This window comes from Urocitellus parryii, chromosome 1 (genome assembly GCF_045843805.1).
Source record: "Urocitellus parryii isolate mUroPar1 chromosome 1, mUroPar1.hap1, whole genome shotgun sequence".
NCBI lineage: Eukaryota > Metazoa > Chordata > Mammalia > Rodentia > Sciuridae > Urocitellus > Urocitellus parryii.
The window spans coordinates 131,389,466-131,461,554 of record NC_135531.1 but is presented as its reverse complement, the minus strand read 5'-3'; the positions used below and the strand labels follow the sequence as shown (position 1 = coordinate 131,461,554).

Genomic DNA, 72,089 nt, shown 5'->3' with positions numbered 1-72,089 from the left:
GACATAGTTATAAGAAATGCACTACTTCATTCTCAAAGATTCCATGTTTAAAAAATAAATTATGTGATGACCCTGCATAGAAGGTGCTGGGTCAATCTGGGAGGGAACTAACCTGTTTTCTGCCAATACTTTCCAATTGCCATTAGCCACATTGCCACTTATCTAGTGGGTCCCTGAGTTTCAGTTCTCAAAATTTCCAGCATCTTTCTTGTCCACCTTTTTTCCCCTTGGAAGCTCTACTTCCAAGGATTTTTCTTCTTCCATATTTAAAAAAAAATGTTTTAATTGTAGATGGACATAATACCTTTATTTATTTATATGTAGTGTTAAGGATCTAATCCAGTGCCTCACACGTGCAAGGCAAGCGCTCTACCACTGAGCTACAACCCCAGCCCCTCTTCTTCCATATTTTAATGAAGATTTTTTTTAAGGCTATGAATTTTCTTCTGAATACCACTTCATATGCATCTGTTAGGTTTTAATGTACGTGTTCTTGTATAGTTTCCTATTATCCTCTTCTACTGTTGGGTTATTGGGTTTTTTTTTAATTTTTCAGCAGGGGATGGGTGCTGGGAATTGAACTCAGGGACACTCAACCACTGAGCCACATCCCCAGCCCTATTTTGTATTTTATTTAGAGACAGGGTCTCACTGAGTTGCTAAGTGCCTCACTGTTGCTGAGGCTGGCTTTGAACTAGAGATCCTCCTGACTCAGCCTCCAGAGCCACTGAGATTACGGGTGTGTGCCACCACACGGGGCTGGGTTGTTGTTTTTTATTTCCAAGAAAATTTGTCAACTCATTAGAATCAGAAATATATTTTTAATAATTTAATAATAAATGTATTTTAGAATAAGAAATGTATTTTTCTTGATTTCTGCTTTTTGAAATGTTTAAATTTATCATACAATTTCATAAGTTCCTCTTACTTTTTTTTTACTTAATTCTCCCAACTAATTGAGCTAGAAAGTATCACTACTATTTCACAGATGAGAAAATTGAGGTTCAGAGATGACTAATGCAATAGATAGTTTTAAACATCAATTTGACTGAATTAAGGAATGCCTAGAGAAGTGGTAAAGCATAATTTCTGGATGTGTCTGTCAGGGTATTTCTGGAGGAGACTGGCATGTAAATCAGTCAACTGTGCAGGGATGATTGGCCTTAAATGTGGGCAGACACCATCCAATCCACTGGAGGCCCAAATAAAACAAAACAAAACAAAAACCACAGAGGAAAAGCAATTTCCTCCTCCTACACCTCTCTCTCCTGGAGTTGGGACACTCTTGTCCTATTCAGGGACACCAAAAATTCAGGCTTTCCTGTCTTTGAACTCCAAGGTTCATACCAGCAGCCCACAAGATTCTCAGGCTTTTGGTCATGGACTGAGTTATACCATCAGCTTTATTGATTCTGATATCTTTGAACTTAGACTGAACCAGCATTGAGGGTCTCTAACTTGCAGATGGTCTGTCATGGAACTTTTCAACCTCCATAATTGTGTGGGCCAATTCCCCTAATAAATCTCCTCTTCTGTAGATAGATACAGATATAGGTATAGATATAGATATGTCTCTTATTTGTTCTATCCTTCTAGAGAAACCTTACTACAGCTGGCAATTAAGGGTCTTGGGGGCAGAGATTCATACCCTAACCCAGCAGACTCAAAGTGGTACTGCATGCTTGCCATGAGAACATTCCAGGCATAAAGACCACATCTAGGAGTCCATCAGCAGAGGAAATGGAGTTCTCTAGAGGAAGTGCCTGCTGGACAGTTGCTTCATAGCCCTGACCTTTGCTTTGCTCCTTTCTCAGCTCATGATAACAGAGGAATGAGGTTGTCCGGTCAGGGATGTGCAGACACCCTCTCAAGTCTGAGAAGTCACTTGATTGCCTCCATTGCAGCTCACCCCTCAGATCTAGTGTCAGGCCACCTTCTACCTCTTGTGCCTCCCTCCAGTATAACAGAGTGAGCAGGTTGCCCATCAGGGAGCTGCTAAGGCCTTGCTCACTCAGCCTGGGTCCTAACAGAGGAAGCTGAAAACAGTGGAAGTTTTGGCAGAAGCCTACTGACCCAAGCCTGGGGCTTGGTCCATAAGAAAGGGCCATCAACAGTAGTGGGCAGGGTGGTGGATCAGGCATATAGTCAGGACCCCTTTCAATAGGAGAAGCCAGGGCTGGGGTTGTGGCTCAGTGGTAGAGCTCTTGCCTAGCATATTTGAGGCATTGGGTTCAATTCTCTCCACCACATATAAATAAAATAAAGGTCCATTGACAACTAAAAAAAAAAAAAATAGGAGAAGGCTTCTCTAAAAAAGTGACAAAAGCCATCTGAGTTAGGAGCAAGCTTTTCAGACTAAAGGAACAGTAAGGGCCAAAGTCTTGAAGAGACAAGAGTGATTTTATGAGCCATTCTCTCCGGTTGTCATTTGAGAATCGAGCTCACACACTAAAAGGTGTATTCCCTGCCTGTCCTCTGATCTTCTGGTTCACACACACACACACACACACACACACACACACACCACAAACAACATTAAAAAGAACATGCCAAGCCCCTCTGAAAATATGCAGACTAAGTGGTCCATGGGTAAGTTCAGTTGGGGAGGGATTATAGAGCTTGTTCCAAACCCAAAAGAGCACCCACAGCTGAAGGCTCCTCCTGGTGCCTACACCAGCCATTGTTCACCTCAAGAATCCCCCATCTGCCAGATGACTCTGGACAAGGCACTAAGCTTCTGAGGTCAGTCTCCCATCTGTCCAGTGGGTTGATTGACCCAGAAGGTCTTAGAGTCCCTGCAGCCCCACCAGGGTCTGACTCACAGGCGCTCCACAAACAAGCAACATGTGGCTTGTTTTCTTCCTCTGTCTTTGACAAGACAATCTCCAAAAAAATCCCTTTCAGCTGGGAGGGGTGACAGAAAGGCCATCTGGCTAACACACATCCTTGTGGCCAATAATCATTTATTTCCCAGCTGTGTTTTTAGAAGAAAATAATTAAGGCTCTAAATGCTGCCAACAGGGTGGCTCTGTGGCTGTCCTTGGCAGTAACCCCTGCAGCAGAGCCCCCACTGTGAAGCTCCCTTCCTCTGGCTCCGGCCCCACCTATCAATGTCTTCTGGGGCCAATTGAGTTTCCCTCACTCTGGGGAATCAGAAGCAGCTGTCCTCTCTTCATAGATGGCCCAACCCCTCCCCGAGCTGCAACTCTTGGACCCTCCTTGGATTTATCCCCATTCCACCTGCCTGCTTCCCTGCTGTCCTCAAAGGACCTATCCTGTGCTCATGGTTTGCAGAACCCATTCTCATCTGTCCTCACAAGTGCCTGGGAGTTAGGCTTTCTCAGCCCCATTGTACAGATGATGAAACTGAGGCCTGCCCAGGGTCCAAGCCAGCAAGACTGACCCCAGAACTCAGATCAAGTCTCTTGATGTGGATTCCTCAGCATTCTCCCTTCCTTCCTCCAACTCTCCATTCTTCAAATACAAGTTCCCTGTCTCTGATCTGTCTCCAACACAGTTCCCTCTCTCAGCTTCAGACTTATATCCAATGGCCTGCAGATACCTCTTCTGGTGGGTAGGACATCCATTAGCACCTCAGATGCAACAGGGCCCAAACAGACATTCATAACCCCTCAACCTGCTGCCATCCTGTATTCTGAAGGCCAGCAAATGGCTTTCCTATTGGCACCCAGAGCCAGATATCGGGGGCAGGCTAGGCTTCTCTTCCTCTCCATACCCACTATCCCCAGTCACCTCTCCTTCCACCCCATACCTACACTGAAGCCTTTCACTCCACCTCCTCCTGCCTTAGAGATCTTTCTAAAATGCAAATCTAACCAGATCAATTCTGCTTTAAAGACTTCCACTGAGCTTCAAACAGTGGAGCAGACCTGTTCAGCCTGCCCTGTCCCTGGGGCCCACAAACCCAGGTTTCTGTGCTCTAGCTCCTAGGCCAACTCAAGCTTCCAAATTCTGTGGGGATGTCTCTCCCTCTCCCCAGAAAACTCCTCCCCATTTGTAATGATCAAAAATGCTTTTTAATCCCCTCAACTATGCCCTTGGTCTGGTAATAGCACCTTGGACTTTACTTAAGAGATATCCAGGCCCACCCACACAGCAGGTCTATAACCCATACCTATCGTGTCTTGTACAGTGATTAACTCAGGGATGCATGATTCCCTAGACCATCAGAGGAAACCCCAGGACTTCTGGAATGTTTGGGGAAAATGTTCCCTGATCACTGGGCTTGCTAAATCAGTAGCATATAAGCTTGGAGCTGCCAGGGTCCACCAGATAAAGAAAGCTGACCTGAAGCCAATAAGAAAAAAGACTGAGAGACTGAAAGAGAAGGAATTTTACCTGAATTTTTTTCAGTTATGTGAACCAATAAATCCATTTTTGATTTGCACTAGTTTGAGGCTTTTTTTCTTCCAGTGGCAAGCCATCAAGATAAGCTCAAATGACTCTACTTCTAGGCACAGTGGGTGGCTTCTTCCACTGGCTCCTTATCTGTAGTACTTTGCATGACAGTATTTACACTTGTCTTCCAGCTTGACCTTGAGCTGTCAAAGGCAAGGATGGAGGTTGATTCATCATTGTCCTTCAGCACAAGTCTGGGTGCCCAATCAGCTGAGGAAGTGCTTGAATGAATTTTTTTTCCCTGGGTGGGAAAGGAAGCCACGTGAGAAGTTTCCTAAACAAACCCTTATCCTTGCCATTGGTGTTGCATACTGCCCGTTGACTCCCCCCACCCAACCCCACACATACCCTCAGTACTGTTTGAAAGGAAGAATGTGGAAGGAAGCTTCTGTCTGCCTCTACAGCCTCTCCCAGTCTGAGCCCACCTCAGACATTCAGACATTTAGTGACTGGTGAACACTGTGAATAAGACCAGCCTCTTCCCCCTTTCCCCTCTGGAGACCCTTTCACCTCTCATTCCAGGCCATTCAGGGTTGAATTTCAGTCCCTGGCTTCAGAATAGACCCATAACTGGGAACATGAGTTTACTCCTCACTCTTCACCCAGGTGGATTACTGTATAGATCCTCTCCACCTATAGGAGACACCTGCTTGAGCCCCAAGACCACTCAGAGGTAGTCTAAGAAGGAGATAGAAGGAAACAGTAGAGACAAAGGGAAGACATTGTTTGAGCCCCTAGATTTACTTAGAGTAAATAGAAAAATTTTTTCTTTTCTTTTCTTTTCTTTTTTTTCTTTTTTTTTTTTTTTGCTTAAGCCATTTTGAGGTGAGTTCCTGTCCCAGGAGCTAAGCAGAAACCTGAGGTCAGTGCCTCATGAGACTACAGGCTGAATTCAGAGTATGGGGGACAGGAGGAGCATGGGGGCAAGGGTCCATCTTCATGAGCCTTTGAGGTCTCCTGGTCACGCAGATTTGCTAGTTAACAAATTAGGAATAGTGTCACATCCCAAATTACCTTCAGACAGTCAGAGGTTGAAGGCAGCTGGTGTAAAGTCACATAATAGCCAGGAAGGATCCAGGGTCCCCAGAATGGGCAATCACTTTGTATTAGGATCAGTGGGAGCTAAGACAGTGTTAGTGTGTCCCTTTCAGGAAATCAGGGTCTCTGCTCTGAGTCTATCTGAGGCACTTGGATGTATCAGGCTAGAGAGCTGCGAAACTGGATGATGGCTTGTTGTCAATTATTTTTGTACACAAAATAAAAGACCTATGAGAAGGTCCAAAGCATTTTACTCCACAGACTGAAATCATGACCTGCGGTAATTTCGCACCTTTGGAGGACATAGAGTCCCTTGTTCTCCCTGCCTTGGCTTCTCCACCAAGGATAGACTAGTCAATCTGACTGGTGCCAAGAAGCCCATGGATCTTGATTAGCAGGTTGGGGTGGGCTGGGGAGGAGCAGGGATCATGGAGAACATCTGGTAGTGGGAGAGGACACCTGGGCCCATTATACCTAACTGGGTGCTGTCACTTCACTAAGCCTGTAAGGGCTCCAGGACTCAGAGACCTAAATCTACTTGAATCTCTGGGTCAACCTGAGACTCTGCTCATGCCTCCCCAGCTCTTCAGAGGGCCTGAGTCTGAGGACTGCCACAGACCACTCAGCAGGCAAAACAGGAGGACCATGCTACTCCTCCCAAGCATTGGACCAGCCTTTTTGCTTCCAAGTGTACCATGGACAAGAAACCTTCCCTTTTGATTTCTTTTTCTGGGAGAGGAATAATGAAAACGTTACAAAGTGATTGGAGTGTTGGTTGCACAATTCTATTAACACATTGAATTAACGATTAAATTACATACTTCATTTTCTAGCTTTGTTGTGTACATTTGTAGCATACCACATAATGTTTTGGTAGATATACACTGTGAAATGATTATCACAATCAATCTAATTAACATGTTCACTCACCTCCCATAGTTATTGGTGCATTTTTTTTTTTTGTAGTGAGAATATTTAAGATGTACTCTCTTGGCAAATTTCAAGCATGTGATATGGTATTATTAACTATAATCATCATGCTGTATGTTAGATTTCCAGAACTTATTCCTCCTATATAACTGAAACTTTGTGCCCTTTGACTACCATCTCCCCATTTGGTACACTTTAACTGAATGAATTGTATGATAAGTGAATGATATCTCAGTAAACCTACTAAAAAGAAAACAAAAGCACATTGTGGATGATGCAACACATGACTCTAGTGGCCTGTTTTAGTCAGTTTTTTTTTTTTTTTCTGCTATGACCAAAAGAACTGACAGGAACAATTTTAGAAGAAAAAAATGTTATTTGGGGGCTCATGGTTTCAGAGGTCTTAGTCCATAGATGGCTAACTCTATTGCTCTGGGCTTAAGGTGAGGCAAAAAATTATACAATTATACAAAAAATTATACAAGAGTATGGCAGAGGAAAACAGCTCAAAGAGAAAGAGAGCTTCCCTTACCAGGGACAAAATATAAATTCCAAAGGCATGCCCCTCCCCCAGTGACTCACCTCCTCCAGCCACACCCTATCTGCTTACAGTTATCACCCAGTTAATCTCTAGGGTAATAACCCCTATCAGTGGATTAATGCACTGCTTAGGTTAAAACTGCAATGACTCAATCATTTATTTCATCTCTGAACTTTCTTGCTTTGTCTTACACGTGAACTTTGGAGGGACACCTTACATCTAAACTGTACTTAACAATATAGTCTGTGCAGTCATTCCAGTCTCAGGCCTGTATGACATTTCCCTGTGGGTAAGTTCCATTCTTCATGTAACCAATCCCCTACTGATGGACCTTGACTATTTTCAATATTTGTTAAGTATAAATAGCATTAGGTGAACCTAGAATACTTGCTCAGTTGTTCCTTCTCTCATTGGAATAATGTAGAATCAGAAGGTATACATCTAAAGTCTTTTATATACATGACCAAATTTCTCTTCAGAAAGTTGTATCCATTGAAAAAAAATTTTTCCATTTTCTTGGGCAATGTGGGAAAGGACCTGACATCTCTGTTTTATGGAAGAGGAGAGTGCCTACCTGAGGCTGCAGAGGGTACAAGGCTCCACCCTGACCAGTCCAACTCCAGGGTCAGCTCTCTCTGTGCCCTTGTATTGGCTTCCTTGCCTTGTACTGGCATTTTCATCTGTCCCTTGTCTTTAATCTGTTGGCTTCTGGCCCAGGGCATGCTGCTTTCCAGTAGGACATGGTGCCCACACAGTCTCAGTGCCTGCTCCTGAGCCAGGCAGGAAACAGGCATCATTGGGAGCCCAGTTATGTAGGCCTTGCAGGGTGGAAAAACACTTGTCACAATCAGACCATCCCAAGTGGGAAGAAAACAAATGACATAGGGGAAGTTGTAAAATGTTTTTTTTTTTATGAATAATATGCTTTAAAAGTCTCAGAGACATGCCTGCCATGTCTTGTATTCTGATTGTATTCTTGTATTCTGCCATGTTTTGTATTCTGATTTGAGCCTGAAAAGTTTTCTGCAATTTCTATTTATTTATTTACTTACTGACTGATTTATTTATTGCAGTACTAGGGATCAAACCTAGGGCCTCATATAGAATAAGCAAGTGCTTTACCACTGAGCTACACTGCTAGCCTAGTCTTTGAGGACTAGGGTTACAGCTCAGTGGCAGAGTATTTGCCTAACATGCCCAAAGCCCTCCCTGGTTTTGATCTCTAGGAGTGCAAAAAAGAAAAAAGATAAAAAAGATATTTTTGAGATGATTAAGGAATATGAAGTAAATGTTAGATAATATTAACATATTTTTGTTAGTTCTGTTTGGTGTGATGCTGGTATTGTGGTCACCAGAATCTTTATTTGTAAAGCAAATTATATCAGGATTTGTTCAAGCAAAACCAAACAAAACAAAAGTTGAAGGGATAGATGAAGTAAGATTGGTTAAATATTGATGATTGGCTTTGGGGATAAGTAGGAGAATGTTCTTCAGACTATTTTTGAGCATGTTTGAAATTTTTCATAATAAACCATTGATATGTATGTTCATGTGTATGTATGTGTGTGTATCTATCAGCTAAGATGAAAAAGATTTTCTAAAGATAATATTGTTAAGGAAAGGAAGTTGAAACATGCACACTCCCGTTTCAGTTTATGAGAAGGGGAAGATGGTTTTTGTAGACAGGTCAAGTTATTTCAGAATATAATCAAAATATTATCACGTCAGCAGAAGGTGGAAGCCTGGCTTTATTGTCATCTTTGTCTTGTCTACAAAGATGTTTTCCCTTCAAAAGCATCAAGCTATTTAGAAAAAAAAAAATTCTCCATCCCTAGCAGCAGGCCCCTTACTGGTGTAAAATGGACAGAATGAACATCCAAGCAAGTGCTCGTGCCTTCTCTGGCAACTGGTTTCCCAGGACACTGTGAGCATGAGATCCTCTCTGTCAGCATTTTATGGGAGATTGAAGTTAACAGTCACCTCACAGGTTAAATAAGCAAGTGGCAGTGCTTCCAGCAACCCATGAGGCACCTCAAGGGATTTCACAGAGATCTGTACTTGGAGAGCCACATCATGGGCCCTGCACAGGGTGGTGAACATCAAGGTGATGGATGCCTAAGTGACTGGATAGGCCACCTGGAAGACACCCCTCCCCTAACACTTCCAAGCCCAGAGAAGCAAAGGGCAAACAGTATGATAATCCCTAGGGTCAACAATCAACCTCACCAACTAAACCAAGGCCCCCATCCAAGAAAGGAACAAAAAGCTTGAGACATCCAGGCATGTATGGTTACAGGCAGATTGGACTGAGGCACTCAGGTCTGCTTTCCTTTGTTTTATCCTTTCTTTCAGATTCTCTCCACTTGAGGTCAAAGAGAAACCCCACAAGCTTAAAAGCCTAATCTTATATTCTGACTCCTTAGCAACTTCATGGGAAAGACAACCCCTCTTTTCTGGGGTCCAGCAAAACTTCTCCGAGATGGCACTTACTGCTTCCTCTTGACCTGATGTAGATTCTTTGTCCAACCCAGAGCATATCTCTGCATTCAAATGTGGTGCACTGGCATCTAGGTCTGGGTCATGTGTCCATCCCAGCAGCTAGTGGACCCAACCAAGCCCATGTGATCCAACAGCCTTTGAGCAGAAAAAGGGGTGATTCCACAGAGAAAATCCAGGGTGCTATCTCCAGAAGGGAGGGAACAGGTTTCTATGTTTCCTCTGCCTATTGGTCACTAGAAGGCACCATTGCCTCTATGCCTAGTAAACCCCAGGCCGTCCTACCACATCAGTAAGGCTGGAGAGGTCTCACATCCAGTTGCCTCAATAAACATGGTAACAAATTGATAAAACACGCAGGTTTAGCTCTAGTCATTCTCAGTGCCTAGTCCATGAACTTAGGCTGGATGACCCTTGTTCAGGATGCCCATCATTGTCTTGTCTTTGTGGCTTCCTAGAATCAACCCTTCTCTACTGTCTGATGGAGGAACACCAAAATGGTCCTAGTCCCAAGATTCACATCTCTATCCCAGCCCTGGACTCTATGAATTACCGTCACATGATTCTGCTAGACTGAACAACTTGGAGGGGACAAAGGTATGGTTTAGATGTGATTTGTCCCCTAAGGATTTTTATACTGGAAGCTTGATTCCCAGTGTGGTGACATTAATAAGTGTTAGGACCTTAAAAGGTAGGGACTAGTAGGTCATTGAGGGCACTGCCCTTGGAAGGGATTAAGGTAGTTCTCAAGAGAAGGTTGTTATTTAAAAAAGAGAGAGAGAGACTGAGAGACTGGCCTCTCCCCACCCCATGGCTTCCATATTTCAAGGTGATCTCTTCCTCTTGCACACATTCTGGTCATTGTGATGGCATCCACCATGAAGTGACGCATCTGGAGGTGGTTATCAACAAAGGTAGTACAATGCTGCTCAGATTTTCATTCTCAAAACTATAAGCTAAAGAAACCTCTATTCTTTACATGTCAATCAGCACCAGATACCTCTTTTTTTTAATATTTATTTTTTAGTTGTAGTTGGACACAATAACTTTATTTCACTTATTTATTTTTATGTGGTGCTGAGGATCAAACCCAGGGTCTCTCACATGCAAGGTGAGCACTCTACCACTGAGCCACAACCCCAACACCCGCCCCCCCAAGATACTTTTTATAGCAATAGAAAACGAATAAATGCAGGCATTCACCTCCAAACTCAGAAAAAAAAAAAAACTTCTTCCTCCATCCCCAGGAATCTGTAAGACATCAGCAATATATGGAATAGCTGATCCAGCCACCTCTGAGGCCAGGTAGGAAACCCAGATGAGTAAGAAAATCCAGTACCTAGTCTAAGAGTGAGGATGGGGTGACCATAGGGGCAGGCCCCTTTAAGACGCAGCCACACTCACTACTAGACAAATATTTCCCAGGATTGGCAGTTCTTCTCAATGGTCATGAGAAACTAGGAGTCAGGAGACAGCTTGGGACTCTTCTTAATCTTGTTTTGCAGATAAAAATGCAAGGAAGTAAAAATGCATGATCAGGGTCTGTGCAAAAATCAAGTGACAGCTAGAGTGATCAATTATAATTGCTTGCTCAGGACTAGGGAGTTCCCTGGAACATGGGAATTTCAGTGCTAAACCAGGACAGCCCTGGACAAAGTTAGACAGCTGGTCCCTCTCAGTTACACCCGAGACAGGGTGTAATTGAGAAACATTTCTTGAATAGAGTGTTCAAGGTTAAGGGGATACCCAGCATGACCTCTTCTAGATCCAAAGAGGCCAGATCTGGGGACAGCAGCTGTGGGACAGGCCACTAGACAGATAGTGATGGTGATCAAGGAGGAGTGAGGGCTAGTGGCTAAGGCAGGCAGAGTTCTTTGGGCGAAACTCAGTCCCCACTTGAGGTAGGTAAATACTCTGATCTTACCCCCTTTTCTCTCCAGACCTCCTGCAGGGTGTTCTCACTAGCCAAAGTCAATCAAAAGCAAGAGTGCCTGAGATCTCCTCGTGAAGCCAGCTGTGGTGAGTGGATAAAGAATGTTATCTTCAAGGGTACAGGGTAAACACTTAGCACAAAGGCAAAATCAAGGTCAAGAGATCCAAAAGCAGACCCTTTCAGAAAAATGCTAACTCATCAAGGCAGGGTCTACTTAACCACTAGTCCTCACTCCTCCCTGATCAGCATGGTGGCTTGAGTGAGTGACACAGATTCCTCTTGCCTACATCATAGCATCCCTCATAGAGGATGTGGTCTGGGAAGCATTGAATCTCTCATACTGGGGCCCCTGGACAGGGTCATTCTCATCTCCAGAGCACATATGCATCATTCTATTAAAAGCATGCAGACCTGTTTTTTGTTTGTTTGTTTTGTTTTGTTTTGTTTGATGATCACAGTACCCCCTGTGCAATTAGTCCATCCCATTTCTCTGGTATGCTTCTAGAGTATTCTGGAGGGCTCTGGAGGCCAGGCCTCCTGTGGACCTTGCTGGTTTCCAGAGACTATTTCTCTAGGTTTCCCATTGAGTGAGTGAGCCCTTTACTTACTGCCAATAGCCTCCAGAGTCTATGCCAGCCTCATACAGCCAAGAAGCAGACTACTGCAGCCTTTTTCTACTAAATTCCTTGGCTATCCCAGGGCTGAGCATTTCCATTAAAGCAAAGGTCAGCAAACCAGGACCCACCACACCACATATTGCCCCATGGCCTCGTCTTTGCTTGCCCAGACAGCTAGTGGTTTTCATATTTTAAAGGGATTGTGAAAAAGATATCAAACAACAATAATAAGCTACTTACCTAATGGATTCTCTCTCGTCTTGCTTTGCTGGGTCAAGCCCTGGGCCAAGCTCCTCACCATATCCCTCTCTGTCAGGGTTCCTTCCCCTCTGATTTTACCAGGGAAATGCCCTAAAAAGAGGCCATGATGGGGCAGGCCAGACCAGTGTGCACTGTTATTGCTTCCTTCCAGCTCTTCAGAGCACCCTTTTAGGAAATGCCTGTTTATACAATGGGCAGATCAATTAACATGAAATATCTACCTTTGAATTATTACAAAAGATGCTCTTGAGTTCTTTTCCCTGTCTCTGCTCATTGGCTAGAACCATCCCCCCCACCTTTTTTTGGGTACAAATAAGACCCTTAAATGGGGCACATGATCCCTGTCTCCACATTCCCCACTGCTCCCTGTTGTCTTCTTTCTACCCTTTGCCTTCCTTCTTTCAATCACCTGTTTGCACCCTGTGGGCATCTGGTCCTCACAAAGTATAGAGGTTTCAGCAGTCACCGAATGCTTACTTCCTGTGCCTGACATGCTTCTTCCCACCCCTGGGCCTTTGTATATGTCTTTCCTGCCTGAAATGCTCTTCTGACCTCATTTGCTAGTTGGATTCTTTCACAACTTACAAAATTCAGTTAGATTTGGAACCCTACCCTGTGTGTGTGTGTGTGTGTGTGTGTGTGTGTGTGTGTGTTTGTGTAAGCCTGCAAGACTATAAGTTCCTCTAGGATGGAAACTGGGTTGGTTTCCTCTAGCACAGGACAGGGAAATGGGAGTATCAAGGACATTTCTCAGATATATGAACCATCATGCTTTACTTCGCCTAATGGTTCATGAATGTGAGGCTTCCCTCTACTCCTGCAGAGTCCCAAATATGTAATTTTTATTGTCCCTGAGGAGATTCTTTAACTGAAATAATCTAGGAGCTTGTTGAGGAGTGAGCCTAGGTTGTACCATGTAGGAGTGGAAAGACCAATCAGCTGTCTTAATCCATAAGACAAAATAACACAGACTGGGTGGCTTATAAACAACAGAATTTCTGTTCTGGAGACTGTGAAGTTTATGATCAAGGCACTGGCAGATTCAGTGTCTGGTAAAGACCATTCTCTGTCTCACAGATGGCACCTTCTCACTGTGTCCTCACATGGTAGAAGGGCAAGACAACACTCTAGGGCCTCTTTTATGAGGGCTCCAATCCCTTACAATCTTCCTTCATGACCTGATCACTTCACATATCACCACCCCACCTCTTATTCCTATAACCTTGGGGGTTAGGATTTCAATATATGAATTTTGGGAAGACCCAGGCATTCAGACCCTAGCACCAGCCCACTTGTCTTAGCTGGGAGCTGACAAGGATTGCAGACTGTGGTGTACCTGTCTCTGATCACCTCTGATTCACAGATTTCTACTCATCCTACACAGTCACCTGTCCTCTTCCCACCAAGCAGAGTGAAGGCCCAGCTTTTCCAGGAAGCAATGGTACCAGAGGTGCATTGGGTACACTGGTGTTGCTGGGCTTTCAGCAGGATTTGAAGTTCTTTCTAGATGGAGATCAAACTCCAGCCACAAAACAGTGTTACAGTATGACCAAATCATTTAAATAATGACTGTACATGCAGAGAATAACATTTGAAGGGGTGTACAAAGTTAACAGTGGCTAACCCTCTACTATTTCTGAAAATCAACACCTATTTCTCCTGTAAGAAAAAAGGTTCTAAAAATGTAGAATAGTCCCATTTTTTTTTTAAAAATTAACCTTGTCATAAAAGGATGTATGGATTCAACTTTGTGGCTGATCTTCTAAGTTTCCCAGGAAGAAAAAAGGTAAAACCAGCTGTTTTCTCCCAAGAGCTCTACAGAAGAGTCACCACTGTGCAGGCACAGACTGAGTTGAATGAGGCTGGGAAGCTTCTCTCTCACCTCGGTGTTGGGGTGAGGATTGGGGGGGGAGCCATTTGTGGGCCAAAGTCTGAGCTACATGACCCTCCCTTTGCCTATTGCCTAGTGAAGTTTCTAATTAGCCCTAGGTGAATCTTCTCACACACCCCACCATTGCTCTTAGGAAGGATTCCTGACTCAGTTTCCCACCCAATTCTCCATTTCTGGCTGTCCTTAAACAAGGGCCCCAGACCAGTCCCTCAGAACACTCCCTAACTTTTTTTAGCCCTACTCATCTGGCCATCCATCTCATTTCAGCCCCACAGGTAGAGTGGAGGATTGAGGAAGCCTTCCTGCTCCACTCCCAGGTCTGGCTTTAAGCCCTTCTGCACCTTGTTCCTTCCACTTTGAATCTAGCTGAGGGTCAGCCATCCTGAACCCACATATTCCACCCAAGTCTTCACACCTGGAACAACTCACTTGGAAAAGTTCAGGGGCAGATTCTGCCCTGGGCACCAAGAATCCTGCCCACTGCCACCCTGGGCACCACTCATAGGTCCTCCTAGAATCTTCCAAATATCTAGTGACCCAATGCAGGACTCCCAGCTGCAAGCCTCAGCACCTTGCATTCCCACCTCCCTGAACCCTTTATGGAAAGCCAAGGAGCCCTGTGCTCCATGGCCCTGGGCTGAAGGATCTCTGGGCAACACCAACAGTTACCTGGCATTTCTGCATGGGGATGGGTAGAGGGAGATCTGGAAGACAAAGTGACCATCCTTAGGTTGCCTTGTGGCCACAGCCCAGACAGATGCAGGCAGAGCTGGGGCAGGTGGAGAGTTGGAGACGAGACCCCTGATGACAACAAAAGAGTTGGCAAAAGTTCAGCCATGACCCCCAGCAAATGTTAGAGGTCAACCCTCACGATACCTTGGCCTCTGTAACTCTTCTCAGACCCTAGTGGAAATGTCAGAGGGACAATCAGCTTAATAGGGCCTATGCCTGGGGGGATAGCAGGCATATACCAAGTCCCCCAGCACAGCCATGGAACTTGGTTGGGCTGTTTGCTTTGGGAGCAGTAGGGAGGGAAGGAGGATAGAACAGGTCTCTGTTTGGGAAAAGCCAAACCAATGAGCAAATCTCCCAACCATAAAGAGATTTGAAAGACTTGTGTAGTGAAAAGGGCAGGCTGATGGCTGCAGACCCGGGAGGTTGGCATGGGAAAGGTGCTCCTAAAAAAAGAAACTAAACCAACTATGGAGCTCTTTCTGGGTACTGCACATCTGGGATCCACTGGGGATATGCTCTGTGCCCTGCTCCAGCTAGACCCCTTGGAACTCTGGCTCCAGTTTTACAAACTCACTCTCCTCCAAGCACAGATATGGGGCCAGGCTGGGAGAAGCATCTATGATCTGCGTCACACCCCTCCTCCAAAAGAGACCTCTTCCTGGTGTTTTAGTCAGCTTTCCTATTCCCCCACCGTGGTGATCAAAAATACCTGAAAATACAATTAAAGGAGGAAAAGTTTATTTAGGGGCTCACAGTTTCAGAGATCTCAGTCCACAGATGGCTGACTCCATTCCTCAGAGTATGAAATGAGGCAGAACATCATGGCAGAAATGTGTGATAGAGGAAAGAAACCCCCTGGAGACCTGGCACCAGGTAGCAGAGAGAGAGTTCTCCTCTCTGTGATAAAATACAAACCCCAAAGGCACACCCCCAATGACCCACTTCCTCCATCCACAGCCTACCTGCCTACAGTTACCACCCAGTTAATTCCTATCAGAGAAGTAATGCACTGATTAGGTTATAGCTCTCACAACCCAATAATTTTACCTCTAAACTTTCTTGAATTTTTTCACACAGGAGCTTTTGGGTGACACTCAATATCTAAACCGTAACAACTGGGCTCCCTGATCCAGATCAGTCCCCTCTTCCTGGGAAGAGTGCTTAATCTCACTAAGGAGCCCTGAGCTGCCTCAGGACAGGTTTCTGATACAGATGAGGTCAGGAAAGAGAGCTGCCTCCAGCCAGCAGGATTTCACAGGCTAGGGCCATCCGCTGCCTGCCTAACTACTGCCTTGTACTTCAGACACTAGTTCCAACAGATTGAAAGAATCAGATCTCTACCTGATTGCAAATGACAGAAGTCACTTCAGAATGCCTTGAGCAAAGATTAGAATTTGTTGAGCCTGTCTTTGTCCATTGTGTGTGGCTATAACAGAATGCGACATACTGGATAATTTATTAGCAATAGAAGCTTATTTGTCTCACAGTTCTGCAGGCTTGGAAGTGCAAGATCAAAAGGCTGCATCTAGGGAGGGCCTTCTTACTGTTTCATAGTGGAAAGCATCAGGTAGCAAAAAGCATAAGATAACAAACTGGCAGCCTCAAGCCAATTTGTAATTAGCTTTAATTCATTTTTGAGGGTGGAGACCTCATGGCTAATCACTTCTCAAAGATCCTAACTATGTTTCTGTGTGTGTGTGGGGGGGAGGGCTAAGAATAAAACCCAGGCCCTTACACATGCTAGGAAAGCGCTCTACCTCTTAGCCATATACCTTGCCCAAGATCCCACCTCTAACACTGTTGGGAATGTTTTCCAACACATGCTTTTGGGGGAATGTGTTTAAACCATGAAATTCCTCCTCCTCCTCCTCCTCTCCTCCTCCTCCTCTTCTTCTTCTTCTTTTTCTTTTTAGTTGTTGATAGACCTTTATTTTATGTATTTTATGCAGTGCTGAGAATCAAACCCAGTGCTTCACAAATGCTAGACAAGCACTTTATCATTGAGCTACAATCCTAGCCCTAAACCATGAAATTTTAATACTGAAAAGTCCCAGGGTATATTCTGGCTTCAGTCCTGACTGAATCCAGGATCCCCCCAAATGTGTATCTTTCTCTATTCTACAGGATCTGCTCTGCTCTGGATTGCTCAGAAAGCTTTCCACTCCAAGGTGACAAGAAGACCCCTAACCTCATCAGGCTATCCTGTCTCCAGCTGCATATCCAGAAGAGGATCAACTCATCTTTTCTGATGGTTTCTCCCATGTCTCTGAGCTTGGTGTCCAGAGCTCAGCATAGGCCACATGCTGATCCCTGAACCAACACTTAGGCCAGGAGCATCTAGTGGCTTCTTATTCAGGCCCAGGCCCCACCCTCCCAAAGGATTGTTAGGAGCTGGTCCCCAAAGCAGAAGGGAGGTTAGGTGGGCAGCTGCTACGGATGCCTCCATAGGGGCCACAGCTGTCATTCATGCCACTTCTCACTATGAAGATGGGAATCCCCAAGAAGGATGGAGAACAGATCTTAACTCTGCTGGGACCCAGGGGTCCTGGTGCCTTGGTGCAAGCAAAAGGCCTGATGACATCATCCTGTTTCCACCTCAGTTACAGACAGTGGAGGGCAATATGGTGTAGAGCATCCTGACCACCATACCTTAGTTCTGGCCCTCAGACATGGGACTTTTGCACATGCCTTTTTCCTCCCTTCTCTAGTCTGTTAACTTCCTTTGGTAACCTACCTTGACTCTCGACTGACCTGCACCAGCTTTAGCCCCAGTCCAGTCCCAGGCAGAGTCTGGCAACCCTCCCCAACCCTCGCCCAGCCCTCTCCCACCTGGAATTGTCCATCTGTGTGACAATTAATGAAGGGTCTCCTTCTCTGTCATTTTGTAAGTGCTAAGAGGGCATAGGCTGGATCTGTTCCATTAGTCAAGTCCCTAGCACAAGGACAGGCATGAGGTGGGTGCTTGGGAATGAATGAATGAATGAACAAATGAACAAACAAATGGGAACCTGGCATGGTAATGGGAAAGGGGTAAATGCTATGGTCATCAAATCAACTCTGCTATTTCCCACAAGCCATAAACACTTCATTCTTCTCTTTCTCCTTTTTTCCTAACCCTTCTGCAGAAGGATCTGTTTAGAATTTCAGGATTTTTTTTCTAAGTTAAAAAAAAATGCACATACAGATGGCTTCAAAGTACGCAAATATTGAGCCAGTTCTCGTGACCTTCCTCAGGAGACTAGGGGCCTGGAGTTCATTGGGGAGGGAAGGGGAGGCCGGAACCAAGACTAGGGAACGCCAGCCCGGTGACTCACAGACGGGTCATATTCAGGCTCCACGCCATTCTGGGACTGAGGGGGCCTATGACTCTCTGGCGGGCCAGCTGCAAGCAAGACAGCTCCAGAAGTGGGCAGCTTTCTGGGTCGTCCCCAGTTTTGCTTCCAACCTGAGGAATCCCTGCCTCCAAATTCTGGCGTCATGGTAAATCTCCGGTTAGGATTCTGCCACCGCTGTGGCCATCCAGTTTTAGTAAAGTCCTTTTCCATCTTCAAGTAGCACTGATTTTCTCCTCTTTCCCCTAAGGACAGTAATTCTTTCTTCTAGGGTGGGGGACCAGATTTATGTGTCTATCGTGAGCCCCTTTTTTCATACTCAGAAAAAATGTCTGGCACATACAAGGGTGTATACCAATAATAAGGGCCTAACGTAGGGATTTTCTTGTGCACATTTATTATGTCTGACCTTGTGCTGTGCCATACACAGACTGTTGGTATCCTCACCACGACCTGGGAGGTAGGTTCTATTGTTGTCCCCATTTTACAGATGAGGAAACTGAGGCATGGAGTGATAATTTCCTTGCCCAAATAATTTCCTTGCCCAAAGTCCCACGCCTAGGCAGTGGCTGACTTGAGGTCAGAACTCAGGCAGTTGGTGTACTCCAGCCCCGACGCCTTTGCATTACATTCGGGACTTGCGCCTGGGAACCGCCCTTCACCCGCTTCTCTGACTCTGGGGGGCCCTGTCCTTGCAGTTGTCAAGACAACCAGGGACCAATGGGGAACAGGCAGGCGGGCAGAGGCCCCGCCCCGGCCCTACCCCTCTCAAAGGGCTAGCTGTTATAAGCGCCAGAGGCCCAGCGGCGCGAGCTTGAGCCCGCGGAGCGCAAAGCGCACGGAGTGCACGGAGTAACCGGACCGCGCAGACAAGCAGATACCCCGAGGAGCAGTCACCATGTGCGGTAAGTGCAGCGTCGATCCGCGGACCCCTCCTCCAAGGCTCCTCAGCGCTTCCGCCAGAGAGCCAAGAGCAGGGACCCGGTGAGGGGCGCCTATCTGCCCTAGTGCTAGACCGTGGGGCTTTCATTGATCAGGCCTGCCTCATCCCACCCCCGGACCCACAAGAGGTGTCCCAGGGAGGTGTTAGGGGGATGCCCATCCTCGGTCTCCGACACTGTGAGAGGACCCAGGCCTGACCCATCCTCAGAGGGGAGGAAATCAGTCCGGTCCTGGGCCTGGAGCCCCCTCAACACAGAGGTGTCCCCACCCCATGTCCAGCGAGGGCGCTTTTCTCCACTTCTCCAGAGTCGCCCACAAAGGCGGCCACGCGCAAGCTCGAGCATCCTGGGAGCAGGGTGTCCAGCTCGTGTCTTAGCCCACCGCGCCCACCGAGGCCAGGAAACCCCACTGCCCGCTCCCAGTAGGCTCACCCCGGGGCATCCAGAGCAGCTTGGTGAGCTGGGGAGGGGCCTGCGCGTCTTTCTCGCAACCCGAAATGAACCTCTTGCCCCTAGAAGGGTGGATTCCGTGTTGACGTTTCTTTGCTGAAAAGAGCTCTCGGCAAGGCGGGGGAATGGCAGTAAAGACCCGCGAGCCTGTGCCCTAAACTAGGAGGAGTTCAGGGCATCTGGGCAGGGCTCCGGCTCCTGTGTCCAGATTTCCGCGGAGTCCCGAGCTGTCCCGCTGGGCATCCGGGCAGTGGGGAGGGCGGCCATGGCCCTGGGCTCACATCTGTAATTCCTTACTCTCCTGGCTGGGCCGCCTCCGCTGGCTGGCCGGGAGAGACGGGAACTTCTGCTGGGACAAAAGGTCACTGTACTTTCCCCCCCCCCCCACCTCCTCCTTGAGTAGGATTCAGTTACCCATTCCAGCCTCCTGTGGCTGGAGAACCTGGTGGAACTTTTGAAGCTATGAAAGGCGTCTCTCTGACTTTGCTGAGGGATGCAGGGTGGGGAGTGCCAGCGGTGAGCACTGGGCCAAGGTCTGTTCAGGCCTTGTATCCCAGGCCAGAGGAGGGGAAAACAAACGACTGATCAAGGTGCAGGCAGCTGGCTTTGAGAGAGAGCCTCACCTAGGTGGAGTAGGCATCAGTTTAGATTCCTGAAACTTCAGCCAAAATCTCAGCACTTCCAGACATTATTTGCAATGTGTAGGGCTGCCCTGGAGCGTTTTGCCGGGTAGAGATGAGGCAAAGGAGGCAGTTTTGCCAGATCCCCAAGCTCTTCAGGTTCCCAGCCCTCAGAGTAGTATTCAAGATACTGACTCATTGGTGATCTAAGAGCCAGACTTCCATAGGAGACTCTGACACTAGATAGGCTTCCCTTTCCTCTTCAGATGTCCCTTTGTCAACACACCCACCCACCCACCACCACCACTATCCTGCTTCCTACTTGTATCCCACTTTCTCCTATGTCTTTCTGTGTTTTGGGGGACTCTACCTCCGTCAAATCTAAAAAATCATAGTTTTTTAATGCTTTCTTAAAAGGAAATATATATATATATATATATATATATATATATATATATATAGAGAGAGAGAGAGAGAGAGAGAGAGAGAGAGAGAGAAGTAGAGCAAGAGACAGTCTCATCTTGGTGTTAATGTGTCTTAACATCTCTCTGACACTTGACAAACACCCTTTGACCAGAGGCAGCCATTCCATATTCAGAGCAGGCAGCAACAGCTGGCTGGAATTAAACATGTTGGTCTGCGTTTTTTCAAATTATAGTCCATGTATGTATGGCAAAGAATACTAGTTTTCCTTTCATGGTTTTCTTTTATAATGAATTCATTAAGTTTTTGAAAAACTAGTCAACTTTACAGGAAAATAGTATAGAAATTATTGTTCCATTGGCACAAGAATATCTTTCCATTGGCAAAGATTGTGAAAATGCTTCTGGAAAGAAACAAAATCTCTTCCCTTTACGTTGGGGGAAACTGAGGCCTGGAGAGGTCCATGCACATCTGTGTCTGAAGAGGAATTGTTTTAGGTCCTTTCTCTTGGCTATGCCTGTTACTGTCATTCAAAGCAGCCTCAGGTCTCAGATCTCCTGGACTGTTCCCTCAGGGATCAAGATCAAAGGCCCTTCCTTATCAATTAGTTGATGATCATGTTCAGATTATGTCTTTGTTGCTTTACCCACAGAAGACCAGGACCCGAAAGTACTGATCCTCCACAAACTGGACAGATGGCACTGCAAGTTTAGCTGAAATGACACTAGATACTCATGCCTGTTTTGTTGACATCTGAGAGTTGCTAGCATTTTGCTAACTTTTTTTTTCTTTGCCAATAAGAAGGTTACTATATTTTCTTCCCTCCCTCTTTTCCCTTCTCTCTTCATGAAGCCACTTGTAAATGACTGCTCATGGAGAGGGCCTGTATTTTCCAGGCCCTTAGGTTTTGAAGATCATGTTGGTGTGATTCCCCTTTCAAAGAAGGGGCAGGTGAGTTGGAAGGATAGTCTGGAGGCCTGTCACTGACCAGGGACTATATAACCCTGCCGGTAAATGCTGCCAGAGTGATAGTCCAAGGCCAAACCAGCCAGCTAGAAATCTTTTAGTTCCATTAAACATTTTTTTTAAATAGTTACCAATTTACAAAATTGGGAGAGTTCATTTAAGTAGGTCTTTTTTTTTTTAACTTCTCTTGTAAAAATCTAAGATGTGAAGATTTGAAGACAACCTGAGTCCTGAGTCCATATTTCAAAATAGTTCATAGGTGGACCCTTGAACTGGGCTCCAGCTTCCCAATTCTCCAACCCCCTCCCAGCTGCCGTAGTCACCCATGTGACCTGTTAGTTCCTAGCAGTCTGAGTTTAGGATGCTGGCACAGAAGACACAAGAAACTGACTTTCCCAGAAGGAAAGGGAGGACCTGGGGCAGTGCTCCAAGGATCCAGGATCAGGTATGATCTCTGCAGAGAGAAGAAGATAACAGGCATGGCAGGCTAGGGACACAGAATCACTCGAGTCTCTGCCTTCATGGTCACATCACCTTCTCTTCTACATCAAATCCCCTACCTCCCTCTTAAAAGGACACTTTTTATTGCTTTTAGGGCACTCAGATTATCCAGGATAATCTCCCATCTTAAGATCCTAACTTCCTCTCATCTATAAAGACCTTCTCCCATATAAGGCAGCCTTTACAGATTCTAGAGATTATGGCCTGATATTTTGAGGGACACTATTTATCTTGCTATAGTTGGATTGTCCTTTTAGGTGTCTTCCCCCTACCCCCACCCCAAGACAGTCTGTTATTGCAAAGCCCAGATGCTTGAGTCTTGGCCATGAGGACTTAGCCAAAAGTCCACCAGCATCCTCCTCCCATAAGTCCCACTGTTCCATCACTCTCAGACTGGACCCATAGTGTTCAGAAGGTGAGTGTGGATATCAGTTAAATACCCTGTTCTTTACTGGCATGATGCCACATACCCCATTGAACCAAACAGATTTAATAGTTTCTTTAAACATCAGTTATCACTTCATATAACTGTGGCATTCAATGCATCTTGCCATTTGTGGACATATTCTCTCTGTTTACCTCTTCCCTACAAGAAGTAGGCATAGTTTTTATTCCCCAGAATCAAGAGGGACCAGGGACACTCATAGACACAATTCATTTGCCTATACAGCAGTCCTTGCACTCATAAAGGGGACTTACCTCTTGTCTCAGCTGGAGTAGGGATCATTTACTGTGATAACTTGGGAAATGGAAATCCAAGGAGATTAAATGACTCAGGGAAGAGATTACCTTTTTTTTTTTCACCTACTTCTAACTCTTAAAAATCACATCATCAAATATGACACTCCTTTCCTCCTTGTAATGTTTCAGTTCATAGATGGCTTCCTCAAAAGGAAGTGTCCTCTTTATGAGCTTTGAAATTGATGAGGACACAGACTCTGGGGTCAGGTTGCTAGGCTTTATTCCTCTCTAAGCCTCAGTAACCTCACTGGCAGAAGAGAGTAAAACAGAGACCTCTACCCAGCAATGTGCTGATAGATGTTGAACAATAGCCTTTCTGGTTTGCCAGTTACTGGCGTCCAAATACTTCCCACCCCAACCATGGCTAGTGTCAGGCCATCAATGTGAGGCCCTTAAATTGAAGTTGGGAAGTGATAATCCACAGTGAGCTCTTGGGAACCAATGCTAGCAGCTCCAGCACATGGCAGCCCCCACTCATAGGACTGACATTGGCACTCTTGGATAAAGAATTTAGATTTAGCAGAGTCTGCACACAGCAGCAACTCCCTCACACTGGCTGTCTCCCTCTTCTCCCTACTCCTCTTCCTTCCAAACATTGTGTGCTTCCTCCATTGGTCAGTCATATCTATCAGGGGTTTCCCAACTTCAGAGAAACCTCTGGAAATTTTGTGATATAACATTAGTAAACAGTGTTTTTGTATTGTTTGGGAATTGAACCCAGGGATTCATGCATGCTTAGTCAGTGCTCTACCAAGAGGCTACATCCTCAGCTTCATTTTGAGACAGGGTCTTGCTAAATTGTTCAGCCTGTCTTCAAACTTTCTATCCTCCTGCCCCAGCCTCCCGAGTAGCTGGGATTACAGGCACACACCATCTTACCCAACAATAAGCAGTGCTTCCAAATGAAGGGATTAGCCAGGTGCAGTGGCATACACCTATAACCCCAGTGGCTCAGGAGCCTGAGACAGGAGGATCGCAACTTCAAAGCTAGCCTTAGCAATATAGCAAGGCCCTAAGCAACTCAGTGAGACCCTGACCCTAGATAAAATATTTTTTAAAAGGCTTGGAATGTGGCTCAATTAAGCCACATTCTGGGTTAAGCCCCTCTGGGTTTAATTCATGGTACCAAAAAAAAAAAAGGGATTATTTTTGTGTTTAATAAAATTAATTTATAAAGGGAGATTAACTGGAGTTTCTAATCAATATGGGAGAATTCTGAAGATGAATTCAGCGCAGGAGCAATTGGGCAATTTAATCTGATCACTTGCTTCTTTTTTTAGTTTTCAAAGGAAATATTTCTCACTGGGGAAAAAACAGTTTGGCTTCTTTTATAGCTGAATTTTGGCAATTTAAATAAAACTTCTATTTTTTTCTTAAAACTTATTTCTTTTAATAAAATTTAGAGTATAAGGCATTTCCTGATTTTTTTTTTTGGTGAAATCTTTAAATGACATGGACATCAGGAACTTTTCAAATAAAAATAGAAATGCCTTGTCTGTGTTCACTACAGGAAGCAGAGTCTACTGTTATCTGGTAAATTTATCTGGAGATAATTTTAACCCAGGGAGTCCCAAGGAGGCCTGGTGCTGGTTAAGATTAGAGGAGCCAAGTCCCCCTTCCTAGAGGAGTCAAGTCCCCCTGCTAACCCTGAGCCAGACACCAGATCCACTCATGAATGCTGATGTGGCCATTAGGCCCTTGTCCTTCTCTTTAAGAACTTTGACTGTGGGACCACGTTTCCATGAGACATTATACCTTTTCTCTCGAATCTTTAAGGAAGCAATAGGAATTATCATCCCCATCTCACTGATAAAGTGCCCTGTCCAGTCTACAAGAACAAGGACTGGATAGTAAGAGAGGACACAGCCTCCTCTGTAGCCCTCACCCTTGGCTTCCCGCACACCTGTGTGCCTTGCACAAGAGAATAAACCAACAACAGCACTTTTCTCTTTCTCCAGAATCATATGAGCATTCCTTAAGACAGAAACCCATTTGGCCAACTTTTATTCAGGCAAGGAGTAATACAGTTTGGGACTTAGACTAACATCTAATCTGCACTAGTTTCATGGTCTAAAAAGGTCATTCACTTCAATTCTGAGAAATAATGGATGATGGGAGAAAGAGAGACCTCAGTATGGGGAAGGTTCCAGCCTGGGTGGGTGGTGATATAGCTCCTATAGAACAAGTCCCTCCTTTGAGTGGGGTATAAGTTAGACCTCTGTCAATGTGGGATTGCTCGCTCTCACCCACAGGGTGGTTACTGTTTTTTATTGGGAAACTCATGCACAAAGAGATGTTGATATTTTTCAAAACAACATCAAATCGGGTTGTGAACCCCAACCTGTCCAATTGTGAAGTTGACTACCTTCCTTCATCATCCAGGCCCCAAACTACCCCTCCCCTTCACCCAAAGCATTCAGAGGATTGTAGAGAATATTCCAGGAGTTTAGAGCTCCTAGTTCTACTTAACAGCTGGGAATCCAGGGAGGATCACTTCCATGAGTTGGTCATTGTCATTACCTATCTCTTGGGGACTGAGACCTGGACCTGAGAGGCCCTTGCCTGTCCAGCCCTCCATAAGACCTTTGAACTCAAGTTCCTGACTGATTTCTCAAGCCTTGTACAGACAGTGCTAGAAGCCCCAGACTTCCAAGGTGCGTTAGAACCACTGGGCCATGGTCCCCTTTCAAAAAGCATATCAGGAGACCCTCTGTATTTATCTCTGTGTCTCTCTTTCTGGAATCTTTCCTCATTCACTTTCCTCATTAGTTCTAAAAGTGGATCCTTGAAAAGCTATTTGAGACCTCTGGGTTCCAGGGCAGGAGTGTGGGCATAGAGTGTGGCTGAGCTGGGGTAGTTGGGCCAGTGCAACCTCCCCCCTCTGCCAACCCCTCTCTCCCCGGCAGGCTTTTCTGCAAATCACCTTGGCTCTCTTACCTGTGGAGGAGTGCATGGCTCAAGGCTGTTTTTGCAGAGATTGCAGAGTGTTCTCTTTCTTTAAAAGGTCTCATGGACTCTGGATCTCAAGCTTTTCACTAAGTCTTCCATTTCCAGACCCTCCTCCCAGTCCAGCCCTTCTGAGTGCCCAGCTTCCATCATCTGGCTGCCTCTCCTACCACTCCTCCTGCCTTGGCATTTCACTTGATAAGACTGCTTCCAAATTCTTAGCCTGGTGCCTGTTCCCTATTGGTTCTACAAGGAAATTTCCAAGTGTAAGAAGAGGCACCTTGTGGATATTTCCTCCTTGATTTCTTTGGAAAGACTGAGAGAATCAGAAAGGGAAGGACTCTCCCTCAAAGTGGTTTACTACCCTGACCTCTTGGCTTATTTATAATCCAGTCATCTGTTGTTGACACCTCTCTTAAGTTATGGGCAACCTTGGGGTAGAGTCCAGTCAGGGGCAAGAAGTGAAAGTAGAAAATCACAGATGTCTTAAAAAACAGGATGGACAAACAAAAAGGGGAGTTCAGAGGAGAGAAGGACTGTTTTCATTTAGGGTGAGGGGGATAAAGAAGACATCTTGTGAGAATTGGCATGGAGGATCCAGGGGCAATTGCCACCTGCTCAGACACACCACAGAAATGGAACCTGTAGGTTGGGTACTGAAGAGGGGTGAGGGACTAAGAATGGGTCAGACTCATTGGAAGGAGAGGTGGATGCCAGGCTGAGGATAGCAGCTATGGGCCATGGCGGGAAGAGAAGGGGAAGGAGGAATGTAGTTGGAGCCTGGGTTGCTGTAGTTACTGAGGCCCTGCTGGGAAGGTGGCTGAACAGGAAAAGAAATGTGGAATGAGAGGCAGGAGTGTTCCAGGATGGGCTGGAGTTGGCAGGAAGCAAAGGAAGGGCATGTCTATCCAGTCGCACCTGGCCTGGACCCAGCCAGCTCTTCCATCTGCTTCCAGGTGGACATTTCCTGCAAGCCAGTGACCCTTTATTGGAGCTATTTTTCACCTCTTGGGATAAGATTCTGTGCTAATTTGGGGGTGGGAACGCAATGGTGATGAGCCCAGGGTTGCAATCAGGTAGACCAAGCTGTGAACTACTCAAGGGTTTGACCTTGGAACCTCAGATTGTCCGTTAACGTGAATCACAATCTCTCAGCACAGGATGTTGTGAGGATTCAACAGGATAAGATTTGGGAAAGACTGGCACACAGAAGTCTTTTTAAATGGTGGTGATGGTGGTTTATTCTCTACCTACTCAGCAGAATTCTGGAACCCTCTCTCAGGACCGGTTCTCATTCCAGTCCTAGGATCATCACTATGTGTGGAGGATAGGTGTAGAAATAATGTAGAGGGACATACGCCTAATGTTTGAGGGTCTTGGGGTTAACCCTGAACACTGGCACTCGGGACCTCAGCTCGGCCTACCCACCTCCCTAGGCTTTTTGTCCCATATAAGTTCCAGAAAACACATCTTCTCATGTATGACTGAGTGTGGCTGCATCTCAGCCCCAGCTCCAAGGCCACTGACTTTGGTCATCCCTACCCATTAATTTATTCATGCATTCATTTATTCAGCAACTATGTACTGAGCACTTAACCTGTGCTAGGGCTAGATACTGGGGATGCAGCAGTGGATAAGACAGATGTGTTCCCACCATGAAGGTTGTAATACAGTGGAAAATCAAAAGGACAAGAAAGCAAGTGCTGTATAAGAAATAAAAAGGGGAGGGGGAAAAGGCATGCATTAGGTCTCAGGGATAACCTATCAGCTGAAATCTGCAGAATGAGCCAAAGCAGCCTTTGTAAAGAGCCAACCCAACAGGAAGTCCCTTTCTACCGCTCAGCCCCTGGCCCCTCTGTCTGTAAGTTCCCTGACAACTTAAGAGGCCCCTGTACATCTGTGTCCTCTCTTGACCCACTCTGTCAAGACCATCAGCCCTTTGTTGCACCCAGCACAATGACAAGGCCCTCGTGGGCCAGAAAACTGTTTATGGAATGAAGTAAATCTTGCTCAAACCACAGCCAAATCATGCATTTGACTTAACCATTGTTTGTCCAGGCAAAATTCCCAGAAAAAAATAATGGCAAAATAGTACTACTTTCCCTTGTTTTTTTCTTAATGATAATTTCTCGTGGGATGACCATACACTGCAGGCACACCTGCATTTACAACAACAGCACTTTAAAAATAGGAAGCTCCTTGCTCCATTTTATCTGAATGTCTGCTTGCTATGCAGCAGGCACTTTTCGAAGTGGTTTATAAAAACACTTTAAATTGTCACATCAACATGGTGAGTAGATGTGCTGCCGTCACCCATTTTACCAATAAGAAAATTGAGTGACAGGGATTCAATGGTTTGCTCAAGGCCACACAGAAATCAAGGAACCCAGTTGGATTAGAGATCAGTAACTGGCTCTGGCCATGGTCTTCAGCCACCACCATCTCTGCGTCTTATTATAACTAGAGAATGGCAGGGAAAAGAAGGAGGCCAACCCAGGTGGCATGACCATGAATCTTTTTTTTTATGGATGGAAGGGTGTGCTCAGGTGGCCCTTTCTATCCTCTTTTGGCTGTTCACCTCCAGGTGAACAAGGCTGGGGAGCCACAGTGAAGTCCAGTTGGTTTGAGCCAGCTCAGAAGGTGGAGAGACAGGAGGGTCTGGTCAGGACATTTGAGGCCCTGTGGCGCTGCTCCCCGAGAAAGCCGAGCAAGGCAGAGTTTTGACCAGAAGTCAGGTGCCTCACCATCACTGTTCTTGTCTTTGCAAACTCTCAGCCCCCCTTACTGGGATGACTGTCCCCATCAGGAGATCAGGGTGAATCAGGGCTATGTCTCATTCTCACAATTCTTCTTGTTGATCCTTGTACCTTAGCTGGGACATCCCTCTTATGATAGAATGGAATATTTTCTTATTTAGATATTTTCTAACTATTTAGATAACAATCATGTACTTAACACTTACTCATATACTAGCACTGAGTTAAAAAGTATATTCTGGCATATGGCAAACCGTACAAAAAGGACACATGCAGTGGTAAAAGAAAGTTTCTGCCCCATATCCAGGGGCTTTTTCAAAGTTGAACACTGCCCCCTGGGTCTTGGGTCCCTTCCAGAAATACAGTTATCTCTTGGTATCAGCAGGAAATTGGTTTAAGGACCACTGAAAATACCAAAATTCACAGATGCATAAGTTTCTTATAAAATGGCACCATATTTGCATAGAACCTGTATACATCTTTCCATATACTTTGAATCATTTCTAGAGCCCTTATAAGACCTAATACCATGTAAATGCTATGTAAATTGTTACATTGTCTTGTTTAGAAATAATGACAAGGAAAAAAGTTTGTGCATGTTTAGTACAGATGCAAGTTATCTTCCAAATATTTTTGATCCGTAGATGCAATCAACCTTGGATAGAAGATATTTGGGGTAAAAAAAAAAATCCAGAAAATTCCAGAAAGCAAAATTTGGACTTTCAATGCACTGAGTACCATTTAGAGACCCTGAGAATGAAGTGGTGTGTAAGCATTGTATTAGGTACTATCAGTTATCTAGATAACTGAAAGATATTCTCTAGGTGACTGAAAGTATACAGGAGGAGACTGGAGATATAATTCAGTGACAGAACACTTGCCTAGCACATAGAAAGCCCTAGATTTGATTACCAGCACCATAATAAAATAAAATAAAATTTGGCTGGGGATGCATGCACAAGGCCCTGGGTGTCAATTCTCAGCACAGGTAAAAAGGAAGAAAGGAAGGAAGGAGGGAAGGAGGGGAAGAGGAGGATATGTGTAGGTTACATTCATGAAAGACTTCAACATCTTCAGATTTTGGTATCCTCAAGGAAACCTAGAATCAATCCCCTGTGGAAACCAAGGGAAAACTATACTCTATGAAGCTTCTTGCCCCACCCTGCATAATTTTACTTATATTCTGCAAGTTGCTTTTTTCACTTCATATCTTGGAGATTTCTATTGCTTTCCAATAGAGTGCACAGCTTTACCTCGTTCTCTGGGGGAAACTGCCTGCTGAAGTGTGCTCTGTGCATCTGCACTGGCCCTTACCAGGTTCCTGTTAAGTATCAGACTGACTCTAGTCTTTAGTGACCACAAACAACACTGCTGCTATTCTTTCACACAGACGTGTGTGTCTCTGCAAATATGTCTGTTGAATACATTTCTAGAAGTGCAACAGCTTTGGTCAGCATGTGGGTACATTTTTAATTTTGAGAGATTGCCAAATTGCATTCCAAAGAGGATACCCAAATTTAAATTCTCACTTACTGTCTAACTTTTCTCATTGTAACTTTTATTTATATATGGAAGGGATTCCAAAAGAGAATTGTTATTTTATTATCCTTTTTTGAATAATAAGAGCTGTTGATAATAAATATCATTATAAATGTTGTTTTAGTCACTTCAGTAGGAGTGCATAGAGAATCCAGCCAAGAAGATGAGCTGCACAAGGAAAAAGAAGGTGCTTAATTAATTAAAGAAATTACTGAATAGAGATTTCACATTGAAAATTAGATTTATTCCTTCTTGCATGAAGACCTTAAAAAATCACTCCTTGGCAGCCTCCCTCACTGTAGTCAATTTCCAAACTGTGCCCTAAGTGGCCACTGAGCCTCCTAGCTGTGTTTGAATAAAGCTGGTTCCAGAAGACAAACACCCTTTAATGGTCCCAGCCTACTAGGGACCTCTGGCACCCCCTGCACTCAGCTTGGAGGACATTGTGGATCTGAGGTGCCAAATAGAATGTACATTCCAGATATGTGGTCAGAAGTGACATGTGGCTTAGAAGAGGGGGATTGCAGAGGGAAAATGGCAAGATGAATCCAAAAGGCTTCATGTGAAAATAATCCAGATTTTAAATCTTTTCCTTTCTGGGCCTTTATGTCATCTGCAATGCACATCACTTCCTCTTAGTAAACTTAGGTATAACTCTGGAACATTCCCAGGATTGCTAGGAAAGTTTATTTTAAAAAGCCTCTAATGATTAAAAAAAAAAAAAAGACTCTAATGATGACCTACAGTAGTTTCCCTTTATCTGTGGGGGATGTGTTCTGAGAGTCCCAGTAGATACTGAAACTGTGGAGAGTACCAAACTCTATAATTTTAATGTCTTTTCCACTTCAAATAAGCAATTATACTGTATGGTTGCAGTTTGAGGTGCGACAGCAAAACTAGCATGAATTTCTTTTTCCTTCTTTGCAATTTCAGATTGTTACTATAGATCTTGGCAACCTCGGTGTATGATCTTTTTTCTTTTCTGATTCAGTCAAGAACTTCTACCTTTTCAGTTAAAGGAAGTACTTTATAGCTCCTCTCTGGCCAGCAATACTCTCGTACTTTGGGGCCGTTAGTAAGTAAAATAAGAGTCACTTGAACACAAGCACTGCAGTACTGTAGCAGTCTGTCCAATAATGCAGACAGCCACTAAGTGACTAATGGGTGGGGAGTATTTACAGCGTGGCCATACTGAACAAAGGGAAGGTTCACCTCCTGGGCAGGAGTGGTAAACCATCCTTAGAATGTCATACAATTTAAAACTTGTGAATTGTTCATTTCTGGAATTTTCCATTTAATATATTCAGAATGAGGTCATTGAAACCTCAGAAATCAAAATTCCAAATAAGGAATTCCAAATACTGCATTGAGTTGCTTCACCCTTCACCTAACTGTCTCCCATAGCTTTGTGCCCTTTTTTTGACTAGAATTTGACCATAGCACCCAGGGAACTTTCTCACTGTTGCAGAAAAATGAATGTTGGGAAGAATTTCACCTAAATATACATTGTGGAAATAGTTGCACAACTTTGTGAATACATTAAAAACCGTTGCATTGTATGCTTTAAAGAGATAATATTGTAAGATAATATTACATATTTATAATATATAAGTATATTTATATCTCAAGAAAGCTGTCAAAATTTGAATGTTGGGGCTGGGGTTGTAGCTCAGTGGTACAGTGCTTGCCTAGTATGTGTGCAGCACTGGGTTCAATTCTCAGCACCATACATAAATAAATAAAATAAAGGTCCATCAACAATTTTTTTTAAAAATGAAGGTTGATATTAAAAGATAACTGTCTTTTTTATAAAAATAAGGTGACAAAATTTATACAAGGGCTAGATGTCTTTTTGGTTTGACGTATAAGGTAAAAAATGTGAGCTCCTGGCATCATAAATGGTCAACAGCAGCCCTGCAGTAGCAGGATCTTCTTTGGAGGGACATCTCAGCCCCACAGGGAGGGAGGAGGGACCCAAATTGCACACACAGCCCTTATATTCAGCACCTCTCACCTGACCTGAGGTCAGCAGGGAAGATGAAAATAGCTTACCATCAAAATTGCCCTTGGCCACGTTAAAATAAAAAAAAAAATCTGTAACTGCTTAGAAAGTACATTGTGCATTATTTTTATATCCAAACCTCATACCTTAATACGTGGGTGCAAATATATCTCATGTACAATAATGTACAGTTTTTAAGAATGCTAAATATAATTTAAGTACTGTAAATTTTATGGCCTATTTTTTGACCAAGTATATGCAGATGAATTTTAGTAAGTTAAATGTTGGTATGAGGGGATCCAACCTTCAGATACACTATAAGGACTTGAATCTAATCTTAAAAGTTGGAGGTATTATAGGTGATTTAGTATATACTTGTAATTGGTCCTGGGTAATCTGTAGGTAAAGAGTCTTCTGTTGAGGTTCATTGCTGGAAAAATGTTAATCCAGCCATCCCAGCAAAATGCAATGGGAACATAAACCTTCTTTAACCCTCATCAATTAATTCTAGAGGAAGCACTCTATAGTGGTTAGGAGCATTTAAGTCCTAAAGTCAGTTCTCCTTGGTTCCACTCTCAACTCTAAATGAGTGACAGCCTCTCCAGGCTTAAGTTGAGAAGAAGCATTGAAGACTGTCAAGAGTTTTGATTGACATTTCTGTGGAAACACTTGGCCTGGCACATAGTGAGATTAGCTTCTGCTGTGATCTTAATGTTGATGTTCCCCAAAATGAATATGTTGAAATTCTCACTCGTAAGGCAATGGAATTAGGAGGTGGAACCTTTGGGAAATGATTAGGTCATGGAGGCAAAACCCTCATAAATGGAATTAGTACCCTTATAAAAGACCCAAGAGAGGGCCCTTCATCCTTCCACCAAGGAGGTTAGAGTGAGAATACCATTATTCCTGAGAAAGTGATTCTTCACTAGACAGGGCATCTATTGGCACTCTGACCTTAGACTTTCCAGCCTTCAGAACTGTGCAGAATATACTTCCATTGTTCACAAATTACCTAGTCAATGGTATTTTATTATAACAGCTTGAATGGACTTGACAGTTACTATGAATATCCTTGAACCCCAATAACTTCATGTTTTGTATTATTGCTTTTTTCCCATTAATACAGACTTATGGTCATTCCATTCTACATATATTTATTGAACAAGAATTATGTGCCAAAACACAGAAAAATGTATGGACATGCCAGCCTGTGTGCTTGTTAAAGTCTATTTTGTGTTGTTATTACAAAATAGCACAGGCTACTAGCTTTTTTGTAATAGTTTTTTTTTAATATCTTTATTTTATTTATTTATTTTTTATGTGGTGCTGAGGATCAAACCCAGGGCCTTGCACATGCTAGGCAAGCACTCTACCACTGATCCAAAATCCCAGCTTGGGGGGCGGGGGTGACGAATAACTTGTGTAGATTGATACAGCAGGAGTAGGAGCCGTTTATTGTAAGACAACAGAGCTATTTATACATTTTGCACAGCTTATCTTAATTAGCATAAACTAGATACATCAGTCAACCAATATCTCCACACTTAATGGCTTGCTTTTGTTACTTCTCAAACCACTCCCTCTGGCATTTTGCCAGGCACCAATCAGACTTGTTTACGAACTCTAACATTCCCCTGGCAAAATACCAAGTGTTATTTTGACTTGTTTACAGACCTTACTTAACACCAGCTCCCAGGCTGCTAACTTTATAAGTAAACAAATTTATTTGGTTCATGATTCTTGTAGCTGAAAGAGCCAAACAGCATAGCACCAGGGCCCAGGTGAGGGCTCCCATGTGTGCATAACAAGAGAAGCAGAAAGGGAAAAAGTTGCAAAAGAGACCAAACATGTGGAGTGGCCTCACTGTATCACAACCTGTTCTCATGAGAACTAATTCACCCCTACAAGACCCAACCACATTGCAAGGCCAACACCAGTCCATTCCCAGGGTGAAGCCCCCATGACCAAATTACCTTTCACTAGCTCCACCTCTTAAAGGTTCCACCCTCTCAACACCACCACACTGGAGACCACGTTTCCAGCACATGAACCTTTGGGGGGACAAACAACATCCAAACCATAGCAGCTCTTGTCAGGGAATATAGATGCCCATGACGCAAGACTTGCATCAGTATTGCCCAGAGATGGGAGCACTCATGTCAAGAGCCAGAAGAAGCCTCCTCTGGAAGGTGGGGTGGGAACTGAGCTCTGAATTGGGCAGTTTTTTCTCAAGTGGGGACAAAGAGGTTGAAAGGACAGAGGGAATAATGGAATGGGACACTTATAGAGCAGGAGAGAAGCAGATGCAAATGAAGGGCGTAGTTGCAAACAGGGGAGTAGAAGAATGTGGAGAGGCAGATTATTAATTTCTATTTGGAAAAAAATATTACTTTGAAATACAAATACAGAAAATAAAGTCAAGTAAAATCTTGGCTCGCCAGCCTGGCTTGAAAATAAGGATTGTCCAGGGCATGAGGGGACATAAGATGGATTTTCTTGCAGTAATAAAAGTAGTGCTTATTTATAGTCCAACTCCAAGCCATACAGACAAGTGGAAAGTGGAAGCAAAGGCTCCAACTTCTGTCCCCACCTGCCACAGGTGGCTGCTGTGACTCTTTTATGATTCATCTCAGGCATGTTCTGTGAAAATCAAAGAACACATGGAGTTGGGGGCTTTTAGATGTCCCAAGATGACTGGATTGCTTTGCTAACTTCTACAAATGCCACACAAGGAAAGCTTTCTTGCAAGTACATCCAGAGGATAAATTCTCTGCAGTGGAATTGCATGGCCAAGGGGCATGGCACAGGATTCATGAGCATTTTTGTCATAAGAGGGAAGGATTAAGTACAACACCCTTCTAGAAGCAGGAGGGAAGCGCCATTCTTCAGTTAAGCCAGGAAGAGCCACGTTTTCCTCTGCAAGCAGCCTAAGAGCCTTCCTGAGATGCTTGCTACCTGTGTCTGCATTCCCAGGAGTACTTCTTTTAACGATGATCAGAGATTTATTTTTTTTTAATGTGACTTTTTTTTCTCTTTGAACAGGAATCTTCGCCTACATGAACTACAGAGTCCCTCGGACAAGGAAGGAGATTTTCGAAACCCTCATCAAGGGCCTGCAGAGGCTTGAGTACAGAGGCTACGACTCTGCAGGTAGGGGCTGCAGGTCACCTCATGGTCTTGGGACACTTGAGCAGCTTCTTCTCTCACCCATTTCCTTTTTGATGGGGCTTTATACAACCTGGGCATTTTTCTGATACTTCTACTTAATGTTTCTTTTCAATATAAAAATAACACTTGTTCATTAAAGAAACTTGAAAACTATAAAAGAGTAAACTATCTTTTTTTTTAATGGACCTTTATTTTATTTATTTATATGTGGTGCTGAGAATCGAACTCAGTGCTTCACACATGCTAGGCAGGTGCTCTACCACTAAGCTACAACACCAGCCCCGAGAAAACTATCTTTAAAAACCTTAGAAAGGAAGAAACAAGGGTTAGAAATAAAAACAAAAACAAAAATATATATTATTGATGGTGCAATAATATATTGCCTATGGTCAATGATACTATATTGTTTACTTAAAAAGTTTGCACTGGGCAGAGTGGCACATGCCTGTAATCTCAATGTTTTGGGACACTGAGGCAGGAGGATTACAAGTTGAAAGCCACTCTCAGCAACTGTCTCAAAAAATAAAAAGGGTATGTGGGATTGGGGCTGAGGCTCAGCAGTAGTGCACTTACCTGGCATGTGAGAGGCACTGGGTTTGATTCTCAGCACCACATATAAATACATAAATAAAATAAAGGTCTATCAACAGCTAAAACAATATTTTTTTAAAAAGTGTGGGGGCAATGGAGATATGGCCCAGTGGTTAAGCACCCCTGGATTCAATCCCTGGTATTAAAAAAAAGTTTTTTGCTAGGAGGGTAGATCTTATATTAAGTGCTCTTAACACACATAACACAATAATAATTTTAGTAATAATAAGAATAAGAGGAAACTTTTGGAGATGGGTAAGTTTATGGCGTAAATTGTGGAGATCAATACTTACTTCCAAACTCATCAAGTTGTACACATTAAGTATATACAACTTTCCAAATGTCAACCATACCTCAATAAAGTATCTTCCATCAATATCTTGGTGCCCTTCATGTGGTCATTGTTGTATATTGATCTAGTCTGAACTGGGGAAGGGTCTCTACCCTTCCCCAGTTATACATAGGTGTTATACATAGATTTTGTTTGTTTTCCCTATCATATTTATACAATTTTGTAATCAATGTGTATATGGGTCTGGGTATATTTTTTCTTTTTTCTTTTTTTTTTTTTTTGGTATTGAGGATTGAACTCAGGGCCTCTCTTATGCTAAGCACATGTTCTATGATTGAGCTACTTTCCCAGTTCCTATAATTTTATATTCTTCTTTTTTCATTTAGCATTTCCATTATTCTAAACTCTTCCTAAATATCTTTCTGATTATTGACAATCATCCCCTGAATGGCTATCTCAGGGTTTCCTCCTCTACCTGTCAAATAGATGAATATTTAGTCTTTCCCCATTGTTAATTAAGCAACCTGAAAAGTGGTGTAAAACCAGGTAATTTTATATCCCTATCAGTTCTTAAGAGAAAGCGAGTCAGATAAAAGGTCACAGGCACACTAATGTGTGAGTGAATGAAAAGTGCAGATAAAATATAATGCAAAGAGCACAAGGATCAATGCCCTTGGATAAGCCCATTGCCATTAGTAGCAGGTGTGGTAGTGCCTGCTGGGCAGCCAAGACCAGGATCCAAGCATATATTTCTCTGCTTACTGGAAAGTATGGCCACAGTTGTGGCTCCTTCTTTCAAAATAGATTCCTGAAAACTATTTAGTTGTATTTTGGTAGGCAGTACTGGGGAACAAAAATGATAATAAACAGCACCTATGACCCTAATGCTGGAGAGTACAGTTGTCCTCCAGGAACCTCTGCAGACACCAGAATTCATAGATGATCAAGTTCCTCCTATAAAATAACATTGTATTTGCATATAACTTTCCCACATCCTCCTGCATACTTTAAATCATTTCTAGATTCCTTATAATACCTAATACAATGCAAATACTATGTAAATAATTTTTTTTCATGTTTAGGGCAGGAAAAAAGTCTGTAAGTATTCAGTATAGATGTGATTTATTTATTCATTTCAAATATTTTCTGTCAATAGTGGGCTGGTCCCATGGATGCAGAAACTTCAGATAGGGAGGTGCATCGTGATAAGGTGTGAGACAAAACTTAACTCTCCACCATAAAAAGTAATGTTTATGTGTACAGTTCTGTTAAGTTCTAGAACAGGCAAAACTAGTTTATTGTGGCAGAAACTGAATGGCTGTTGCCCTCTTTGGGGGTGGGGAAAGTGAATGGAAATGACCTAAGGGATATTTCCGGGTAATAGAATTGTTCTGTAGCTTGTAGGTGTGTAGGTCACACTAGTATATGCACTTATCAAAGCTCATTGATTTTTGCATTTTACAATTTCAATAAAAATCAAAAATGTAAAAAAAAATTTTAATTACAGGTGTGGCCATTGATGGGAATAATCATGAAGTCAAAGAGAGACATATTCAGCTAGTCAAGAAAAAGGGAAAAGTCAAGGCTCTGGATGAAGAACTTTACAGTAAGTAGGAAATGTTATGCATTAGAGTAATCGATGCGGCTTGGGTCACTTGAAAATACTGTATTCCAACAGAACTCTAGACCAAAAATATGAATTTATCTAAGCTTGGATAAATAGCAGGAAGGTTAAGTCCATGTTGCAATAATTCACATTTTGTAAGATCGTTAATTTGAGTCAGTGGCACATGGAGACTTTTAAAAAAAAATTTAATAGTTATGTATTTAATTTTTTCGGCCAATGATATTGCTTTTCTACTTATAGTAGTGATATATCATTTTCTTTTTTTTCCCTTCAGTACTGGGGATTAAACTGAGGACCTCACACTTACTAAGCAAGCACTCTATCACTGAACTACGTTCCCAATCGTTTTTATTTTGAGACAAGTTCTCACCAAGTTGTCCACATTGGTCTCAACTTGGTGAGCCTCCTGCCTCAGCCTGCAAAGTAGCTGAGATTGCAGGTGTGCACCACCATGCCTGGCTATCAGTTTCTTTTTAAAGGCAGTTTATTTTGGTTAAGAAATGAGTTAAGTTATTAAAGTACTAAATAATCTTCATCCTGGGTGGAACATGGGTCTGGCTGAAATTCCTGTGGTGGGGCATATGGGACTGATGGTGAGGATGGCTTGGACGATATGTCTTGGTGTAATGGCACCACCTCTGCTTAGCAGCCCTGTGTCAATGCTTACTTTTTAAAGTGTATCAAACTGCTTTTCCTTTCATTTAGAACAAGACAGCATGGACTTAAAGGTGGAGTTCGAGACACACTTTGGTATTGCCCACACACGCTGGGCCACCCACGGGGTCCCCAATGCTGTTAACAGCCACCCGCAGCGCTCAGACAAAGGCAACGGTATGTTGTGTGGCCTTGCTTCCTTTTTCTGATGGTTCTGCCTCACTCACCCTGAACTATATTTCAGGTATAATCCTTGCCAGAGTGGGTTCCATGCCTACCTTGAACTGAATTTTTCACCTGTTCTGTCTTCCCAATATAATCCAATGTCTCCTCTCCTATAAGCAGGTAAACCTAGATCTTGGTCAAGAGGCTGACCCAACTTGGCCCCTGAGTAATACTAACCTCCCAGGTGCCCTATTGGAAAACAGTGGCATTTTACTACAAGAGAAACTGGCTCTTTGGAACCCCACCCCAAGAGTGGAATATGGCAGTGTAATAGTGCATTTTCTAGTGCTGTAATAAAATATCCCAAGATAGGTATTTTACAAAGAAAAATGGTTCATTTAGCTCATAATTTTAGAAGCCCAAAGTCCATGTTCAGGTAGCCCAACCTATTTGACCTCTAGTGAGGACCACCTTGGCTTCATCACAACATAGTGGAAAAGCAGAAAGGGAAATTGGCTGCATGTGGAAAGGGCCATGTGGAGTGGACTTGCCATGTAACAACCCAGTCTTTCCAGAGTCCCATGAGACCTATATCAATTTCTTCTGAGAACGTGCCCTAATAACTTTCCACTAAGCCACACTTTTTTTTTTTTTTTTTTGGTACTGGAGATTGAGCCCAGAGGCATTCAACCACTGAGCCACATCCCCACATCCCTGGCCCTTTTCATTTTTTATTTTGAGACAGGGTGTCTCTAAGTTGCTTAGGGCCTTGCTAAGTTTCTGAGGCTGGCTTTGAATTTATCATCCTCCTATCTCAGCCTTCTGAGTTGCTGGGATTACACACTGGCATGCACCACTGCACCTGGCTAAGCCCCACCTCTTGAAGGTTCCCCCACCTCTCACACCACTACCCTGAGGATCTATCATCTAGACATGAACCTGTGAGAGACAGGGAAGGGTGGGATTCCTCCCCCATCCAGCTAAACCCACCTCCCTTCTCTGCGGAGGGTGGTCCTAAGGGAAGGCAAATAACACTGTTGATCATGGTTATTATCTGAGGTGCCTCCTCCAACCTCTGAGCCCCAGCAGTGAGGTCTCAGCAGCCAAAAATTTAGATTCAGGGCTCTTAAGATTTGGAGAAGCAGCAGCTTCAACTAGCAGCCTGAAAGCTCTTTTTCAGAAGTTCCTTTGATTTGGCTTTCTTCATGTTTTTAAAAATTGGGAGACATTGGGTAGAAAAGTCCAAACTGTTGAGGTCCCTCAGAAAACCTGGATGATATGGGACACTTGGGCTCACAATACCTCAGAGTACTGCTGACTGGCAGTGGGTCAAGGTCACTGAACAGGGACATGAGAACCTTTAGTGGGTTTGGGGTTCTTCAGCTCTCCCAAGTGCCCTTCATGCCAGCCCCAGCTCATATGTCCCCCAGGATGATTCTCTATGCTATGATTCTCTTAAATCATATCCTAGCCTCCTATTATGGGGAATATATTGGCAGGTTTGAAGCTCCCAGTGGCAGCTCTCAGGGGCTCTGTGATCAGCCTCCTGCAATATATGTGGAGGGGTATGAGATAGAGAGAAGGTTTAATCCCTAACTCCTCCCAGGCCTCCAATAACAGGCAAGAATCTAAAACATAATCTAGGCCTTCCAGAGGATGCTCACTTAGAGTTATTCAGATCAGAAGCTCTCTAAGATTTACACCTGAGCATGATGGGGGAGCTTGTTCATCAGAGAAAATGAGTCAGCCAGGGGTCCCACCCTGAGCTATCCCCTGGTATAGTACAGGATCTTGCCAAGCCTTATATGAGAGTAAGGATCAAATACATCAGAACAGTTGTTGGAGGCTTCTTAGCAGGCGCTAAGTTACACACTTGACAAGCCTTACTTGTAAAGTCAGGCCAAGGAGAGAGCAAAAGCTTTCTGATCACTGTCCTTCACCCAGGGCAGATCAGAGGCACCCCAGGGCAGTGTGCAGCACAGACAGGAAGGGCAAATACCCAAACCCTCAACACAAGGTGCAGGATGCTAAATCTTCTCCACAGGGCAGTGTGCAGCACAGATAGGAAGGGCAAATACCCCAACCCTCAACACAAGGTGCAGGATGCTAAATCTTCTCCCCAAAGCACTTTGAAGGGGTTTGCCAGCCTGATTTGAAAACAAAGGCTTTTTTCTAGAAAATGGAAGGAGAGCAGAGCTTCTGGGGATATACCTGTGCCCTCATGTCTCCCCACAGTGAGTTTTTTTGGTGGGGGTTTTCCCCTGGGTTCAGTCCATACCCTGAACAACAGGGCATCCCACAACCGGGACAGGTACCCTATACCCAGGATGAGGACAGCAAGCCTCATAGTGCTATGGATCTGGCCAAACCCCAAGTTAGATGCTGAAGCTGGTTCCTAGAGCAGCAGTGTGGACTGAGAAAACACTACCAAGACCAAAACACTGTCAAGACCATGTGCCCTGGAATATTGCAATTTCAGTCGTGTCCTCCTGCCCACCCTAAGGTGATGAGGTGAACCTCATCAGAAAACCCCCACTTCAGTACACACAATGATTCTTATTGTGTCCCCAAAGCAGAGAAGCTTCAAGGAAACCCACCCACACCCAAACTTGGAAACTCCTGCTCTGACTCAGGATGAGTAATTGAAAAGAGAACAACAAGAGCAATATTTAAAGAATTAATAATGTGTAAAGTCTAATAATTTGTCAGTGGGATTCTTATACCCAGCCACTACATCTCATGAGGAAATTACCCAAATAAGTTTTTGAAGGGCTGGGTGCATAACTCAGTCGCAGAGTGCTTGCCTAGCATGCATGAAGCCCTGAGTTCAAACCCCAGTACTGCAAAAAATAAAATAAAAAAGTTTTTGCAAAGAAAACATGGGCTTTAGAGTGCAAATAAGCTAAGATAATAGACTGAAATGAAAAAAAAATGACACTTATGAAAATAATGTAAAAAATACCACAATTTTTATAAAAATAAAAATAAAAAATAAACTAGAGAATGGGATATGGTCAGTTAATAGAGATCCAATATAGGGATAACTTGTGTTCACAAGAAAAGATCAGAGCAAGTTAAATTGTAAAAAACTACATCTGTGGCCATCACACCTGCTTAAACTGGTGTTTTCTTTTTTTCCTTTAATTTTAAAATTTATTTTAAAACTGATACATAAAAACATTAAAATTATACTTATGGTGTACCATGTGATATTTCGACACATATACACACTGTATAATGTTTGAATCACAGGCTTTTCTCATTTAAGTTCTCTCATTTTGTGTGTGTGTGACCTCACAAAAAAATAAGCAATAGTTTTTCTTTAAAAAGGGTAAGTTATGGTGAACCTAAAGAATAATTTTAAAAGTTTCAAAAGAGGAAATAAAAGAAATCTCTCCTGAGCAGAAGAAAAACTTGAATAGGAAATACAAAGAGTCCCTGAATAACAGTTAATACATGTAAGGGGCATCCAACACATCCCAGAGTAATTATTGGATTATAGGCAATAAAGTGACTATCATCTAGGACTTGTCCCCCAAAACTCTCAGGCTGGCCTTAGACTTTCCCTCCAAATTACTCATTCACTGGTTATTTATTGAAACAACACAATGGTGACTGAGGCAGACATGTCCCTAGCCCTCCCAGGGCTTTTCAGGTGGTCTCATCTGTGCAGGGAGCTGCCCAAAGGCAGTAGGGTATGCAGGTGGTCTATATCCTATAATATGGTTGTCAGTCTCTGTGGGTTAAAGGGTAGTTACTTGCTATGTTAGAAACATCTTCCCTCTGAGAAGGGCATATATATATATTTGTTTTGGAAGCCCCATAAACACAAAAGAGAAGCATTTATGGGTCACAAACAAAGGAATGCCAGAAGCCATTAGATATGAGAAAATACAAAAAAATAAAATCTTCTCTTAGAGCTTTTAGAAGTAAAAAGTTTATTTCTGTTTTGTGTAAGAAAACTAAAATTTCTCTTTTGCCTGACAATATTTTGATGTTTTAAACTTGCTTGTAATTTCTACCTGTGTTTTGAATTCACCTATGCCTGGCTATCCCTTACCAGATAACAACCCTCTCTAAAACCTTACTGATGCCTCATAAATTCTGGCTCCAGATGACCAAATAACAATTTTCTCTAAATCTCAGTGGAAGCTCATAAATTCTAATGTCCGGAGCTGAATTTATTTTTTACCTTGAAATGTTAGCCATATAGATCCTTAACCTGCTATTTGCCTTTGTATTATGATTGTCAAAATCTTGTTAGCTGTAAGTACCTTAGACACCCACCTCCATTGTAACTTTTTGTGTTGTAAAAACTTTTTCCTGAAGATCAGGGGGATGATCTCTAGCATGGAATCTTGTAAGAGACAGTCCTGGCCAGCTTTTGTGTACACAATACAATCTTGATTTAATTTGATTTAAAAAAAAAAGAAAAAATGTGCAAACTTGTTTTGCATCTTATTTTTTGAGGTGGGAAAATATGCAGTGAATAAAGTTAATGTGAAATGGAGTCTGGAAAAACAGTACACAGGAGACATCTAACCTGGCTCTATTTAGGACACATATGGCACAGTTCATATAGGACTGTGTTTCTTTTTAGATGATGTTTGAACACAATCTCATTTATGTACTCATATTTAGAACTCCAATAATTTGTAAAAATAAGGGCCAATCAAAAAATAAATAAATAAAGAGAGGTAGAAGAAGGTGCAAACCTGCTAAAGAGATAAGCCTTTGGCCACACAGGAATGTGGGGGAGCCCAGGGTGTTAGAACCTCCAGGTTTTTCTCCCTAAGAAATTTTAAAGCAAAAACTAAAAAAAAAAAAAAATTTAAACTCAAATATTTTTGCAATACAATGTGAGTCAAACAAAGCACACCTGCCAACTGTTAGTTTGTGACCCCTTTGAGTCTAAATCCTGTTGGGAATGCCTGTAATCATTTCTGGGTAATGAAGGGTTAATAAGTGATGTCCCAAAGGATAATATTGTAGACCACAAGGAAGAGCTCTGTGCGTGCGTGTGGGCAGGTTGGTGGATGCTTGCTACTGAAAGATAAATGTGCATTTCCTCAGGTTTGAATTGTAGTTATCATAGACATCAATTCTAATTACAATAAAAAGAAGTTTACTTAACACAAATCTTTGTAGGAACACAGTTTGCAGAGAGTTTTTTAAGTCATCAAATCCCTTTCATTTGGATCTTACTTGAACTTCACTTCTTATTAACACTTCTGCCTTCATTAAACTTTCTTTCAGAATTTGTTGTCATCCATAATGGGATCATCACAAATTACAAAGATCTGAGAAAATTTCTGGTAAGATACATTCCCCATGTAACATCTTCCCCTCAGAAAATTTTTAACCAGTATGTTTTCCTCCAAAAACATAGTTAGGGGCTGAGAATGTAGCTGTTTGATCTCTAGAACCACCACAAAAATTAATTAATTAAATGCTGTAGATTTATTAAACATTGTGGATGAGCTCTAAAACTTATATGGATTGTGTGAAACCCACTCTCAGCCACCTTACAACATTAAGTGTGAACCTCAGCCCCAGCTGAGCCACCATGCCAAGAATCTTGTTTGGGGACATACCAGGGCTTTAGGATTCATCTCAAGGACCACTGTCGATTCACAGAATCAAAAAAAAAAAAAACAGGGTTAGGGGTTTTATTAAAATAGTTGTGCCATGTAACACATTGACTCATACACCAAATGGAATGCAGGGTGGGGAGTAAGAAGTGAGGATCCCCAGTGTGAAAAGGTTGTGGTGGTGGCTGGGATGTGGGTGGATTTGACTCAACATATTTTATCATTTCGACTGCCGTTATTTTGCAATGTCTAGATTAACAGCAAGGACAAACTCCTAAGGAGGGATGATCTCAGGGAATACTAGGATGACTCAGAGGTGTTTGACTGTGCAATTCTGGCAAACATTTTTTGTCTCTTTCCAGTTTTCCTTGTTCTCAAGTCAAATCATAAGGGGCTAGAGGGAGTTGTCCAGGCCAGTTGTGCAATGACCATTATCTGTCACCCCATGTCCAACCTCCTATTCCAGGAAAGCAAAGGCTATGAGTTTGAGTCAGAAACAGATACCGAGACCATCGCCAAACTGATTAAGTATGTATTTGATAACAGAGAAACTGAGGACATCACATTTTCAACACTGGTTGAGAGAGTCATTCAACAGTTGGTGAGTTAGTTTCATCTGTCAAAATTATACCTTCATTTTTGTAAGCACTTACTAGGCAAATTTGCACAAAGTACTCGGGATGAAGGATGGGTCATCTAGAGTGTCTGAACGTAAGAGGTTACATCCTTGTAGAATTGGGAATTCTATCATTTGGGTGGTAAACACCAAGTAGAAAGTGCCTGGCTTCATGTTAACACCTCTGAGTTGCTGACTGGTTTTAGAGTCGATGGCTATGTACAGTCTCAATCACACATGTGATCCTGGCAGCTCCACGCTGTCATCTTTTCAGTTGAGTTTGTGCACTGTTAGTTACATACGTGAGATGGATTTAACAATGGTGGAGACTTAGAATTGTAGTCTGGGCCTCCTGATTGGTAAAGCAATTTTTGGTCACAGGGGAGACATGCCCACATTTACTTATTAAATGGAGAAGGAAGGAAGGGAAGGAGAAAGGAAGAAATAGGGCCTACAGATGCAGATTTCTGATGTTTGATTATAGATGGGTGCAAACAAATGACTCAGGGACAGGAGAGGGTGGCAGTTGTGGGAGAAGATTGTGTTTTTATGATAGATATCAGGATACATCTACATCTACATGCTGAAGAGAATGGCCCAGGGGAGGGAGCAAGAGAAATCAGTGATGTCCCAAAGGACTATACTGAGAGAGCAAAGTCCCCCACAAAAAGATCAAACTCTGGGGGATTGTGCAAGAAGTCCCTCCTTGGAGGATGAGGTAGAGTAGATGCAAGCCCGTGTGGGATGGTAGGAGGAGAAGAAGAAGAGGATCAGATATTCCAGAGCCCATCCTCCAAGGTGTCACTGCCATCTAATAGCTCCTCCAATGTAGTGGCAGCCTGGAGATAATGTGCAGGGACCAGAATCCAGGACATCCTGGATTGGAGGCTGTCCCAGGACCTACCCCCCAGATACCAAAATCCACACATGCCCAAGTCCCTTATAACCTATACACATCCTCCTATATATTTTAAATCATTTTAGATGACATGTAATACTTAATACAATGTAATTACTGTGTAAATAGTTGTTATATTGTATAGTTTAGGAAATAATGACAAGACAAAAAAAAAAAGTCTGTGCATGTTCAGTACAGATGCAACCATCATAGGCCTAAGTATATAGTAATACACCTGATAACAAATTACCATTTTTTCAGCAGTTAGTTGGATCTGCAAATGCAAAATCCACAGAAATGGAGGATGTACAGCAACCAATTTGTTATTGCAGCACAGTATTCCTTCTTTTCTATTTGTAATTTTAAATTTTAGAAATGCATTCCCCGTAATGGCACTATTAAACCTGTAGCTTTTCTTTCCTGAAGTAACAAAAGGCTCTTTTTGGTTTAAAAAAAAAAAAGTGGATTTCTGTTTAGTACTTTACTGTTGACAAAAGCAGCAGGAAAATGTGAGGCCACTTTGGGTCTGCCTGAAACCCCTTCATTTTGGGCAGTTTTAAAGACCTTTGAGGCCTGGGGACATGGACCTTGGGTCCCCTGGAAAACTAGACAGAGCATGCTGGTTGCACAGGGCCTTGGGTCTTCCCAGGGTTCCAAAATTTGGGGGATTTAACATGGAAATTTGGATTTATAGCTGGTTATACATAACTGAGGTCTACCAGGGTCATGTTAAACTGCCACAGGAAGGTCAGAATGCAGGGGAGAATTTTGCATCAGAAATTTAAGAAAGAGCTTTCAGAATAATGAGTTAGAAGAGCTAGATTCTAGTTCTGACTTTGCACAAACTCATTAAGTTGAAGCACAGAGGGCAAATGACAGTCATAGCCTAGAAATAATACCAACAGTCATCTCTTGGATTCTCTAGAGCCCAGGCACTGTTCTAAGCACTTACAATGCATTAGTTTATACTCACAAAGGTATAAAAGATAGGACTGTTCTTTTTTTGGTTCCAGATCATGAAAAATGAGGGGCACAATGGCTGATGTCCTTGCCCAATTAAGAGATGGAGCTAAAATTTGAATTAATAAAAAACTATAAGATATGGGAACTATAATGCAAACAATGATTGTATAAATATATACAATAAATTCTATAGTAATGTGTAAAAAAATAAACAAATAAGATTTAAAAAATTGAACCAGGCTCTAAATGCAGTCCTGGAATAGCCTCTTTAATATCACAGCTTCTCCCTCCATAGATCCCATCCTTAGGCTCAGTGCAGGGCCCCCTGGCCCAGGTTCTTATTTCCTGTGGTTCTAACTACACCAATCCCCGCAGCATATCCCAAAGGGGCAGCCCTGATGGGGGTTCTTTATTGGCCTTGGCAGGAAGGTGTGGTTTATGTTGCTCACATGAAATTCACAAGTTTCAGTCTTTGGTACTTCAGCCTAGTACTCTCCTTTTGACTTTTTCTCATGACCTTATCCTGCACAAGCTGTCTCTGCATTTAGCTTCCAAATGACCCCAGGTCTACATACTAAGAGGGACCAAGGGAGGACTTGCCTGGGGCAATGGGCTGCAACAGCTTGACTAGCAAGAGTGATTTGCCCTTCATCCTTTTTTGATGTGTTTTCAGGAAGGTGCATTTGCTTTGGTTTTCAAGAGTATCCACTACCCAGGAGAAGCTGTTGCTACAAGGTGAGGCAAAACGCATTGACATTTCCAATAACAAATAAATAAATTAGATAAAATTACTTAGCTTGAGGTATAATGGAGGGGTAGGGCCTCTGGAAAACTGGAAGGGCTTAATGGACAGCTAACTAACTGTGTCTTAGCCCCAGCGTCTGCATCCCACTGTCTCTGTGGCAGGTGGCACCAGGGCTCCAAAGGTTTTAGAAAGGGTAATCAGATAATTGGATTGTTAGGTGGAATCTCCAGATTTTTAGAAGTTGACAACAAATTTAAATAAAAATAAAACTGTATGGAGGGGACAGAACCTGGTTTTATGGTACTTGAGGTCTATACATTTGGGGGACCCCATGTAAATAAAAGCATGCAAAATTATGAACATGAAACTAGGAATCACAGTAAACATTGATTTGTATCCAGTACTGAAAAGTCCTTGTAGGTCCAGAGTTCATGCCTCAACACCTTCATGGCAGGGCATCCCAGGAATCAGCCCAGAGGACCTGGTTCAGCCCACATGTACACATGAACCTCTGTTAAAGTCACCATTCCCCATAATTCCCAGTGCTGCTTGGATTCAAAGAAGCAGATGATGTGTATTTTTTTTTATTGGTTGTTCAAAACATTACAAAGCTCTTGACGTATCATATTTCATAATTAGATTCAAGTGGGTTATGATGTGTATTATATATATATATATATATATATATATATATATATATATATTCAGATAGATTGATCATCCATCCAACCATTCAGCTATATTTGTTGAGCACTTACTATGTGCTGGTTTGTGGGGACTTGGTGACTTTCAACCTGGTCTCTGCCCTTAAGGATTAGACAGTTGTGCAGGAAGACAAAGAAAAACAGAAGGTAGTGATGCTCTGTTATTAGGATTAGAAGTACCTGTGCACCAGGGACCTGAGGTGAGCAGATGTCATCCTGGGGAAGGCAGGCAGCAGGAACATCTTCCCCCTTCCCCAGCAGAGGCACCAGCATGGAAAAAGACAAAGGCCCAGAGACAGTGTAGCACTTGAGTATCCCATTTTGGCCAGGATACTGGTAGGGTAGAGGGGGTCACTGAGACTTCCAGTCTCAATGTGTGCTTACTGACACCTGCTATGGGCCACACATGGAACAGCAGGGAACAAGGTGACACAGACTCAACCCTTACATTTCGGTGGAGATCTAAGCTGTGGACAGAGGACTTGACTTTAAAGGGCCTCAATGCCATACAGGCTGTGGACTTTGTTCTGATGTCATGGGGGAGTCATTGAGAGTGTACTTGTGTCCCTGAGAGACCATGGCAGAGAGGGTGAGGCTGTCATTCAAAGACTGTCCAAGTATCCAGGCAGAAAATGATAAGAATTTATCATCATTTTATTTTTTTCTAGGACCGGGACTTGTTTACCATTTGGAATACAATTCCTTCAAATCATAGAATCATAAAATACCAGTTGCTTCTTATTAAATTTAGAAGCCTCTATTTAAAATTTGATAATATCTGATATTACTATCTCAAATAAATGTAGAAGAAGGCAGTGTGAGGAAACAATAAAGCTTTATTTTTCTAAATTGCCTATGACTGATGGCTCTGTAACCTCCAGGACAATTTTTGGAATATCCTGGGAGAATTCTATGTCTTGAAGTCTTGAGAAATCATAGAGCTCAATCTACAACAATAAGATTTTGGGGAGCCATTTGCCAAGAAAATTAGATAACCACATATTTTCTCACTGGCAATATTAGAAAGACAATCTAAGTTAGGTCCCCACTGGACCCAGAACTTTGGCTCTGATTTGCTTTAGACATAGTAAAAGATTGTCTGAAGTATTCAAGATGCTCACAGTATCTTTTTTCCAAGCTGTGAACTCTGTGCCCCACCTTGAGAAGTTAGAAGAGAGGTCCAAACAGATCAATACTACCAGAAAATAAGATCTATTATTGCTGAAGAAATAGTAATATTAGATCAGGTTAACAGATCAAATGACATATGTGGACTGGATTCAGGCTAATGAACAAGTAGATCATTGATATACATTAGCAAGAATTGGTTGAGATAAAATTTTATAACATTATTGAATTAATATGTTTGAGACAGCTCTCAAATGGGCTTACTAAAACATTGTTTTCTTCTTCTTAATTTATTAGTTAACATGTAGGGGAAGAAAGGCACACATCCCTTAGTAACTATAGTCGTTCCCCCTTACCTGAGGTTTTGTTTTCTGAAGTTTGAGTTACCTGTAAACACCCAATGTCCAAAATATCCAGTAGAGAATTCCAGATATAAATCAAATAAATTTTAAATTGTTATAATTGTTCTATTTTATTATTAGTTGTTTTTAGTCTCTTACTGTGCCTAACTTACAAATTAAACTTTATCATAAGTATGTATGTATAGGGAAAATATTGTATATATAAGATTCAAAACTATCCATGGTCTCAGGTATTCTCTTGGAAGTCTTAGAATGTACCCCCCATGGAAAAGGGGGATCACTAAATTGGAATTTTATCTGCCTGGGTTCTGACAGAATTAAAGGTCTAGAATGTGTGAGTTACAAATGTATTCTGCTTATTTCTCTGTATATCCAATGTATATTTGATTTGCATGCTGCAATTTATAAGAATGGGCAAAGAATTAGGTTTTGAAGGCAAGATGCCATTAAAATCATGGAATACCTTAAATGCATTCCCCAATACAAGTTCTGATCCAGAAAGAAATATTATAAAGTGCTTCACTGAAAATTCCTTTCTGAGATATTCAGAGAGCCAGGTACTGGTGGCTGAGACAGGGTCCCTGGGAAAAGAGACCTGAGTTAGGGGACCTTCATCCTGGTCACCTATAGGAATTACCCCAAGATTCTACCTTGTGAAAATCACTGTCCTCCTTTATAATGAAGTACACTTTTTATAAGTTGATGATTCTAAACTTCATCTAGGAGGTATCACTCAGACAGAGCCAAAACCACACTGAAAATTGCCTTAATAGCCCACAAAGTAAAGTAAAATCTTCCCTTGGTATCTACTAGGTCCCTAGAACCAACCCCCCTACAGATAACAAAATTCTCAGAAAGTCAAGTTCCTTCTGTTGTAAGGGACCAGCGAACGACGGAGGAAGAGACCACCAAGAGACAGACTCATGCAACAGCAAAAGGCGGTTTATTGCAGATCCAGCGCGCTGGGGCTCCGTGCTCACTCAAGAAGGGAGAGCGGCCCAGAGCCCTGAGCAGGGGTTAAGCAGTGCTTAAGTACACTTTTTGGGGAGGGCGGGGGCTTTGCATACATCAGAGCAAATCATCATGAGGCGCTGGAAAATCGAACAACAACTCTCAAACATGATTAGTACATTCATTGGCGGGAACATGTCGGGCAGGGGTGATAGGTCAGTCCTAAAGCGGGGTGTACATTCAAACTGATTGGTTTAGGCCCTGAGGTGCCTACGTGCTGAGCTGCACTGGGTCCAAGTTGTTAAGCAACTAGGGGGGATTCCTACACATATCTAATGGGCAGTCCCAGGAATTGTCTTAACAGCTACAGGAATTTCGGGCTTTGAGTGTAGCTTAGAAACTTAACAATACCTGGTCCTTTACATTTTAACTCTGGCTTTGCAGCTTAGAAACTTTACAATACCTGGTTCTTTACATTTTAACTTCAGTTTCTTTTACCCTTTCACTATGAAATGACATAGTATTTGTGTAGAATCTACCCACATCCTCCCATATACTTTAAATCATCTTTAGTTTACTTATAACATTGAGCATAATGTAAATACTCTATAAATAGTGGTGATGATGTTTTGTTTGGGTGATAATGATCCAAAAAAGTCTGTATAGGTTCAAAACAAAGGCAGGTTTGTTTGTTTTTTCTGAATATTTTCAATCTGCAGTTGGATGAATCCATAGAAGGCAACTCTGTACACAAAAGTCACTGCTTGGGTGTCCATGAAAGCCAGAGAACAATTGAGCTTGGAGAAAGGGAGAAACAAACTGGAAGATCCTGGTCACCCAGGGTTCTACTCTAAGGGTCTGCAGCAAATGAAGCCTGCTTAGAGGACCAAAGTGCTCCTGCATGCCACAAGTATTCACTCTGATATGACCTAACCCACCCAGGCTTAGCACATGTGGAGATGCAGTGAATTGGAGGAGTCCAGGTTCTGTGAGGATGGGGGTAGGATGTGTTACCAAGCTATTGGGCAAGTAGGTAATGCTGTGTTAGTAAGCTGGGACCCACTTGCTAACCTGTTCATCCCTGCTCCAAATCTTGAGAACGTGTTCCTGTGGTCAAGGCATCCATTCTAAGGGACCTAACACAATTTCTGCTCCAGAGAAAGGGTTAAATTTGGGAATCCTACTTCAGATGTAAAGAAGACATCTAGCCTGGGGTGTCCAGGGTGATGGGTAACTTGATGCTTTCTTCTCCCTACAGGAGAGGCAGCCCACTGCTCATTGGAGTGCGGAGCAAATATAAACTCTCCACAGAACAGATCCCCATCTTATATAGGACATGTAAGTTTCCTGAAGAAGACTTGAACCATGTAGCTACTGAACAGTGTCTTGGGGCTCAGCTCTCTTCCAAAAAAAAACTAAACAAACAAACAAAAAAAACAGGCCTTGCTCTAACTGGGACTGCTCTAGATCTAAAGGATTTTCATGCCATGGAGACTTAGCTCCATCTTTTTAAAAGCTTTTCATTGTGGATATTTTCAAACATATGCAGAAGTAGAGAGAACAGCATGCAGCTTGGTATAATGGCAACCATTTGATTTGAGTGTTTCTTTGTTTTTGTTTGCCTTACTCTCCCACTATAGCCCTTTAAATGCTCTTGAAATGGTACTGTGCTATTTGGGGAGCTTTTAAAGGATTTAGCTGATGCAGTCAAAGCTAAAAATTGCAAATTTCTCCCACACATATTCAAAGGGGAAATGGGCTCCTTGCCGACTGTTATGCAAATGACATGGTCTACTGGGATTTGCAATCCATTCCTTTATTTACTAGGCAATATTGAGAATGTGAAGAATATCTGTAAAACAAGGATGAAGAGACTGGACAGCTCCACCTGCCTTCATGCTGTGGGTGATAAAGCAGTGGAATTCTTTTTTGCTTCTGATGCAAGGTAACTAAACCTTTCTACCTTTCTTTCATGGAATTACATAACCAAGGACTGACTGTCTAAACACAACCTTTTTTTTTTTTTGAGGTGCTGGGCATCAAACCCTGAGCTAGGCAAGCCCTCTACCACCAGCTATACCCCAGCTCTATCATTTCTTACTTACCCCCCATTTTATCTGTTTTCTCAGCAAGGGCCTAGATCAGGTCAGATCTCAGCCCCTGTGGCCTGGAGTCCTTATATAGTGAGCATACAGTGAGCAACTGGGGGACTGTCTTGGTTAGCACTAGTGGCCAAAGTGTGGAATCACTGATCATTATTTGCAGCCTGCATGGAATAACTGAACTAGTTCCTGACACTGAAAAACAAAGCTTGAAAACTTGGATTTCTAGCTTTTCTGGGAAAACTAGCAGATCTGAACTTGCTAGACTGTGTTCCCTCAGCCCCTGTTGTTTGGGAATACTCCAAGCCTGCTTTCTTCAGCTGGGCCAAGTGTCTCCAGATCCCAACCCCACCTTTGCCTAAGGTCTGACCATTCTTAAAAGCCAGAGCCACAATTTAGTAGGTTTGTCCAATCAGGCCCTTTATACTTGTTCTCTTGATACTCTATTTTCCACTTTTTATACAGTGGTGCATATGGTTACTTTTGTGCAGTGTAATGGCTTTTCATCCTTCTTTTTTTTTTTTTTTAGATGCATTACTCTTAGAGCCATAGAATTTGATAGTTTTCCTCTTTTCATCAGAAATTTTTAGTGTTTGGGGTTTTGTTGTTGTTGTTTGATACTGGGGATTGAATCCAGGGGTGCTCAACCACTGAGCCATATCCCTAATTTTATAATTTTATTATATTTTTATAAAGAGACAGGGTCTCCCTAAGTTGCTCCCTAAGTTGCTAAGTTGCTTGTGATCCTCCTGCCTCAGCTACTTGGGCTGCTAGGATTACAAGTGAGCACCAATGTGCCCGGCTAAGTGTTCAGTTTTTGCAGGTACATTTGTATATGTGGCCCTTGGAGAATGAGGGGTTTCCCTCTAGTGAATGGTACATAGATATGGTTAAAAACCTTTTTAACCATATCTATGTACCATTTATGCTATTGATTACCCATGTTTTTTTTCATTTACCCACTTTTCTAACTTAAACTTATTTTTAAAAATGTTTTTTAGCTGTAGATAGACACAATACCTTTATTTTATTTATTTATTTTTATGTGGTGCTAAGGATCAAACCCAGTGTCTCACATGGGCTAGGCAAGCCCTCTGTCACTGAGCTACAACCCCAGCCCTTTAAACTTATTTCTAAAAGAAGCTCTCTAGTGTCAAGGGAAAAATCATATCACTTTTCAAACAGATTAACTTATTATAAAACAGTGATCCCACATTTTATGGGTAGGTACATCTTATAGGTTGCTTATAGATCCCCCCTCTTTTATCTTGCTCTGCATATGTACACATGTATGTGTATTAAGAAACTGGGTCATTTATCACATGAGTTTCCTACTATCAGGTTTTGTTGAATGCATCCCCCATGGCATTGTTTAACATGTTCCTTTGTCTACCATATTTCCTGAAAATTACAGTTTACAAGCTTCTAGAAGTTTGACCTTATTCAGGTATGATTTTGGGCAAGAAAAACCAAGGTGGTGGTGTGTCTTTCCATCAGGAAACATATAAATAAAAGCATAAAAATGCCTCATTGTTTCTCCTTTTGTGCTAGGATCAGTCAGGGATTCAAGCATTGACAGCTTTGTCCATCCATTATAAGACTTCTTGGCTTTTCACCTCTTGGTTGCAACACTCATGGGCAGTCCTTGATTAGAACTATATTAATAATTAGCTAATAATTAGGAGTTCACAAACTGATTATTCTATCATTCCTTCTTTGCCAGGTGTATTACCTCTATAAATAGACACATGTTTTCATAAACTACAGGGTTATTTTAAAGTCATATTGTTTTAAAAAGCAACAAATGCTTCCTTCTTTCCCTTTCCAATTCAGAATAGTATGTTATTTCCTGAGTGTTCTACAATGTTGATATAGTTTGGATCCTGATTTGAAGAAGCCAAGTATAACAGGATATCCATGAGATTAATGGGGAGATTTGAACAAAGTTGATATTTGATGATATGAAGGAATAACTAATAATTTTAGATATGATGTTGGTATTGTAGTAAGTTAAAATAGTTATTATCTTTTAGAGATATAAGCTAAAGTGTTTACAGAAGAAATGATAAAATGTTTCTATACTCTATAATGGATTAGGGTTAGAGTTAGGTTAGGTTAGGTTAAGTTAGGTTAAGTCAGATCAAACTTAGGGAGGGCTTCACGAGCTTCAAAATAATTCTGGGAGGAGGGGGAGAGAGTGTGGAGAAGATGGAGAAGATTCGCCTGCATATTGAAGTGCCTAGTAATGGTGTCACTGTCACTCCTAAAACACCACTGATATGGACCCCACATTTAGGAAATAGTGACTGCTGCTTTGTGATTGTTAAGAGCAGGGTGCTAATTTTTATGCCTCTGTTTCCCTCACACTAGTGCCATCATAGAACACACCAACCGGGTCATCTTCCTCGAGGATGACGACATTGCCGCAGTGGCTGATGGGAAACTCTCCATTCATCGAGTCAAGCGCTCAGCTAGTGATGACCCATCTCGAGCCATCCAGACCCTGCAGATGGAATTACAGCAAATCATGAAAGGCAGGTATCCTCTGAGAGTCCATGTGCAACAGCTTCAGGGAGCAGATGCTCTGTGAGGGAAGCGCCTAACATGGTCTGCCCTGCCCTGGGCGGGGGTCATAGCCCTCTTTGTCCACAGTAGCCACCAGGGCAGGAGGCCTGTGGCTTGCATAGCTGAGAAACTGTGGAAAGCCTGGCCTGGAATCTACAAATAGGGAGTTCTATCTATATCTAGAATCTGTTTGTGCCATCATCTGACTCCCCCATACATTCCTACACCCAGTCATCATTTTTTTTCTCTGAACAGGAGGTTCACAGTAATGAGAGCTATGGACCAATTCTCTATAACTAGAGCCTGCCTCCCTGCATCTACTTTTGTCCCCCTCAATTTCTACTCCACAGAGCAGCCTAAATAAAGCTTTAAGAACATAAATCAGACCCTGTCATCCTGCCACTTAAAGCCCTTCTATTCTCAAAATCCAAACTTCCTTTTGCAGCCTATAAGCCTCACCACCACCGCGAAAACCTGGCTCTACCACACTCAATCCTTTGCCTTCTATGCCCTACCTACCCTGTCCCTGCTGTCTCACTGTTACTCAAGCAGGCCAACTGCTTGCCACTTGGGGATTCTTGCATTTACTTTTCTAATCATAGGACTAATTCCTTTTTTTTTGAGTTCCCCTCAACTGTCACCCCTCTGAGTATTCTTCTTTTATCTTTAATCTGCCATGATCCCTCTCTGGTTCCCTCACCTACGAGGCCCACATCTTCACTTGCTTTATTTTCATTATGTGTAATATGCCAGGTATGCAGCAGACAGAGAGAACATTGCTACCAAGTCTTTGGATACCTCTAAAGCATCCAATGAAGCTCCATAGGGGCTTAACCACCCTGTACCCAGATGGTCTCTTTAATAATCATCCAGATCCACTCAAATCAGAGCCCCAGAAATGCAAGTGAGGCTAGAAAAGGTTTTTATTTATTACAGAAGCTAGGGGTTATTAGCTAAGAGGAAAATTGCTGGGGCTGGGGATCCAACTCAGTGGTGCAGTGCTTATCTAGCATGCCCAAGGCTCTGGGTTTGGTCCCCAGCACCACAAAAGGAAAATGAAAATAAAATTGCCTATTTCTTTGGAATTGCTTAATATGTAGTTCCCTATGGGTGGCTTTTTGGAAATAAAGCATTTTACCTTCTTCTGGCCTTGCTAAGGGGAATATGGTCCCAGAGAACAAGCCCTGCTGTTTGTTCCTTACATGCTTTCAACAAATGCCCCCTAACCTTAAGTTGCAGGATCTAATATGTAAGCTGGAGATAGTCATCACACCTGCCTCACTTCCTTCTGACTTTTCACCATGAGCATCAGGCAGGATAATACATGAGGATGACCTTTGGAATCTGCATTGGGCTTTACAGTTGTCACTATCATTATTGCTTAATGACTTTTTCTTCCTGGTTAAAAGTTAAGCCATAGAAATACAACCAGATTAACACTGACCCACCTCATTGATGTTTATTTAACTAGGTAATTTCAGTGCATTTATGCAGAAGGAGATCTTCGAACAGCCAGAATCAGTTTTCAATACCATGAGAGGTCGTGTGAATTTTGAGACCAACACAGGTACAGTGAGCGGGGAGCCTCTGTCTGTGCTCTGTACTAGTGAATGCAGTCTCTTTGTAAAGTCAATGTTTACACCCTGCCATTTGGTCCTGCAGTGCTGCTCGGTGGCTTGAAAGACCATTTGAAGGAGATTCGACGGTGTCGAAGGCTCATTGTAATTGGCTGTGGAACCAGCTATCATGCAGCTGTGGCTGTAAGTGCAATACTCTGAACCCTTGATAATGTGGGAGATTGACAGTAGCCGAGGTTGAGACACTGGTATGAAATTTTATCATACATTGGCTTTTCGAATTTGGCAAAATGCTTGCACTCATTCCCATCAGCCCACCAGAAGAATTGGCACCATGCCCTTTCTTCTGCAAGGTGGCCTGTGGGTGATTGAAATCCTCTCACCATGTGGACAGTGAGGCACTGTGTCATAAACTGCCCTAGAAGTCCAGCTGCCATATGTCCCTGTGGTGCCCATGACTGACTTTAGTCTTCATTCTTATTGGCTTCAGACACGACAAGTTTTGGAGGAACTGACTGAGCTCCCGGTGATGGTTGAACTTGCTAGTGATTTTCTGGACAGGAATACACCTGTGTTCAGGGATGATGTTTGCTTTTTCATAAGTCAGTCAGGTAAGGGATTTAGGTAATGTAACCAAATTTATATTAATTCACCTCTAGGATCTCTTCTCTGCACTATACCATATGCCACCTTCCCTCCTTCAGTTAATCCTCTGTGCACCTACAATGTACCACACAATCTCTCATGCACCTGGGTCATTTAACCCTTAAAGAAAGTGGGATCAGTGGCACATGCCTATAATACCAGAAATTCGGGAGGCTGAGACAGGAGGATCACAAGCTCAAAGCCAGCCTCAGCAATTTAGGGAGGCCCTGTCTCAAAATAGAAAGGGCTGGGGTTAAGCACCCCTGAGTTAAAGCCCCAGTTTTAAAAAGAAAGGAAGAAAGAGAAGAAGAGAAAAAACTTAACCCTTAAAGGCATAAGCTACTGTAGCCATTGTATGGGGAGGGCAAGTGATGTGTAATGCCATGCAACCAGGTGTGACAAAGCTGCAATTGGGTTTAGAATCTAGATAAAAATGTTTTTTCCCATTCCCTATGGCTTCTTCCCACTTCTGCCATTCCAAGTCCAGCTCTTCAAGGACAACTCATCATGGTGCTCATAAATATTTGCTGGGTCTACTGTAGTGAAGAAAGAATACCTCTTTGAAAATTCTGATGGGTTGAATCACCTCATAGTGTGGGCTCTACACCCAAGCTTCGACTTCCAGCTGTGTGCAGTACCCACACTGATCAGCAGGGGGAGGCATGGAGAGACACTGCTCTGGTTTAGTGCAAAGAGCAATCCCCTACTGAATAAACTCTGCCTGAGCACTGGGAAAGAACAATTTGTTCTACCTGGCCAGGGCAGTGGGTCAGGAAGGTGATACTTGGCCGAATGTTTGGAGTCCCCTTGAGCGTTAGGAGGACTTTTGAAATGTTTTAGTTATGAGGAATTCCAAGTTTTTATAAAAGAGAAATTCATATAATGCACCATCTAACCTTGACAGTGATCCACAATCTAGGGTCACCCAAACCCACATTAACCTCTACCCTCCCCTGGATTATTTTGAAGTCAATTCCAGACTTAATGTCAGTTCCTCCCATAAATACTTCAGAATGTATGATTAAAATGATAAAAGAAAAAACAATCACAATGTCATTATCACAACCGAAAAACATTAGTTGCTAATGTTCTAATATCTATAGAGACTTTTAATACTGCTTTCCAAGTCCAAATTTAGAATTTTAAATACTGTTTCCATTAAGTAAAACCAACACAAACACACTCACCTTCTGTCTGACCAGCTTGCTACCCAGGGGCTACCATGGTCGCCTTTAAGTTGACCATCTCATTAGAGAATAAAATATTTCATGAATTGGTGGGAGCCATTAATAAAAGAATGGAGATGGATTTCATGTGAAATAATGCAGTATCAGTTCCTAAGTTCTACATATCAGTCAGTGTCTAGCTCATTAATGCAAAAAAAAAAAAAAAAAAACCCAAAACTATCATAACTAGTGAGTGAGACTGATGAAAATAGTGCTCCCGGGCTGGAGATGTGGCTCAGTGGTAGCGCGCCCGCCTGGCATGCGTGCGGCCCGGGTTCGATCCTCAGCACCACATACCAACAAAGATGTTGTGTCCGCCGAGAACTAAAAAATAAATATTAAAAAAATTCTCTCTCTCTCTCTCTCTCTCTCTCTCTCTCCTCTCTCACTCTCTCTTTAAAAAAAAAAAAAAATAGTGCTCCCTTCCCCACTCACCCCACCATTAGTGCTGAGGAAAGGCCATGTTCCAGTGCCCTATATCTGGAAGTCTAAAGAGAAAAAAGGAGAGTAGAGCTGACCATGACAGCACATGGTAATACCAACCGGCTCTTCAGAAAAGCTGGGATAAGCTCAGCCAAGAGCAGTGGCCATGTGGACAGAACAACTTCAGCCTCATGTGAACTTGAATGGTTTTAATGAGATGGTCTGGTTTATATTTAATTATTTGTTGTTGTTGTTGTTGTTGTTGTTTTGTACTGGAAATTAAACCCAGGGGTGCTTTACCACTAAGCTATATCCCCAGTCCTTCTTATTTTAATTAAATTTATTTATTTATTTTGAGATAGGATCCTGCTAAATTGGTGAGGCTGACCTGGAACTTTCCATCCTCCTGCCTCAACCTCCCATGTTCATTTAAGTCCACATTGCAAGATTACAAGAAGTGTTTCCTTTCAAACAAGGTCTATTTGAGAAACAATGTATTGGGGCATTCTTGCTTTTTAAATGTTGAATCTGTTAAACCTGAGAACTTTCTGACTAAGGCAACTTAGAGTCCTTAGAAAGGGTACTGGGAGCCAGACCCATCTGTCACCTATAGCTGTGTGGCCTTGTTAGGCATTGATTTCATCCTGCCTCTGAGCCCTTCATCCTCATGGAAAAATTGGGATGGCAGCCCCTACTGGGTTGTCAAGAGAATTCAAAGAAACGGTGGATGAGAAAGCACTTGCCACATAAATAGTAACTAAGTCTTGTATCTAAGAATAAACAGGAAAAAATGTTGAGCATGTGTTCTTTCTTAAACACTGGCTGCCTGAATGTTGGGTACCGATTTCCAAGTAAGAGGGGTGGGCAAATGAATAGAGAGGGCGGGGGAGGAAGGGGGAAGGGTTTAGGCTGGCAGAGAGCCCACACTTGCAGACACACACTGAAAGGGCCCCTCTGTGGCAGGCGAGACTGCAGACACACTCCTGGCTCTGCGCTACTGTAAGGACCGCCGAGCCCTAACCGTGGGTGTCACCAACACTGTGGGCAGTTCCATCTCCCGTGAGACTGACTGCGGTGTCCACATCAATGCAGGGCCAGAGATTGGTGTGGCCAGCACCAAGGTAAGTGGGGAGATCCTGGGCCAGGTGGATGGACTGAGGCCTAGAGGGGTTTCCAGTCCACTATCCTCCTTCCCTTGCTGGGACACTGGGATGTGGTTTGTGCAATTGCCTCTGCTCAGCTGGCATGCCTCTCCTCTGCTCAGCTGGCATGCCTCTCTTCTCCCCACCCCAGCCCCTTTGGTGATTTCCTTCCCTTTATTGACAGTCTCGTTTTATTTACTTATACCCCATTTTCTTGTCTTTGTCTATATGGTCCTTTAGCTCTTCAAACATCTTTGTGACAATTGTTTGAAAGTCTTTGCCACTTCCTTCTTTGTAGGCTTACACCAGCCAGTTCATTTCTCTGGTGATGTTCGGTTTGATGATGTCTGAAGATCGAATCTCACTACAAAGCAGGAGGCAAGAGATCATCCGTGGCCTGAGATCTTTACCTGGTATGTTCTAGTACTCTACTTTGCCTTCCTTGACTCTCTTCTGTAAATGGTGCTGTTAATCATGCCCTCCTCCTAGAACTTTCTAGCCACTGCTAAATCCTTCCAGCAGTTCTTAGTGGGCCACTTCTCACCAGGCCCTGGAACCCTGCACACAGGGCCCTCATTACCTCTGACCTCATTCCACTCCCTCCTCTTCCCTGGGCTGCTTCATCCACTGAGTAATAAGCTGCTTTGAGCACTGGGCAGACATTTATTTTAAAATGAACATAATTAGCCTGACACTTCAAGAAAAAAAAATACAACAGTGCTTGTTGCCCCTAATAAACTTCAAGCTTGCAATCAGAGTTTAGAATTTTGGAAAACATATCTGCCTCCATGAGCTTGACCACTTTCCAGCATTTAAAGACTTTTCCATTGAGACAATGGTGATTTTAACAAGTTGATTTTCTAAAATATATTTTATAAAAAAAATTTCCATTTTAAGGAGACTTGCTTAATTTCGTAGCCAATGCATGATACTACAAAATTGTGCAGAGATTAAAAGAGCCATTTAAAGTTTTTTGATAACATGAGCATGGTGGCCTATGCCTATAATCCCAGCAGCTCAGGAGACTGAAGCAGGAGGATCAAAGCCAGCCTCAGCAACTTAGCAAGGCCCTAAGCAACTAAGAGCCTATCTCTAAATAAAATATAAAAAAAGGGCTGGGGATGTGGCTCAAGCGGTAGCGCGCTCGCCTGGCATGCGTGCGGCCCGGGTTCGATCCTCAGCACCACATACCAACAAAGATGTTGTGTCCGCCGAGAACTAAAAAATAAATATTAAAAATTCTCTCTCTCTCTCTCCCCTCTCTCACTCTCTCTTTAAAAAAAAAAAAAAACTAGAGAAGTGGCTCATTGGGTAAGCACCCCTGAGTTTGAAGTGCTTGATAAACCAATTAATTTTAATGTAACTAAGTAGAAACTTTATTTATATGATTTCAAATCTGCATTTGCAATTTCCATTTTAAGAAACAACCACTTTTCAGAAGGTAATGTAGTATCTATCAAAGAAGAACATTCATAATTATTTGAAAAAGTTATTTATTCCTCCCTTTTCCAATTATGAATCTCTGTAAGGCCAGATTATATTCCTGTATTTCAACCAAAATAAAGTCACAAATTGAATGTAGAAGCAGGTCTGAGTCAACAGTCTTTTATTTAAAAATCAGACATTAAAAAAGATATGCAATAATTTTAAATAATGCCTCTCATTGTATTTTTTTCCTGCAAAATACAGCAACATAATGGATTTATTGTTATTTTCAATGAACTAATAGATATTTTTAAATTTCTGTGCTATTTTCGAATCTGGTAAGAGCTATAACCCACAAAAACTAAGCCTCTTAAGTACTCAAAATAGTTTTAAAAAGTGTAAAGGATTCTTAGGACCCCCCAAATTGAGCACCTCTTGTCTAATTTATGTTGGCTTTTCCTTGAGTATACACAGCACACAGTGGGAAAGAGGGACGTTAATTTGGAGTGTTCTGTGTCTTGCCAACTGGTGATTTCTTATATATGAGCTTCAGATGCTGTACTATAAAATGAACTAGAAATTATAATTCCCTACCTACCTTACAGGTACTCAAAATGTTCGCTGAGATATAAATTATCATCTCAACAAATTTCTGGCTGATCAACTCAAGTTACTTCTCATAATCTGAGTTTAAAACCCTTCTAAACTAATACAAGAAAGCAAAATATCTTGGGAGATTGCAGTTCCAAAGCCCTATGTTATTCCCCATACTTTTCCTTATGAATATTATTTTGAAATTGAAATGACTGTCTCCTTCTATCCTGTGTATGCATGGTTTAAGAACTGATCAAGGAAGTGCTGTCTCTGGATGAGAAGATTCATGACCTGGCTCTGGAGCTGTACACACAGAGGTCACTCCTGGTGATGGGTCGGGGCTACAACTATGCCACTTGCCTGGAAGGAGCTTTGGTGAGTCCCCACCTCCATCCCCACCCCCTGCCAAGTCCCTATATCCAACAGACTACTGTGAATCCCCTTAGAGCAATATGAGATAGCCTTTGGAGTCCCAAGCAATCAATTGGAGGGAGAGCAGGAAAGGAGCTTGGGGAGAGAAGGTCTTGAAGCCCCACTGGTTGCCCCTTGAGTTTGCACTGAGCACAAGCTCCCAACCAAGTCGTCCTAGTTCTAGGGACACAGAGATGAACAAGATAGATGCTTGTCCCAATCTACAGGTGAGAAAGAGACAGGGTACTATTGGGGGAGCCCCTCCCGGTGTCTGACCCAAACCAGGCTCCATCTTGAAAAGCTCATTCACATCTCATGAGCAGCTTCTGAGAGATTGGCAATCACTGTCCACATGATACCCAGGAGGAAACTAAGTCTCCAAAAGATTAAGTATTTTGCTAAAAAAAAATTACATAGAGGAACTAAATGGAACTCAGGTCTATGTGGCCTTTGCTTTTTCTCTCCTACCACAAAGAGCCTGCCTGGGAAGATTTTAACAAACCAGAATTACAGCATGGGGTCTCCGCAGAGTTCCTTGTTATCCCTCAATCTTCCAAGAGAAACTTGAGATTCTGCAGGAATGAGCTTCAAAGACCCTGAATTTTTAAAATTGGTGACTAGCTTTTTTACCCCTGTGTGAATTATGATCCATGCCATGTATAAGACAGAGTTGATGGAGTAGAGGCAAGATGCCAGGACCAGATGGCTACCAAGATGAGGGCATAGAGCTATTCAGGGGCCTGAGTCTAGTGCTTGCCCTTTATCCACTATTCACTTGGTATTTATGGATCAGAATGTTCAAACAATATCAGTGGGATACAATATTTCAAGTAAAGTAGCATTGGGAACCAAGACAAGGATACCACCATTACTGTGCTGGGCTCCCCTCCTTTCTGATGGGAGGAAGTGACTGTTCCCTTCCCATCACCCCCCAATGGAGAGGCAGTACCATGCTGGTTGCAAGTGGTTCACAAGAAACATTCAGAGAGTACTGTCGGTGGTCTTAGATGGGAATGCAAACTTAATCTCAGTGAGCTCCAATTTCTACCACATCCATCTCATGGAGATTCTTCTATTTATTTTTTCTTACATTTAATGTTTCATTATAAAGGATGTCACAAGGATATTGATGAACACCAGATGAAGAGAGAGTTGCATAGGGCAAGGAACACAGAGTTTCATGACCCCTCCAACAACCTCCAAGTGTTGAGCCATCCAGAAGCTCTCCAACACTGTCCTTTTGTGTTTTTATTGAAGCTTCATTACATAGGCATGATTGATCCAATTGTTGGCCTTTGATAATCAACTTGACCTTCAGCACCCCCATCCCCACCCCAGAGATTGAGGCTGAAAGCTCCAACCCTCCAAACCTGCCTTGGTCTTTCTGGTGACCAGTCCCCATCCTGAGGCTGCCTAGGAGTGGCCAGCCATCAGGTAATCATTAGCATTTAAAGACATCTGTCACATTGAAGATTCCAAGGATTTTAGGAGTTTTTTGTCAGGTAAAGGGGACAAAGACCAAATATGTATTTCACAATATCATATTCAATTCCCAGTCTTTAAATTCAGATCAATTATAAGATTTTGACCCCTGCCAAAGGAAGCTAGGGGCTGGCACACAGCACTTCTCAGGGGGCATAGTGGAAGCAAGGCCTGGTGGGGTGCACTTTTAGCCTCCTGCCTGGCTTGGGGGTAGGGCTCAGCTGTAGTGGCAAAGTGTGCTGGTGAAAGATGCATATTCAACTGTGTCTCCAAGTTCCTCTTTGGGGAAAGAAAGAAGTGTTTAGGCTACTGCTGGCACAAGTCAATGGCTCCTCTGTGGTCACTTGGAGGCTGGTGCTTCAGCTGTCTGCAACTTCCAGGGAGGGGCCTCACTCCTTACAGTGTTTCCATGACCCAAATAAATAGCTCTAGGGAAGTAGAGAGATGTTTTCTTTGCTGTCTCATCAGTGCAGTGACATGAATTTAATGATAGCTGAATAGAAATATATCTACCTGGACATAGGAAAAATTCAAATAAGAGCCCAAGGTACATGATTTTACTTAATAGGTCAGTTAAGGCAACCCTTTGGAAGTTGTTAAGGGTGTAAAATTGGGCAATGATGCATCAACTAATTGAATAAGGGCAAATCTAAGGAAGAATACAATGCTGTCATTATAAATGATGACTGTGGGGAGGCCATGTGGCAAGAAGGGGGAAGAAGACACGCTAGACTGATGCTGACTTTTAGTCAAAAGTGGGTGGCTGTGCATGGAGCTGAAGAAAGATGGAGCTCTGGAGTCTGGAGGCTGGCCTAAGGACACATAGGCTGTGAGCTGAGCTTTGTACATGCCTAAACAGCAGCCAGCTCTCTCTCCTGGTCCTGGCTTGCCCTCGCTGCTGTTGACCAGTCCATGTATCCATCTGCCTTGCAACCTTCAGCTCTAACCTTCCAAAGTCATACCTCTCCCAGTACCCCTTTTCCCCTCTGGTTGATATGCTCCAGTTTCCTATCTACCCAGTGTAACACTAATCCCAACTTGTGTTTCCACAGAAAATTAAAGAGATAACTTACATGCACTCAGAAGGCATCCTGGCTGGAGAGTTGAAGCACGGGCCCCTGGCGCTGGTTGATAAGCAGATGCCTGTCATTATGGTCATCATGAAGGATCCTTGCTTTGCCAAATGCCAGAATGCCCTGCAACAGGTCACAGCCCGCCAGGTGAGGTCTCTCCGCAGGGCTGGGCTACCTCTCCTCTGTTCTCTTCCATACATGGCAACCTCTCTTACTGCCTATCAGCAGTAGTATCCATACCTCAGCATGACCACATACTCGCTTTTAGGCCCCCTTGTGTGTGGTGCACATATTTACAAAGGAACTGAAAGCCAACCTGCAGCTCTCTAATACAACAGCTATTCAGTGAGGTCAGATTATCCCTAGCTACCCTGGATCCTAGGCCTGGAGACCAGAGGAAGTGCTTACAGTACATAGGAGCTTTTCCCCCAGGGTTGCTGAAGGGCAATTCTGGTAAGCAGAGTTAGGTGAGATTTCACAGAGTAAGGGCACATTCCTCCACAAGACTGCCCTCATTTCAGACACCAAACTTGGGGTTTATGGGCCATCTACAACTTGCTACAAATTTTGGAGTTCTCACAGTCCCCTCAGATTCAATAGTTCTCTAGAACAACTCATAGAATTAGAAAAGCCTTATACTTACTTTTAAAATCTTATTACAAAGGATACAAATTAGGACTTGCCCCAAAGAAGAGACCTACAGTGTAAGGGTTCCAAACATGAAAGTTCTGTATCCTCAGGTTAAGTCACCCTCCTGGTACATCAGTATTTACCACCAGGGAGCCCTTCTGGAATTCAAGAGTTTTTATTAAGCAGGCATGATGGATTTGATCATTGACTATGTGATTCAACTTGCTCTCCAGTCTGCCCTTCTGTCTTCTGGGCTTGAAGTCCCAATCCTCTAATCACATGTTGGTTTTTATGGCATGGTCAGTTCTCATCCTGAAACGATCTGTGGGCCCGTCATGAGTCATCTCATTAGATGGACTCAGGTACAGTCCAAGGCCCACTGTGAATAATGACATTTCTATAACTCAGAAAAGGTTTTTCATCTCCCTCCCTAGGAACCAGGGATAAAGGCCAGATTCTTTTTGTTTTTTAAATATATTTTTTAGATGTTGATAGACCTTTATTTTACTCATTTATTTGTATGCAGTGCTGAGAATCAAACCCAATGCCTCACACATGCTAGGCAAGTGCTCTACCACTGAGCCACAACCCCAGCAGATTCTTTATTATACAATAGTTTTTCCTGAGGTAGGAGGACAGAACCCCCACAGATCCATTCTGTGAGGGCTCATGAAGTCACAGGGAGATGAAATCCAATAGGGTGCTCAAGCCAACTGCTGCCACATTTGTCTCAGCACAGTGATGTGCGGAGAGACAAACAATCACATCATTTCCCTACTGCAAACCCTTTTGCAGCTTCCCTTCAAACTATGGTGACTCATAAGCCTGCGTTATCTGGACCCTTCCTCCTATCTCACTGGATTTCAGCCACTCCAGCCTTCTTTCTGTTTCCCACTCATGCCAGATTCATTCCTGCCTCTGAGCCTTTGCCTATTCTCCATCTGGAATGCTCTTCCCAAAGATCAGAGAGTTGCCCCTTTATCATGGAACTCTCAATCTGAATATCTCCTTTTTTGAGAGACCTTCAAAAACCTCATTAATGTCTCTGAATCACATTGCCCTGTTTTAGTGTCCTTGTGGCATTTATCTAAAATTCATCTTTAGTTTTTTAGTTTGCTTGTTTGTGATTTTGTTTTCCATCACTAGATTATGAGCCCATTAAAGTTAGGAGTAAGGCTGTCTGACCCTTTGCAAGGCATTCTAAAACCACTCAGTAATGGGGCGCTAAAGGACACAGCATGGTGGCAGTCACCTTGTCAAGAAAAGGGAAGAAACACACCAAGAAATGTCACACGTTTTTTTGCTTAAGTGGATCGTGCACATCACCTTACCGGTGCATAATTCCAGCAAAAACAATAGACTAGTGTTATCACTGCAGTAATACTGATTCCTAAAAACTCGGCTGTGTGTGAAGTATTGCCTCTTTCAGAGACAGTCTGTTTTATGGTCCTATTTCTCTGCTTTAGGGTCGCCCAATTATACTGTGCTCCAAGGACGACACTGAAAGTTCCAAGTTTGCATATAAAACCATAGAGCTGCCCCACACTGTCGACTGCCTCCAGGGAATCCTGAGCGTTATTCCACTTCAGCTTCTTTCCTTCCACCTGGCTGTTCTCCGAGGATATGACGTAAGTCTAAAAATTGGACTTGACAAAGGAGGAACATAATTCCAGAGTTCCTTTTTAAAAATATATTTCTTATTTTTAATTGACATGTAATTGTACATATCTGCAGACTATAGTGTGGCATTGCACATTATACAATGTGTCATGCCAAAATTCAAAGTTCTTTAAATACTTATTTGGAGTTGTTATAAGAGAAATAATTCCTTTATGCTAACTTCCTTTTAAGATAGCTAACAAGCTGAGAACTGCAAAAACAGAAAGATTGTCATTAAGCCATAACCCCATTACCAGAAGCAATATTAATTAGCAAATTTAATATTTTATTCCAGACATTCCTATGCATGTGAATTTTATAAAAATACTTTTCAATATTATATCAAGAATAAAATTTTGCTTCTTACTTTTTTTATTATATTACAAGCATTTGTCACATTTTTATAAACATGTCACTTACAATATTTAATCATTGCATAATATTCCACCACAATTTTATAACATGATTTTTGTAACAATTAGTCAGTTTTCTATTATATAAACTGTTTCCAATTTTTTATCTTCATATGTAGTACAGCAGTGAATGTTTTTGTACATCATCTTTGTCCCACATTTAGGATTTGTTCTTAGTCTAGCAAATGATTCAAAATTTTGAGTCTTCTAACACATGTCAGCAAATTATTTTCCAGAAAAAAAATTTATGATATCACTAGTAAGAACACATATTTCATTGTGCAAAGAAATAGATGTTTTATTACTATTTTATTTTGAAAAATTAATTTTAAAAATACGTAACATTACAAATAACAATGTAACAAACTCATGAACCTGTACATATCACTCAGGGTTGACATTTGCTAACATTTTGACATATTTGTTTCTTTTCTGAACATATAAATAAAATAAAACGTTGCAAATAAAGTTGAAGCACACTTTATCAACCATTCCCAATTATATTTTCTTCCCAGCCTCCTCCCTAAAATAACAGGTCTTTAAAATGTGTGTATGGGGCTGGGGATGTGGCTCAAGCGGTAGCGCACTCGCCTGGCGTGCGTGCGGCCCGGGTTCGATCCTCAGCACCACATACCAACAAAGATGTTGTGTCCGCCGATAACTGAAAAATAAATATTAAAAAATTCTCTCTCTCTCCTCTCTCTCTCCCTCTCTCACTCTCTCTTAAAAAAAAAAGAAAAAAAAGTCTACCCATTAAAATTAAAAAAAAATTTAAAAAAATAAAAATAAAAAAAATAAAATGTGTGTGTATCTACAGCAGAAAAGTGCATTTTAAAAATTGTGTGTGTGTGTGTGTGTGAGAGAGAGAGAGAGAGAGAGAGAGAGAGAGAGATAGATAGATAGATAGATACTGGGGATTGAACCCAGGGCCTTGTGTATGCTAAACAAGCAAGCTACCACTGAACTACATCCCCAGTCCTGAAAAGTGAAATTTTAACAGTACACTTTGAGCTAGCTGTTTTTAAATGTATGAATCATATTCCTTTAATAACACTAACACAGCATGACACGTGTCATGTGCACAACAAATGTTTATTGAATGAACTAAACATTTAACACAGTTAATGAAGCTTCTGGAGTAAAGGATTTTCTTTTAAGATACAGGCGTCAGGGTAGCTCATGGTTGGAGGTGACCAGGAACACCTGTCACTGATAATAGTTGTTAAGATGTAGTGTACTGGGCTGGGGATGTGGCTCAAGCGGTAGCACGCTCGCCTGGCATGCATGCGGCCCAGGTTCAATCCTCAGCACCACATACATGTTGTGTCCGCCGAAAACTAAACAATAGATATTAAAATTCTCTCTCTCGCTCTTTAAAAAAAAAAAGATGTAGTATATTGATAAGATCTGTGGGGTCCTGAGAAGTTTCTTTTTTTCCTTATAGGTTGACTTTCCAAGAAATCTGGCCAAGTCTGTCACCGTGGAATGAAAACAAGACCATAAGGAGACCATCACCACCTTTGGTCTGCTTCAAGACCCATCCCAACTACAGGGATGCCACGTGGGGAAAGAGGGCATTCTGCGTGTTCCCAGTAGAGCTGACAGCTTCAATGTGCCTTGTACCCAAGTGCTTTTGCTTATAGCAAATACTGTTTCTCTGTGTCCTGAAGTTGCCAAGGAGAAGGGGATCATTGTTTACACATGGGGATCAGAGCAGACTTTTCCACTACTGTGCAATAGAGATACAGCTCTCTTCAGAGTAACTGTGAACCTTTTTTTTTAAACCAACACTAGTTAGTTTTAAAAGACAAAATATTTATAATGATGATTGTATAGCTTTTAAGTTATTTTTCTAGTATTTGGCTTTCTATAGCCATGGTAATGCCCAGACGTGCATCTCAGCTACCCAGTGTGCTGTTTCTGGACTCACTCCTGGCGAGTGGCATTCATCTCAGATTTGAGCACAAAGCATTGACCCTCTGGACTCCTTTCTATTTTCCCTTCCTTTCTAGGCTGCTCCTGATTCCTGACCCCCTGACATCAGTGAAGCCTTTCCAGCCATCTTCCTATAAATTCCTATAAATCCAATCGAAACATCAGTTTCCTTCAACATTTTCTTCCTGTCTGTGGCCCAAACCCTTTCTACTCTCTGACTTCCATTTAATAAGATCATGGTTCTTTTTAAAGCCCAGGCAGCATTTTGGTCCCTGCTCCCCTCCCATAGTAAAACAGCTTGAAATGCCCTGTGCAAGAGGATAGTTTTGAGTGGGCTGCCCTGCTCTCTATTTTAAAGCGTGCACAATCAAAGTACTATGCAATTTTAAGACAATAAAGATAGTACAGTTTGTTTGTTTTTTGTCTTATGTGTGTTTGAATTTGATTAGCTTCATTCTTTTTGTATGCTTTGGAACTTGAGGACTCCTAAGGAGCTCAACAGTATAGATATGGTTTGAGTATGTCCCTCAAAAGTTCACATATGACATTTAATCCTCACTTGGAGGTATTTGGAGGATGAAAACTTAATCCAACTATGATGTTTGGAGGGGTCTTTGGGAGCTGATTAAAATTAGGTAAAGTTATTGGAGTGGAGGCTCCATGATTGAATTACTAGTGGCTTTATGAGAAAAGGGACAGAGAACAGTATGCACATTCTCCCTGTTTCTCTCCATGTGATCCCCTGTACCACCTCAGGCCTGTGCCAGCAAGAGGGCCATTGCCAGATGCTGCCCTCAATCTGGCGCCTCCAAAATTGTGAACTAAATAAATCTCTTCTCTTTATAAACTTTTTCAGCCTCAGGTATTTTGTTATAGTAATGCAAAACAGACTAATACAATCAGTAACTGTGAGCATTGTCCACTCACCTATGACCTGTGTGCTTCTAGTACAAAAGTAAGGACTGTTTTACATGAGACAAGAAAACGCAGACTGGGGACTCTTGGCTAAGGGTCTGATAAATCTGGGTTGGGTTGGGTCACATAATATTGCTTAATAATCTAGCACCTAGAAGCAGCATGGAGGGGTGAAACTCTCAAATTTGTATTTTTCCCCCAATAAGCTTATTATAGTCAAAGATCTTATTACAATCAGGTAGAAAGAAAGCCAGATAGAGTTCTGAAGGTTTATCAGGTTGGAATTTAGGGTCCTTCTCACACACAGCTTAATAAAATCTTCATGACAGCTAATTGGTGGGTATAGCGCTTGTATCTCATTAAACCTTTGGTCTGGATTACCTATGGGCTCTGTAACATCTTTACCATCCTGTACTATAGTCTCTGCTTTCTCTACATTTTCAGGTTAACAGTTAGAAGCACTCATGGGAAGTTTGGAAGATAGTAGAAGGGCAGAAATCATACAGATGGTCCCCAACGGATGATGATTCAACTTAGGATTTTTTTTTTTTTTTTTACTTTACAATGATGCAAAACCAATATGCATTCACTGAAACCATGTAGTATTCATGGGACCATTCTTTTTTTTCATTTCAGTACAGTATTCAAGAAATTACATGACATATTCAATTTTTATTATAAAATAAGCTTTATGTTAGATGATTTTGTCCAACTCTGGACTAATGTGTGTTTGCGTTCTGAGCATGTTTAAAGTAGATTCAAAAAGCTGTGATAGGTAGGTTAGGTTAGGTGTATTAAATGCATTTTCAATTTAATAATGTTTTCAATTTATGATGGGTTTCCAGATATAACCCCACATAAGTTGAGAAGCATCTGTATTCATATTTGTTCTGGCAGAGGCAGATAGAAATGTGGCCTCAGAAGACAGGGGGTTCTGATATGGCTCTCTGGTACTTCCCTGAACTCACCCACCTCAGGGCTCCTGGCAGTGATGGCCAAAAACAGAGGTTTACTGAATCTCCTCCAAAACTCAAGAGCTATGGTGGTTTTCCTTAACCTGTCTTCCAGTACTCACAAATTAATGAGGTGGTAACTCCTGAAAAAAATAACTAGACTGGTTTTCTTCTTCCTGACCAAACCATGGTCAATACAACTCTTAAGATTAGGAACTTACTGCTAGGGACAGTGGCTTATGACTATAATCCCACAGACTCGGGAGACTGAGGCAGGAAGATCACAAGTTCAAGGCCAGCCTGGGCAAATTAACAAGACCCTGGCTCAAAGTAAAAAATAAAAAGACTAGAGGTGTAGCTCAGTAATTAAGTGCCCCCTGGTTCAA

The 72,089-nt window shown here is 42.6% G+C and overlaps 1 protein-coding gene across 1 annotated transcript; it reads left to right on the top strand.

The window, feature by feature from the left end:
- Positions 1 to 19,011: 19,011 nt before the first annotated feature.
- On the top strand, positions 19,012 to 70,683 carry Gfpt2 (glutamine--fructose-6-phosphate transaminase 2). The gene is made up of 19 exons (XM_026412296.2): positions 19,012 to 19,098; positions 35,121 to 35,228; positions 37,637 to 37,735; positions 38,462 to 38,587; positions 43,832 to 43,890; positions 44,633 to 44,767; positions 47,317 to 47,378; positions 51,792 to 51,871; positions 52,361 to 52,478; positions 55,006 to 55,169; positions 56,672 to 56,767; positions 56,863 to 56,960; positions 57,268 to 57,388; positions 60,035 to 60,192; positions 60,512 to 60,626; positions 62,480 to 62,607; positions 65,178 to 65,345; positions 67,295 to 67,456; positions 69,345 to 70,683. The coding sequence occupies exons 1-19, from the start codon at positions 19,092 to 19,094 to the stop codon at positions 69,387 to 69,389; spliced, it is 2,049 nt and encodes a 682-aa protein (XP_026268081.1). The 5' UTR covers positions 19,012 to 19,091; the 3' UTR covers positions 69,390 to 70,683.
- The last annotated feature ends 1,406 nt before the right edge of the window (positions 70,684 to 72,089 follow it).

Coding starts and splice junctions, on each gene's coding strand:
- Gfpt2 (XM_026412296.2), top strand. Junction 56,768..56,862: donor GAATTTTGAGACCAACACAG/GTACAGTGAGCG, acceptor TTGGTCCTGCAG/TGCTGCTCGGTGGCTTGAAA. Junction 60,627..62,479: donor TGGCCTGAGATCTTTACCTG/GTATGTTCTAGT, acceptor GCATGGTTTAAG/AACTGATCAAGGAAGTGCTG.